This window comes from Gopherus flavomarginatus, chromosome 6 (genome assembly GCF_025201925.1).
Source record: "Gopherus flavomarginatus isolate rGopFla2 chromosome 6, rGopFla2.mat.asm, whole genome shotgun sequence".
Lineage (NCBI taxonomy): Eukaryota > Metazoa > Chordata > Testudines > Testudinidae > Gopherus > Gopherus flavomarginatus.
This window is the reverse complement of record NC_066622.1, coordinates 37,695,167-37,756,414: the sequence shown is the minus strand read 5'-3', so window position 1 is coordinate 37,756,414 and position 61,248 is coordinate 37,695,167. Positions and strand designations below refer to the sequence as shown.

The following is a 61,248-nucleotide window of genomic DNA, read 5'->3' as shown; positions in this document are numbered from 1 at the left end:
CTACACAAGACAGATTCCGATACTGTTTCCCCAGGGCTCCTGCCCTGGAGCCTCCTTGGCTAGCAAGAGTCAATCTCTGGATACTGCTTAGAAATAGGCCCTTTAAGAGGGCATGCTGGGTAGAGAGGTCTGTTAGCACCCATATTTATGAACCAGGAACATTGGCTCAACTAAGGTACTTGAACCTAAGCCAAGGAAATGTGAGAGGGATACTTGAATAGCCAGCTTCTTCTCCCAGTGGTAAGGAACCATTAATGGGGCTTGGAGTTTAGTAAAATAGCAGACAGCTTACTATAGCCTCTTCAGTCCCAGTCTCCAAATCCTAGTATCCTGGGAAGAGAGAACAGTAACCAGAAAGATTTGCCAAAATAATTTGACTGTTAAAATTATTCCAGATTGTATCTGGGAAGATCCTGCAATCCTGTAGCCCTCATACTCCCACACTTTGGGTTCAAAACCTTCAGCAAATTCACCTACCTCTCCAGGTGTATTTCTGATAATTCATAGTTGTTCTGAGTCTATCACACAACCCTTATTCATGTGAGTTGTTCCATTGAAGCCAATGGGACTGTTGACACAAGTGTTCCAAAAGTGGGTGTTCTAATTGCTCTTCCCCCTAGTCTAGGGCAGTGGTTTTCAAACTTTTTTTTCTGGTGACCCAGTTGAAGAAAATTGTTGATGCCGATGACCCAACGAAGCTGGGGACGAGGGGTTTGGAGAGTGGGAGGAGTTCAAGCTGGGGGTGAGGGCTGTGGGGTGGGACTGGGAATGAGGGGTTCAGGCTGTGGGAGGGGGCTCTGGGCTGGGGCAGGAGGTTGGGGTGTGGGAAGGGGTCATGGCTCTGGGTTGGGGGTGCAGGCTCGGGTGTGGCCAAATATGAGGGGTTTGGGGTGCAGGAAGGGGCTCTGGGTTTGGGAGGTGCTTAGGGCTGGGGGAGGGGATTGGGATGTGGGGTTGGAGTGTGGGCTTACCTTGGGTGGCTTCCGGTTAGCAGCACAGTGGGGGTTCAGAGGCAGGCTTCCCGCCTGTCCTGGCACTGTGAACCGCACTGCACCCCGGAAGCGGCCAGCAGTAGGTTTGGCTCCTAAGTGGAGGTGCGCAAGCAGCTCCACGTGGCGCTCTCTCACAGGCGCTGACCCCCCTTCCCCCCAGCCAATGGGAGTGCGGAGCTGGTGCTTAGGGCATGGGCAGCACACAGTGCCCCTTGGTCCCCCACCTAGGAGCCAGACCTGCTGCTGGCTGTTTCCGGGGTACAGCATGATGTCAGAACAGATAGGCACTAGCCTGCTTTAGCTGGGTAGCATGGCTGCTGGGACTTTTAACGGCCTGGTTGGTGGTGCTGACCAGAGCTGCAGCGACCCAGTGCCTTACATTCTGCGACCCAGTACTGGGTCATGACCCGCATTTTGAAAACCACTGGTCTAGGGCACTTTCTGGTTATGCCTTTGATCACAAAAGCCTGCAGATAGCCTGGTCCTAGCCTTGTGTTCTATAATTATTGTGCTGCACACATGGGGCATGACTTCCCTTAAGATATCTGCTGACTTCTTAATTAGATACAATTACATTAGTGTTGGTCAGTCATGCTACCACGTGGCTGTATCTCACATGATAAAGTATAAAATTAAAACTCAGGCCCGTCCCATTTTTTGTTGAACAAAAAATTACCATAACATTTTCCTTTCTGAAATGCAGATACAGGAGACGAATGACATTCTGAGAGACCCTACTGTCTTGCACACTTACTATTTGTCCTCCTAAGCTACTCAGATTCTTTTGTGTGTATAATGGCTTAAACTCTGTACCCCACCTTAACTCAGTTCCACTTTAAAGTCCTTGACAACTTAAAATTGTTCTCATATTTTTTTGCTTCCCTCTTTCTAGAGACTTTGCTTTGCAAATTTGTTGAGCATACTTCTGGGTCTCCAGTAAGAAGCTTTATCTTTGACCTTTTCTTGCCTTCATTACTCTATCAAAGGATGAGACAGCTAGAAGTCCATAATAGAATTACTCCACCATGGTTGGTTTGTTCCTGTTCTGCTTGCCAGCTGGGTACTGATGTGACATCCTTCATCTGCATTAATGCTTTCCTCCCATCAGTTAGCAGTATGACCGTATTAATCTTATCCTGGCTACTCCATTTCTGTTTGATATCATTAGTCTTATGACCTGAGCTATTGTAAATTTTTCAGTCTAAAACCCTCAAATACCCTTTTAGTGCCACTCACTTCAGCTTTCTCCTTTTGACTCTGCTGTGGAGAGAATACTGTGGAGTGCTTTGCAATATGGCTGCAAGCCATAGTATAGAGTCTTTAGTAGTACTCGCTATTAACTGTTTCTTGACTGCTGACCAACAATCCTCACTTACCTCCTACGCCCTCTTCCAAATGGTTAATTTCCTTTCCTGTCTCCAGTCTCTTCAAATTCTGACTAGTTGTGCTCCTTAGTCAACTTTAATGTTGCTATCACCACTTGGTGACCTTGGCTCTTCATATTTCCACCTAACCCCTTATCATTCCCTCATCTATTAGTCTCTAACTTCCCCATCCTTCCTTGATTCCCCTACTCCAAATCACCCCTCCCCTTTCTCCTCTCACCATTCCCTTCTCTGCTCTACCATTTTGTTCATCTCAATCATGCTTGAACAGTCTCATCCCAGTCGCTATCCCCCACTTATAAAGACTGCTTAATTCAACATCCAAGCCTTTCAGGAAAGCTCTTACAGAGAAGATAGAGGTATTTTTAAGAGTATGAAGGATTTGGTGAAAATGAATCAGTCCTTCCTATTTATGCTTCTCTGTATTAAGAGAATGCGTCACTAATTCAATGGCAAATAATTTTTTCCTTTTTTAAATTTATTTGCACAGCATGTAGACAACCCATGGAATTCAGGTTGTAGAGTCAAAGATAATGACTAAATTCTAAAACTGAGACTGGATAATTTAGTGCCCAATATTTTGTGGCTATGCCAAGCTAAGAATGGGTAATGAAACAGCATATGTAAGGTGGCAAAAAATTCTCCTACATATTTATACCATTGCACAATTAGATTGTGCACTATATAAGAGGTTTGCCTATTTTTAGAGACGCCAGAAAAGGCCACTACTGGAGCATGGACCCCAGTTTTAATGGACCATTGTTATGATCTGGTATGGCAATTTTATGGGTCATAGAATCATAGGGTTGGAAGGGACCTCAGGGGGTTGGACTAGATGACCTCCTGAGGTCCCTTCCAACCCTTTGCTCAAAGCGGGACCTAATCCCCAACTAAATCATCCCTGCCAGAGCTTTGTCAAACCTGACATTAAAAACCTCTATGGAAGGAGATTCCACCACCTCCCTTGGTAACCCATTCCAGTGCTTCACCACCCTCCTAGTGAAAAAGTTTACTAATATCCAACCTAAACCTCCCCACTGCAACTTGAGACCATTACTCCTTGTTCTGTCATCTGGTAGCACAGAACAGTCTAGATCCATCCTCTCTGGAACCCCCTTTCACGTAGTTGAAAGCTGCTATTAAATCCCCCCTCATTCTTCTCTTCTGCAGACTAAATAATCCCAGTTCCCTCAATCTCTCCTCATGAGTCATGTGCTCCAGTCCTCTAATAATTTTTGTTGCCATCTGCTGGACTCTTTCCAATTTTTTCCACATCCTTCTTGTAATGTGGGGCCCAAACCTGGACACAGTACTCCAGATGAGGCCTCACCAGTGCCAAATAAAGGGGAATGATCACATCCCTTGATCTGCTGGCAATGCTCCTACTTCTACAACCCAAAATGCCGTTAGTCTTCTTGGCAACAAGGGCACACTGTTGACTCATATCCAGCTTCTCATCCACTGAAACCCCTAGGTCCTTTTCTGCAGAACTGCTGTCTAGCCACTTGATCCCTAGTCTGTAGCAGTGCATGGGATTCTTCCATCCTAAGTGCAGGACTCTGTACTTGTCCTTGTTGAACCTCATCAGATTTCTTTTGCCCCAATCCTCTAATTTTGTCTAGGTCCCTCTGTATCCTATCCCTACCCTCCAGCATATCTACCAGCCCTCTCAGTTTAGTGTCATCTGCAAACTTGCTGAGGGTGCAATCCACACTATCCTCCAGATCATTAACAAGGAAATATTGAACAAAATCGGCCCCAGGACTGACCCTTGGGGCACTCCACTTGATACCAGCTGCCAAGTACACATGGAGACATTGATCACTACCCGTTGAGCCCAATGATCTAGCCAGCTTTCTATCCACCTTATAGTCCAGTGGTTCTCAAACTTCTGTACTGGTGACCCCTTTCACATACCAAGCCTCTGATCGTGACCCCTTTATAAATTAAAAACCCTTGTTTATATATTTAACACCATTATAAATGCTGGAGGCGAAGTGGGGTTTGAGGTGGAGGCTGGCAGCTTGCTACCCCCCATGTAATAACCTCACAACCCCGAGGGGTCCTGACCCCCAATTTGAGAACCCCTGTTATAGTCCGTTCATCCAGCCTATACCTCTTTAACTTGCTGGAAAGAATACTGTGGGAGTCAGGAAGAACTGGCAGAAAGGGTTTTATAGTGAATTGTGACTTAGAAAAGGAAATGACCAAGAATTGCTTGCTTTAAAATGTTTTTTTGTAAGTAAGCTGATTGGGAAGTGAATGCATTTTCTATGGAAACACTTAACTGTTGCAGAGATTAAAGTGTTGAAGTGGACAGCTATAGCCAGCTGCAAGGGACTAAGTTCTACAGCATCGGTTGTTCGATCCTCCCACAATGCCTGTAGCTGTGCCAATGTTTTGTGGGATATTCTGGGTATGTATTGCTCCAGATGTTACTGAAGCTGTTGAGGGAACTCGTGAGGGTGTAGAGAGACAGCGTCTGTTTTGTAGCTACAAGCATATTGCTGGAAGAACTCTGCAATGCCTGCCCCTTTGCTGTTGAGTGTAATTCATGGAACTGCACAAATTGAATTACTGAAGGTAAGAGTCTTAAACTGGTTAGCTTATAAATGACTTTGTTAATGCTTAACCTCCTGTGACAGAATATAAAATTCTAGATTCTGTGTTTAGCCCTTAGCCCAGAGGCGGGCAAATGTTTTGGCCTGAGGGCCACATCGGGTTTCTGAAATTGTATGGAGGACCGGTTAGGCCTCAAACAGCCAGGCGTGGCCTGGCCCTCCCTCCCTATCCGATCCCCCTGCTTCTTGGCCCCTGACAGCCCCCCCCCCGGGACCCCTGCCCCATTTGCCCCCCTGCTCCCTGTCCCCTGATCGCCCCCTTCCACCCCATTCAACCTCTCCTCTCATTCCTGACTGCCCCCACAGGACCCCTGCCCCCATTCAACCCCCCTCTTCCCTGCCCTCTGCCTCGACCCCTATCCACACCTCCGACCACCACCCCGAACTCCCCTACCCCCTATCAACCCCCTCCTGCTCCCTTCCTCCTTACCGTGCTGCGTGGAGCACTGGTGGCTGGCGGCGCTACAGCCGCGCTGCCCACAGCACCAGGACAGGCAGCCATGCTGCCCGGCTGGAGCTAGCCATGTCACCACGCAGCACAGAGCACTGGGTCAGGCCGCGGGCTTTGCATCTGTGCTGCCTGGCAAGAGCTCACAGCTCCGCTGCCCAGAGCATCGCGCCAGTGGCGCAATGAGCTGAGGCCATGGGGGAGGGGGAACAGCAGGGGAAGGGCTAGCCTCCTGGGCCAGGAGCTCGGGCTGGGCAGGAGGGTCCTGCGAGCCAGATATGGCCTGCGGGCCATAGTTTGTCCACCTCTGCCTTAGCCTCTCTTGTGGTTTAATGAATGCAGGTTAGAATGATCAAGGTGCATGTATCCCTTCTGTGCAAGTAACAGCTGGGGTTCATTGTGCAAACACAGAGGTAGATATGGTCCCTGTTCCTAAGAGCTTACAGTCTAATTTAAATCAAGATGCATCAAGTGAGTGTGACAAAGAAGAGGAAGAATGACAAAGGTAATACAGAGAAGATAGTGATTCCATGGATTAACTGTGGCACAATGTGATGGTTCCTCTTTTTACTGGTGGGGAAACAAGGCATGCCCAAAGTGATACAACAAATCAATAGCTGAGTTGGGAATAAAACGTAGGTTTCCCAATTCCCAGACAAGTGCCTTATCCACTGGACCACATTTATTTCCTGTAATTTAAGTAAATAGTAAAAAGTGAAGGTAGTGCATTTGGAAACCATGTGTCTCTGCTGAGTTGTTACCTAGATGACTTTTTCTTAACCTTTGACATCAGCCTGTTTTGAGGAACTGCCAAACTCTTACCAGGTGGCATAAAGACATCCAGGGAAAGGAGACTGGATTGTTGACTTTTCATGGATCACTTTCATGTGGATTGTTCCATTTTTGTGCAGTTCTGTTTGGTAATGACTACTATGTTCTCCTTTAGCTGACTCCTACATTAGAAATAATCCAGAATGAAAAATTACATCGCCACCCAGACACACATTCTCCAAAGTCACCATTTTCTTTCAAAATTTGTTTGTAGAGGAATCCTCCCTTGCAACTGCTTCCTTCTCCATATGTTTTGTTCAGAATGCTTGTAAATGCACCATTCTCCTTTCCCCAGAGAAGGCTCTCTCCAGTTCTTAGAAATGCTATAACTATTCTTCTTACTTACATAACTCCTATATGTTTTCAAAGTGTAAGCAAGCCATACAACACCCTTAACATGGGGATCATGACTAGCCTGCCTTTTTCATATTGTGAAATGGGAAGGGAGTCCTGGGAAATGTTGAGAACCATTGCTGTATTACAGTGGGAGAGGCTCACTTTTTAACACCATAGAAAGGGAATATTATAGTTCTAGCATGCCCTGGAGCAGAGTTTCCCAAGCTCTGTCATAAGAAGGGTCATCTCCCCTACCCACATCTCCACAGAAAAAAGGGATATTGATAATGGGGGGAGAGAGTGTCTTCATTTGAGGGACAATGATGATACTGGACAATAGCTATTCTGTGATCAGGGCATCCTGTTTCTTTCTTGCTGGGTTATTTTCAGCTTGGGGCAGGCATCTTGATTTTAGTAAGGGTTTTGACATAGACCCACATGACATTTGCATAAGCAAACTAGGGAAATGTGGTCTAGATGAAATTGCCATAAGGTGGGTGAACAAGTGCTGAAAGGCCATACTAAAAAAGTAGTTACCAATGGTTTGCTGTCAAACGGGGAGGGTGTATCTACTGGGGTCCCATGTGGGTCAGTCCTGGGTCTGCTACTAGTCAATATTTTCATTAATTACTTAGATAATGGAGTGAAGAGTATGCTTATAAAATTTGCAGGTGATACCACGCTGAAATGGGTTGCAAGCATTTTGGAGGACAGGATTAGAATTCAAAACGACCTTGACAAACAAGAATTGGTCTCAAGTATCAGAAGGGTAGCCGTGTTAGTCTGGATCTGTAAAAGCAGCAAAGAATCCTGTGGCACCTTATAGACTAACAGACATTTTGAAGCATGAGCCTTCATGGGTGAATACCCACTTCATCAGATGCATGTAGTGGAAATTTCCAGGGGCAGGTATATATATGCAAGCAAGCTAGAGATAATGAGGTTAGTTCAACCAGGGAGGATAAGGCCCTGTTCTAGCAGTTGAGGTGTGAAAACCAAGGGAGGAGATACTGGTTCTGTAGTTGGCAAGCCATTCACAATCTTTGTTTAATCCTGAGCTGATGGTGTCAAATTTGCAGATGAACTGAAGCTCAGCAGTTTCTCTTTGAAGTCTGGTCCTGAAGTTTTTTTGCTGCAGGATGGTCACCTTAAGGTCTGCTGTAGTGTGGCCAGGGAGGTTGAAGTGTTCTCCTACAGGTTTTTGTATATTGCCATTCCTAATATCTGATTTGTGTCCATTTATCCTTTTCCATAGAGACTGTCCATTTTGGCCGATGTACATAGCAGAGGGGCATTGCTGGCATATGATGGCGTATATTACATTGGTGGACGTGCAGGTTAATGAACCGGTGATGGTGTGGCGGATCTGGTTAGGTCCTGTGATGGTGTCGCTGGTGTAGATATGTGGGCAGAGTTGGCATCGAGGTTTGTTGCATGGATTGGTTCCTGAGCTAGAGTTACTATGGTGCGGTGTGCATTTACTGGTGAGAATATGTTTCAGATTGGCAGGTTGTCTGTGGGCGAGGACTGGTCTGCCACCCAAGGCTTGTGAAAGTGTGGGATCATTGTCCAGGATGGGTTGTAGATCCCTGATGATGCGTTGGAGGGGTTTTACCTGGGGACTGTATGTGATGGCCAGTGGAGTCCTGTTGGTTTCTTTCTTGGGTTTGTCTTGTAGTAGGAGGCTTCTGGGTACACGTCTGGCTCTGTTGATCTGTTTCCTTATTTCCTTGTGCGGGTATTGATCTGAATTCCACACAATGAAATTGAATAAAGACAAGTTCCAGGTACTTCACTAGGTGGTTTTACTTCTGAAAAAGATCTGGGAGTTACAGTGAATCTCAATCCAGTGGACATAGTGTACTTAGATTTCCAGAAAGTCTTTGACAAGGTCCCTCACCAAAGGCTCTTTCGTAAATTAAGTTGTCACTCGCAAATTAAGTTGCCACTAAAAGAGGGAACTACAGGGAGGGAGGTCACTGATTTGGCTGGCAGAAGCAGGGGTGAGTGGGAGGGATTCGCATTTACTGGCCACTTCTTCACACTTGTTTTTGGCCAAAAGCCAGTTATTTGGACAGGTGCCAAGCAGCAATCCATGTCCTTGCTCCATGCTGTTCCATGGCATGCCCCAGTACCACTGTTTTTATCTTATGTGGTTTTGTCAGTTGAGGGCACCATAGTCCTGGACACTGGGCCAGTACATTATGCTTGTGCTCTGCAGAGGATGGGGGTTGGCGATGGGGGCAGAATACATATCCGGCCTCACAGGGAGCACTGAACCTACAAGACCAAGGAATTCAGAGCCCCCTTCCGCATGTCTCCTGTGGTGGGAATCACCCATCCTTCTCCACAGTAGGGAGAAAGAGGAAACTCTTCTGGAGCAAGGACCATGCTGTGCTGTATGTTTGTACTAGGGTTGCCAACTTGCTAATGGCACACAACCAAACATCCTAGCCCCGCCCCTTCCCTGAGACCACTCCCACCGCTCACTACATTCCCCCTCCTTCAGTGGCTCACTCTACTCCCGCCCCCCTACTCATTTTCACTGGGCTGGGGCAGTGGGTGAGGGCTCTTACTGGAGGTGCAGACTCTTGGGTGGGGCCAGAAATGAGGGGTTCAGAGTGCAGGAGGGGGCTTCGGGCTTGGGCAGGAGTATTGTGTGTGGGAGTCTTTCTTTGCTTCTCAAAAATCATGCAACAGCAGGAGCCCCATTCTGCACCCCAAACCCCTCAACCCCAGCCCAGAGCCTGGAGGCAGGGACACAAAACTGCAACCCAAAGTCATTTGTTCCAGCCTTGTTGCACCTATCCTACAGTGCCTAGCACAGCTTTCTGAAGCGAGTGTAGAATGTGGTTTATCATGGAGATTAGTGCCTGTTGACAAGTCTGTTTTTGTTCTGTTGCCTAGGTTGAACAGTTCTGTCCTGCACCTGATTCGTGCAGGACCTTCAAGAGGAGAACCCCTGTCATGCTCTCACATGGGAGATGAGTTTGCATCATGCATCTTGCTCTCGCATACAAAATTCTATGGCCCTTGAGATGATGGCCTCGGGCAGAACATGTGTGCCACTGATAGTGTGACATCTGCATGTCAGAGAGACAAAGTGGGTGAGGTAATATCCTTTACTGGACTAACTGCTGTTGATGGGAGAGACAAACTTTCAAGCCACATAGAGCTCTTCTTCAGGTCTGGGAAAGGCACTCATAGCATCATAGCAAAATGCAAGGGAACAGATTGTTTAGTTTAAATTTGTTCGATCCAGTGTCTTGCTCCCAGGCGCAGTGTTGTGTAGCTTTTCTTTCAGGATGAGGACTGATAGGTCAGATATAGTGATCGCTTTGTGAAAAGCATTCTCGCACGGGTGATGGGGTGTTTGTCTTTTATCACTGTCCTGTGTGAGTTCATTCAAGTGACTAGTGATTGTCTTGTAACACCCACATAGTTGTTGTTGGTGCACTTAGTGCACTGGCACACCACATGTTGTGATAGGTATATGTAGATCTTGAAAGGTACGTTGTGGGGAGTGCTGATCACAGTAGCAGTGGAGATGTGTCTGTAGGTTTTGCATCTGGTGCTGCTTTGAGTTTTTTCCGCACAAAGTATTTTTTTTTTAATTTCACTAGGAGTTTAAATTCATTACTGATAGACACTAAAAATCTGGAGAGAGAGACTGGATTTATGGCTTATTACAACACTCTGTAACCAGCTAAGGCCAGGTTTACAGTACAGACTTACACTCGTGTGAAACATCCAACCTAATCCACAGTGTAGACAGTGCCATGTTGGCAGGAGAGCTTCTCCCATTGCCACAGCCATCTCCTGGCGGTGGATTAACTATGCTGATAAAATGTTGCATAGCAGCTTCTCCTAAATTTAGTCGAGGTTTAATGTCTTCTTTTTGTCCTATGACTACGGGGGTGTAAGCAGGCTAATCTTCCTTGATTGGTTCCTTACAATAGGTGCTTGCACGTAGCCGCGATGCAGGGAGTCCCTTTCCCTGAAGGTGAGCTCCTCAGCTGCTCCACCCACTTTGTCTGACCAGTAGGCTGGAACCCCCAGGGCTACACATCCCTGGGTGTCACAGGGGCAGTGGGGACCCAACCTGAGCTGGGTGCATGGAGGGAGGGACCGGGCCCCCTGGGAGCACAACTCCCACTATCCATCAGCTGTGGGGACGGGCCGCCCCCTGACAGGATCCCCTCGGCCCCGTGGGGAGGGGGGCTGGGGGCGTGACTTGGGCGGGGTTGCGAGCGGCGCCGAGTGAGGGAGCGGCCTAACGCGGGGGGGTGTGATAGGCAGGCCCCGCCCGGTGGCGGTGGCGTGGGCGAGGGGCGGGGCTAAGGGACCGAGGTCGTGGTGCCGGCCGCCGCCGCGGCTCTTTGGCAGGGACGGACGGGCGGGCTGTGGGCCCGCGCGCTCTCGGGGCCATGCGGAGGGTGCTGCCGCCGCTCCGCCGCTGGCTCGGGGGGCGGCCGGCCGGACCCACGGGACTCCGCGGGCTCTGCAGCGCCGCCGCCGGTCGCGCCGCGCCGCCCCCCGGGGAGAGCGGAGACAGCACCAAGGTAACCGGTGAGGCGCGGGGAGCAGCCGCCTCCGCACCCCGGGGCAGAGGGCTTGTGGCGCGGGGACAGCCTGCAGCATCCCCCGGCGGCGCGCATGGAGCCGGCGATCCCCGCGCAGCTGAGGGGCTGCCGGGAGGGTGCGTAGGCCGGCTCTGCCCCATCCCCCACCGGCTGCGCTTTAATGTGGCTCGGAGGCGAACCGGCGTGAAACCGAAGCAGCTCGAATCCGAGCCGGGCGTGGCCGTGTGCCTGTCCCCGCTGAAGTTTAACACCGTCCCGAGAACAGGGATGCTCGTGGGGGTGCGCGGGCATCTGGAGGGTTTCTTCTCTTTTGGCACGCTGTCATGTGGGTGCGCAGCTCAGTCCTGTGGCTATCAGACCCCGTAATAATTCATAGTGGTGTTGTCAGTTACTATGCATGTTCATAAAACTTTGGGGTAGTGCCTCACTGGTATGTATTACTGGACGGTGTAATTATGTGCATAGATAGTCGGCTGAAGTTAATACAAGTACTGATGTGCAAGAATAACGGAAATCCTATTTGCTAGTGTCTTCTTGATAATTATGGATTTGCAAAGTTATTAAGTATCTATTGTCAAGTGTTGCTAAAATAAGAATGTAATTTTCAATCAATAGGAATATTCTAATAATCTTTGTAAACCGTGAAATTGATGGATAATAACGAAATGTTTATATCGTAATTACGCTAATGAAAACATTTTCTTGTACTTCTCTCATGTTTTGTTGTGGTCCATAAACATCCAGGGATTAAGAATTGCAAAGAAAAATAGTTCTGGTACTCAGATTCATGGAAACACTTGTAAAACTGAGAGAGATACTCCTGTTCAAACATAGATATGTGGAAGTGAAACATAAGTACTTGAGAGAGTCTTGTTTGCAAACTTTCACAGGCTGGTCTTCAAATATGATGCCAAACAATAATGTTTTACTAGAGGTGAGAGTAATTGTATATAAACATGCTTACATAGTGGAAATCATAATTGTTATGACAGCAGAATAGAGGTCTTGGCTCTTCTCCTTGGCCTAAAATGCCCCAATAACTATTAGCATGGTGGTAGGTAAGTGAATAGAGGCAGATTTTGTACAAATTCATTATGGCTTAAATGTAATAATGGAAGTTAAATTTGCAAAAACCTACTGTGAGCTGCAGTTGAACTTGTTTTAGAATAGGGAACAAAACATGTTCTTGTATCAAAGCCTATAGCCAGACAGCATGTATTCTACCTCAGATTTTGAACATTTGTTACATAATCACAGTTTCAGTGATGCGGACTTAGTACAAATAGGCATTTAAAAAAAACAACAAAAACCCCAGACATGTTTCTTGAGCACTGGTCCAAAATTGTCCTATTTCAAATTATTTGAAAGCTTGCTAATTCGTGCCATCTTGCAAAACTGTATACACCAGGGGTAAGAAATGGTGTGCATGGCTTTTTATTTTTGGCCAGAAAAATAAAGTATTAGGGTTTTATTTTTTATTGTAATGGGTAATAGGCAGTTGAGTAGACTTTTTTCTGCCTGTCATCATCTCTGGACTGTATTGTTAGTTTTTTCTTCGGCTTTCCTTTATGTTGATGTTGCATCTGAATGTATTAGGTGTGTGCATGTCAATGTACCACAATACAATATTTAGAGAATGTAAATAGTTATTTTTTTTTAAAGCAGAGGTAAAGAGATAGAGACAAAACTGAAAAAAATGTTTTCACTCAAGATTTGAAAGTAGATGGAAAGGTGGTACGACAGAGCTACAGAAAGTTGAAGCAACTCAGGTATTTTGTAAAGTGTGGTTTTGTACTGACTGACAGGAAAGATTCAGGGTAGGCTGACTTTGTATTTCCACGTGTGCCAAGGAAACAAGATAGGTGACAGTGGTCTGCCCAACTGAGACCCTTGGAGGTCATGAAAAAGAGACAGTCATCAAGGGAAGAGGAGATGATGTGGATGAGCACCTCAGTAGAATTTTTTTTGTTTTAACATTTCCTTCAGCTTCTGGTACCTAAGCTAGAAATGTGTCCTTCCAGTGGATTTCTGTTTGTAATGATTACGTTTTTAAATTGTGCGATAAGAGTATGTGTTCCTTGATAGACCTTTATAGGAATTGCTTTGTCACTTCCGGGGAAAGAAGGGGGAAACACTGGGGAATTAAGGGGATTGGGGCGGGGGAAGAGAAAGTAAGCTGTGTGCAGGAGACCCAGGGATTGAAGAGCACCTCCTCCTGCTGCCACCTTTTTCCTGATCTGGTCTCTGGCGCTGACTAGCAAAAGTAACTCACCAGAGCCTGATGGACCACACTGAAGCTTCTGTTTAAAATATTGACTTTAGATCAGATAATTTTTATTCTGTGTGCTAGATCTCAACAAGATTAATACAATGAATTTAGCTCATTTTTTTTGTCATGTTGAAAATTAATTTAAAAAAAGTCATTTTTGGAATTCAAACATCTTTGCCCACCTCTTGTTGGAAATAAACTACAGCCAGCAGGCCACATCCAGCCCACAGGACCTTACTGCCTGGTCCTGGAGCTCCCAGCCAGGGAGGCTAGCCCCTGGCCCCTCCCCCACAGCCTCAGCTCGCGGTGCCATCAGCCCGACCCCTATCCACACCTCCACCCTCTCACAGGCCCCCCTGGGACTCTCACGCCTATCCAACTGCCCCTGTCCCCTGACTGCCCCCTGGGGCTCCCTGCCCCTCATCCACTGCACCCCCCACCCCCTTACCATGCTGCTCAGAGCACCAGGACTGGCAGCCGCATGTAGTACTCTCTAAGTAGCATGTTCCTACCAGAAGCAATTTAATACACTACACCCGGCCTGCCATACACTTTCGGAACCCCAGTGTGACCCTCAGGCCAAAAAGCTTGCCTGACCCTGAGATATCTGAAGAAGAAAATCTGCCTTGATCCAGCTCTCTGTTTTGATGCTGCTGTTCTTTTTTTAGTTGGTGATGGAGGGCAGCAAAATCAGGCATATAATGGAAACTTAACTGCAACTTGTAACTGTGGAATGCTGCTCTACAAGGCATCCATGTTCTGTATAATACAAGGGGTTTTCAAATTTTGACCCTACATTTCAAAGCAATATCTCTGCTCTGCCTTCCAAAACATTAAGAAAAAAAAATAAATGATTTAAATTAATTTTTTCCTTCTGTTTGCTTTGATAAATCTTACTTTTATACCCTGTGCTTACCACAGTCACTCTTAAGCTAAAGAGAGATTGAAACTCTTGAAGCAGTAGTGAGAAGAAATGATTCAGTGACTTACAGATAGGTCAAATGGGGAAATACAACATAAGTGGTTATTTCCTTTTTCAACGTATTGGAGAGGAGACAGAGCAGGTCAGTCAATATGATAAGCGGGTAGTGAGTGGTCAGGACTGCTGACAGTAAGTGAATGGGCAGAGAGTAGTCTATATAGTTTAGTAAAGCCAGTAGATAGTTTTGCTATCACAGCTGTGTCTGCATGGGCATTTTTCATGAACTCTCCCAGTATTGCACTGTCAATGCAACAGTGGGAGGTGAGGGCACTAGTGTAGTTCAACCATTGGCATTTCTGCCACTGTCCACTGCTTCAGCTCAAAAAAGATTTAGGTAACAGCCACTTGGTGCTGTCTTTGCATTAGCACTCCTGCTATTGCTGTCACTGGTGAAACTGTACTAATGTTAGCCTCATCTACCCACCATTGCACTAAGGCATCTAGAAAACCATTAGACACAGAGATGAAAATTGAATTGCCGACTACTTTGCATTCACTAACTCTGTCTTTAGAGCAGTGTTTCTCGAATGCCACCACATGTGGCCACAAGGGGCTTTTCGTGCAGCCACAGCCTCCTGGGCTGTGACGGGGGGGTTGTGGGGGAAGCAGTGATCCCTCTTCCAGGGCCACAGTGGGGGTTGGACCTTGCCCTGCTTCGGAGACAGAAACACTGGAGGTGTAGGCAGCTGGTGAATTCCCCACTTTCCCTGGGGCTGGTGCTAAGGCTTTGGCCACGGGGCTTCAGGCTCCGTCCAGGTGATAGCAAGCTCTGGTCCCAGGCTCACGACTCATGCCATTGTCCCTGGGCCCCTTGGCCTCCCTGCCCAACTTCCCATCCAGGGCTTAATTTGTCCCAGAGCTTGCTGGAACTGAGTATGTCTGCTGTGAAAAGTGATATTAACAAACACACAAATATCTCTTTTCACAGCAACAGACTTACTACCTAGCAAGATTTAAAAAAAAAAAAAAAGGGGGGGGGAGGGCAACCAAAAAAGCAAAAGAAACAACAACAAAAAGACAAGAACATGCAAAGCACCCTATTTGTGTTTCTATTCTGTTTAGGTCCAGTAAAGACTAGAGACCACTGTACATTATTTTTATAACTGAGTCTGAAAAAACCCTACATAAATAAATTACAATGATTTGGACATGTATGTATATGTGCATATTTATTTTTTCTAAAGTTAATTATTTTAGGAAAAATTGTCAGCAGGGCCACCAGCAAGAGTTGGGGCCGCACTCTGAGGCCACCAAAAAAAATTGTTGCGAGAACCCCTGCTTTAGAGGCCCCTCAAACAAAGAAAAAGAAACTGATGCCTCTTTGAAATTACTATCTTTAAATGAGTTGTCATGACCATACTGTACATTTGTTGGAACTTAGCTGAGAAGCTGAAGAAGGCATGAAGAGAAGCTATATTTGGGTGTGTAGCCAGAAGCAGCCTTCAGCCCAAAAACTATTCAGATGTCTAATCTTCAATGTTTTGGAGCAGGGCTGGGATTGAGAAAAAAGTGTGTTACAGATTGAACCATCCGTGTTACCAACTCCTAGCAGCTAATTTGAGTCTTCAGAGGAAACAATGGTTTTTAAATACTGTATAAAATGGCTCAAATCAACTCCTCCAGTTACCATAACATTAAGTAGGGGTTGTGCTTAATCAGCTGTGCTCCTGTTGTCATCAGCTTACTCAAAGAATATCAATGCTTCAGCTGCAATATAATTCACTTTTTAAGTATGTTCCTTAAATCAAAAATGTAATTTGCTTTTCCCTTGCCAATATCTGTCACATTTGGTGAGTCTTCCCAACTGAAGGAATAGCCTGAAGGGATAGACTTTTTCATCCAATGATGAGCTGCTATAGTTCTACCTGTCATAAGCCAGTGATTATCTAAAGCTTTCTAAAAATCTATCATGAGGTTTGGCATCCAATCTAATAACTAGATTAAAGATTTGCTAATAAAGCAGCCTTCTGTGTGCCAGTCTTCTGACAATGCAGTGTATTTTTGCATAGATCACTCTGTTTTTCAAACAAAAGGAGGAAATTAAGAATGGTACTTACATTTTCTCATGAGCTGTTTGAGTATCATGGTATGCGTTTCCCCTCCTTGTTCTCATAGCACTGTTTGATGAAGTGGACATTGTCAGGAGAGAGTTCTTGTGTTTTGTAACGAAAAATTAAACTAATACATTTTATAGTTTTACGGTCTTGAATATTTAGTACTTTTATATAAATGCTCTATGTATTTAGCAGCAGGCAGCTTATACAGCAAAATCTAACTTTGAATAAATCAAAATTCTTTGCTTTAAAATGAATCTTCCCCATTCTTCGCTTTCGCTTTTTAATCTTGTTCTGTAGGCGCACTTCTCAATGATTTCACTTGTGAAATGTTTGACATGTTGATGTATTAAAGATTGCAACATTACTATCTTGATCTCACACCAACACTTGCAGGGTTTTTTTGCCAATCCATCACCATACAAGTTAAAGCATGTTAAAGTGTTTGAGGAAGTCTGCTTGTATGATCCTGGAGAATATGCACTTTTGAAGAACACTTAGATTGTAAATTAGTACCATTTCTTGTAATTAAGGAAATAATTACTTAAGCAGGGTGCTTTTGCCAAACCAGTTTTTAAATCAAATGTTGGCATTTGCTCTGTGAAATGTTTCAGTTATCAGTATACTGAAATTGAAGTGGGCATTTTTTTCCCTCTAAGGCTGTTAGTTTTTGACAGCAGGGAATCAATTTGTGCAAACCCAGAGGACTGTACTTCATTTTCTTTAGACTCTGGTGATTACAGCAAAATCTGCACAGAGAACCTAAATCCACAAAATCTCCAGAATTCCATTGCTAGCTATGTGCAGCCCTTGTGAAAGTTAATCCAGTTCTAGATCTGAATTAACTTTCAATTTAATACAACAAAGTAGGTTTTGAAGTTATGGGGAGTCGATCTTTGGGTCATGCAAAAAGAGAGGTGCTCAAAGTTTCAGGGGCTTTTTTTTTTTTTTTTACGTAAACTCTATGCTGGCACTTAGCTTAACAATGCTTGCCTGTGCTGTGACAAGGAATTCCTTCACTTACTTGCATTTCAATATGTAGGATAGTCTGGGAGTAGGCCGGTTGTATAATCATTCAGACTAGATGTGGGATGATGTTTATATGCAATTTGGGACTGGTGGATGAGGTGTGGGGCACGAGGTCTCCATTCCCTGCAGAAGCAACTGCTTCAACTTCCATTATTTTAAAACAATTTAGAACATACATAAAGAATCCTCACACTTGGTATCATTTTGGGGAAATAGTATGTCTTGGGAGACAATGCAGGAGGAAGAGAAGGCAACACTTCAGAGATGCCAATATATTACAACAGCCTAGTTCTCCCCCATGCTCTCTGCCTGCCTGTGCAAATACAGGGTTGTTACTACAGAATGATAGTGTATTGAGCCTTGTGGAGAGTGTAAGTGCCGTGACTTAGCTTCAGCCTACCACTTTCTTTTTCCTGATTATTGAAAAAAATTTACTCTTGAGGCTCTGGAAATCTTGTAATTTCATCCAGCCAATCTGAATGGTTTTTTTATCTTGGCTGATGAAAGAATAATCTACTTGACAAGCGTCTTCCAGTATGTATGGATCTGTTCTCTTCTTGTGCAGGAGCTTTAAAGTGTATATCTGGCTTGCATATCAATGAAAGAATAAGCATATTCCCCATGCAAAACAGTGTGTTAAGGTTAAGAATTTAAATACAAACGTGTCAAGAAATTCTCCTACACAAACCTTACTGCTTAGAGCAGTGAGGAATATCCCAATCTTCATTAAATTTCACAATGTTGACAAAGTTTATCCTCAGCTTCTCATCCTTCCCCATCTCCTTCTGCCTGCATTGACATCCTTTGTCCTCTACTTTAGCTGCTTTCCTAAATCCTGATGTCCTCTTTCCTGTTTCAAATTGATTGTGTGAGTTAGTAATTGGTAGCAAAGGGAGGGAAAGTAGCATCGAGATTGAGAGATTCCTAGTAGCTGTGATGTAGAGCAGGGTAGGACTTCACTCTATGTAAGAGTCCTGAATCCTGATCTACTTGTATCTCAGCTGCTTAAGGTTCTTCCTTGCTTTCTGGATTATTACCCCTAAATGACCTCCTAAGCAGCCTTTTTACAATTATCCTATACCTGGGGACCGGTAGGTTTAAGAGTTAATGTAGTGTACGTGATTAAACTGTTTCAGGCACACGCTTTTGGTTTCCCTTTAAATGAACCAGAAATCTCTTTGCTGTTCAAGGTCCATGTTCTTGAAGGCCCTAATCCTCATCTTTTAGCGCAGTGACTCTCAAACTTTTTTACTGGTGACCCCTTTCACGTAGCATGCCCCTGAATGTGACCCCCTTATAAATTAAAACACTTTTAAAATATATTTAACACCATTATAAATGCTGAAAGCAAAGCGAGGTTTGGGGTGGAGTTAGACCACTCACAATAGACCCCCTTAATAACCTCGTGACTCCCTGAGGGGTCCTAACCCCCAGTTTGAGAACCCCTGCCATAGCTCTTGGGGTTGGGATATAAGGCTGCCACTAACGCTCCTTTTTAAGCCTTTTTTTCTTTTTTTAAACCAATGGTGACCCATTGTGCACAACATTCATGGAGAGACCCTGGTCCTGCATGTTTGCAAGCCCTCCCAGATATATGGTAACACAACTGTGAAATATCCTCCTCAAGGCCCCATGGGCTGCGTAGGTAGAACACTGAGAAGTGCTGCTACTACAGGCATGAAAGAAGGCTCTCACAAAATGCCCTATTACATAGTTGAACATACAGCGGTATGTACTGTACAATCTAATGAAAACCAAACCACTTGTTATAATACTTGGTACTGTGTAAGTGTAGTGCTAAGTGCTTAACTGGATTCAAAAAAGGATTAGATACTTATACAGCTAATGAGAACGTGTGGTTAATTTAGATGTGATAAAAAAATGAGAGATGAACACAGGGAGGGATAGCTCAGTGGTTTGAGCATTGGTCTGCTAAATCCAGGGTTGTGAGTTCAATCTTTTAGAGGGCCATTTAGGGATCTGGAGCTAAAATCTGTCTGGGAATTGGTCCTGTTTTGAGCCAGGGGTTGGACTAGATGACCTCTTGAGGTCCCTTCCAACCCTGATATTCTATGATAGCACTCCTGCTTAACTCAACCAATGACATGGGTTAGGAAGGCATTTCATAACTGTATATTGTGGAGTTTCTTGCGCCTTCCTCCAAGCCTATGTTACAATCAACTGTAGGAGATAATATGCTGAACTAGATGGACTGCTGCCCTCATCTTGATCAGAGGCTGTCATAAACAGATAGCTAAGGGTTAATGTCTCTTTCACCTGAAGCACCTGACCAGAGGACCAATCAGGAAACCGGATTTTTTCAACTCTGGGTGGAGGGAATTGTGTGTCTGAGTCTTTTGTCTGCCTGCCTGCTTTCTCTGAGCTTTGGAGAAGTAGTTCTACTTTCTAATTTTCTGTTTCTAAGTGTGTGGACAAAGAGATCAGATAGTAAGTTCTATGGTTTCTTTTCTTTGGTATTTGCATGAATATAAGTGCTGGAGTGCTTTGATTTGTCTTCTTTTTGAATAAGGCTGTTTATTCAATATTCTTTTAAGCAATTGACCCTGTATTATATCATCTAAATACAGAGAGAACATTTGTATGTATTTTTCTTTCTTTTTATATAAAGCTTTCTTTTAAGACCTGTTGGAGTTTTCTTTACTTCAGGGAAATTGAGTCTGTACTCACCAGGGAATTGGTGGGAGGAAGAAATCGGGGAGATCTGTGTGTTGGATTGCTAGCCTGATTTTGCATTCCCTCTGGGGGAATAGGAAAGTACTTTTTGTTTCCAGGATTGGGAACAGAGAGGGGGAGTCTCTCTGTGTAGTTTCACAGAGCTTGTGTCTGTGTATCTCTCCAGGAGCACCTGGAGGGGGGAAGGGAAAAAGGATTATTTCCCTTTGTTGTGAGACTCAAGGGATTTGGGTCTTGGGGTCCCAGGGAAGGTTTTTCAGGGGGACCAGAGTGCCCCAAAACACTCTAATTTTTTGGGTGGTGGCAGCAGGTACCAGGTCCAAGCTGGTAACTAAGCTTGGAGGTTTTCATGCTAACCCCCATATTTTGGACGCTAAGGTCCAAATCTGGGACTAAGGTTATGATATGGTGTAGCAGCGGTTACGGGATAGACAGAATCTAGAAGCCAGTGGAAATATTTTATTTTTCTTTTCTCTGCTAGGGGCTTTTTAGCAGAGAGAAACAGTTTGGTTTTAAAAGGGAACCAAAGGAAATTTTTTTTTTCTGCTCTCTCTGGCAGTTTGTGGCTTGCATGTTAAGTGAGAAGCCATTACCAGACTGTTAAGGGTCTTTTGTCATGCAATAGCCCTCCCATTAGGAGGCAAGTACCAGCACTTATATGCATGCAGATAAAGTGGTTTTTCTGGTTTCCCTTCATTGAACATTAGCTAGAGAGAGAAAGGGAAAAAAGGCACTGTTGCTAGGCAGACTCCAGGAGGCAACAGAGAACCTGCAGTTCAGAAAATAAACACCGGAGGGCACCCCAACACAAGAAAACAGGAACCATGACTTCTAAGGCAAAAATTGAGGCCGAAGAACAAATCAAAGAAGCTGAACACAGGCGACAGATGGAGATGAAAGAAAAGGAAGAAAGCATGAAACTGGCAGCCTTCCAAAGAGAACAGGCAGCCCAAGAGGCAGCACACAAAAGAAAACTAGAAGAAGAAGAGTTGGCCTACCGAAGGAAACAAGCAGAAGAAGAGGCGGCCCACCGCCGAGACATGGAAAAACACCAAAAAGAAATGGAAAAACACCAAAAAGAGAATGAAGAGAAGGAAAAACAGAGAAAACATGAACTGGAGATGGCAAAAGCTGGGTTGCATGTGCCAGCCAACCCTAACAACCCGGCGCCAATTATTGCTCCACAGCACAGGAAATTTCCCACCTACAAGGCAGGTGATGACACCGAGGCCTTCTTGGAAAATTTTGAAAGAGCCTGTCTTGGGTACAACATCCCCGAAGACCAGTACATGGTAGAATTGAGGTCACAGCTCAGTGGACCTTTAGCAGAGGTGGCAGCTGAAATGCCTAAGCTGCAAATGAATGACTATAAACTTTTTCAAACCAAGGCCAGATACCGAATGGGGATAACCCCAGATCATGCCCGTCGGCGCTTCAGAACCCAAAAGTGGAAACCCGAGGTGTCATTTCCCAAACACGCCTACTACATTGCAAAAAACTATGAGGCCTGGATAACAGGAAACAACATTCAAACCTTGGAAGAATTAAACCTCCTCATACAAATGGAGCAGTTCTTGGATGGTGTTCCTGAAGACATCACACGGTACATACAAGATGGAAATCCCAAAGATATCGCTGAGGCGGGGGAGATTGGAGCCAAATGGATGGAACTGGCAGAAAGCAAGAAAGCTACTGTCAAGGGGAACGATTACCCCAGGGGGCACACAGACCATAAACCCTACAACCGAGGACAGCCAAAGACCCCACATACCACCCAAGTAAAGCCACAGATACCCTACCCTTCAACCTCACCAGTCTCCAGTAACTCACCTCGGCCCAGTGACCCATCAGATGGAAGATGCTTTAAGTGTAATGAACTGGGACATATCAAGGCCAACTGTCCCAAGAACACCATGCGAGTGCAATTCATTACACCACCATCACACCAAAGATCCCCAGGCCCGGATGCCTCTCAAATACCCTTGGAGCGAAGGGAAAATTTGAGAGTGGGCGGAAAGAAGGTTACTGCGTGGAGAGACACGGGGGCACAAGTGTCAGCTATCCACCAATCCTTCGTTGACCCCAAATTCATCAACCCAAAGGCCAAAGTTACAATTTACCCCTTCATGTCACAAGCTGTAGACTTGCCTACAGCTCAACTGCCTGTCCAGTACAAAGGCTGGTCAGGAATGTGGACTTTTGCAGTCTATGACAATTATCCTATCCCCATGCTACTGGGGGAAGACTTGGCCAACCAGGTGAGGCGGGCCAAGAGAGTGGGAATGGTTACACGTAGCCAAACCAGGCAAGCTTCCAGACCCATTCCTGTTCCTGAGCCGTCCACAGAGGCCCCGTCTGTGTTACCAGAGACCCAGACAGAGGTAGTGGACCCGGATTCCATGCCAACCACTGAAACAGCCACAGCACCTCCAGTCCCAGGCCCGGAACTGGAACAGCAACCAGCACCAGCAAGTGCAACCCCATCTTCAAACTCAACGCCAGAGGGCGCCAGCGAGCCAAAACTGGCAGAAGCAACAGACAGCCATACCCAAAAGGCTCAGCCAGAGCCTGAAATACCCTCAGGTGCACCAGCGGAGAGCGGTTTCACCAGCAACGGAAACAACCCCATCACCTACATCGCTTCCAGAGGGACCAAGCCCAAGTCCACAGTCTGAGGAAGAACTGGTGACCCCAGCCTCAAGGGAACAGTTCCAGACTGAGCAGGAAGCAGATGACAGCCTTCAGAAAGCGTGGGCGGCGGCATGGAGCACCCCACCGCCTCTCAGCTCTTCTAATCGATCCCGGTTTGTTATAGACCAAGGACTTTTATACAAGGAAATTCTTTCTGGTGGACACCGGGAAGAATGGCAGCCGCAAAAACAGTTGGTGGTTCCAACTAAGTACCGGGGGAAGCTCTTAAGCTTAGCCCATGATCATCCCAGTGGGCATGCTGGGGTGAACAGAACCAAGGACCGGTTGGGGAAGTCCTTCCACTGGGAGGGGATGGGCAAGGACGTTGCCAAGTATGTCCGGTCTTGTGAGGTATGCCAAAGAGTGGGTAAGCCTCAAGACCAGGTCAAGGCCCCTCTCCAGCCACTCCCCATAATTGAGGTCCCATTTCAGCGAGTAGCTGTGGATATTCTGGGCCCTTTCCCAAAAAAGACGCCCAGAGGAAAGCAGTACGTACTGACTTTAGTGGACTTTGCTACCCGATGGCCGGAAGCAGTAGCTCTAGGCAACACCAGGGCTAACACTGTGTGCCTGGCCTTAACAGACATCTTTGCCAGGGTAGGTTGGCCCTCCGACATCCTTACAGATTCAGGGTCTAATTTCCTGGCAGGGACCATGGAAAAACTGTGGGAAACTCATGGGGTGAATCACTTGGTTGCCACCCCGTACCACCATCAAACCAATGGCCTGGTGGAACGGTTCAATGGAACTTTGGGGGCCATGATACGAAAATTCATCAACGAATTCTCCAATAATTGGGACCTAGTGTTGCAGCAGTTGCTGTTTGCCTACAGGGCTGTACCACATCCCAGTTTAGGGTTTTCACCATTTGAACTTGTGTATGGTCACGAGGTTAAGGGACCATTACAGTTGGTGAAGCAGCAATGGGAGGGGTTTACGCCTTCTCCAGGAACTAACATTCTGGACTTTGTAAGCAACCTACAAAGCACCCTCCGACACTCTTTAGCCCTTGCTAGAGAGAACCTAAAGGATGCTCAAGAAGAGCAAAAGGCCTGGTATGACAGACATGCCAGAGAACGTTCCTTCAAGGTAGGAGACCAGGTTATGGTCTTGAAGGCGCAACAGGCCCATAAGATGGAAGCATCATGGGAAGGGCCCTTCACGGTCCAAGAGCGCCTGGGAGCTGTAAACTACCTCATAGCATTTCCCAATTCCTCACAAAAGCCTAAAGTGTACCATGTTAATTCTCTCAAGCCTTTCTATTCCACAGACTTACAGGTTTGTCAGTTTACAGTCCAGGGAGATGATGCTGAGTGGCCTGACGGTGTCTACTACGACGGGAAAAAAAACGGTGGCGTGGAAGAGGTGAACCTCTCAACCACCCTGGAACGTCTGCAGCGGCAACAAATCAAGGAGCTGTGCACTAGCTTCGCCCCATTGTTCTCAGCCACCCCAGGACGGACTGAACGGGCATACCACTCCATTGATACAGGTAATGCTCACCCAATCAGAACCCCACCCTACCGAGTGTCTCCTCATGCCCAAGCTGCTATAGAATGGGAGATCCAGAACATGCTACAGATGGGTATAATCTGCCCATCTACCAGTGCATGGGCATCTCCAGTGGTTCTGGTACCCAAACCAGATGGGGAAATACGCTTTTGCGTGGACTACCGTAAGCTAAATGCGGTAACTCGTCCGGACAACTACCCAATGCCACGCACCGATGAGCTATTGGAAAAGTTGGGACGTGCCCAGTTCATCTCTACAATAGACTTAACCAAGGGGTACTGGCAAGTACCGCTAGATGAACCTGCCAAGGAGAGGTCAGCATTCGTCACCCATGCGGGGGTGTATGAATTCAATGTCCTTCCTTTCGGCCTTCGAAATGCACCCGCCACCTTCCAGAGGCTGGTAGATGGTCTACTAGCGGGACTGGGAGAATTTGCAGTTGCCTACCTCGATGATGTGGCCATTTTTTCAGACTCCTGGCCCGAACACCTACTACACCTGGAAAAGGTCTTTGAGTGCATCAGGCAGGCAGGACTAACTGTTAAGGCCAAAAAGTGTCAAATAGGCCAAAACAGAGTGACTTACCTGGGGCACCAGGTGGGTCGAGGAACCATAAACCCCCTACAGGCCAAGGTGGATGCTATCCAAAAGTGGCCTGTCCCACGGTCCAAGAAGCAGGTCCAATCCTTCTTAGGCTTGGCCGGATACTACAGGCGATTTGTACCACACTACAGCCAAATCGCTGCCCCATTGACCGACCTGACCAAAAAGACCCAGCCAAATGCCGTTAAGTGGACTGATGAGTGTCAAAAGGCCTTTACCCAGCTTAAGGCGACGCTCATGTCTGACCCTGTGCTCAGGGCCCCGGACTTTGACAAGCCATTCCTAGTAACCACGGATGCATCTGAGCGTGGTATAGGAGCAGTGCTCATGCAGGAAGCAACAGATCACAACTTCCATCCTGTCATGTTTCTCAGCAAGAAACTGTCTGAGAGGGAAAGTCACTGGTCAGTCAGTGAAAAGGAATGCTATGCCATTGTGTACGCCCTGGAAAAGCTACGCCCATATGTTTGGGGACGGCGGTTCCAACTACAAACTGACCATGCTGCACTAAAGTGGCTTCATACTGCCAAGGGGAACAACAAGAAACTTCTTCGTTGGAGTTTAGCTCTCCAAGATTTTGATTTTGAAATTCAACACATCACAGGAGTTTCTAACAAAGTTGCTGATGCACTCTCCCGTGAGAGTTTCCCAGAATTCAGTAGTTAAAAAGTGTTCTTAAAATGTAGAAGTCTGTTAGTTATATACTTAGGAGTATATGTAAAGGTGTATGTGTTGTATTAACCTGTTTATTTTCAAGTTCTAGAAGGAAATCGCCGCCAGTGAGCTTCCCCACTGTCTGCAATTTGGGGGGCGTGTCATAAACAGATAGCTAAGGGTTAATGTCTCTTTCACCTGAAGCACCTGACCAGAGGACCAATCAGGAAACTGGATTTTTTCAACTCTGGGTGGAGGGAATTGTGTGTCTGAGTCTTTTGTCTGCCTGCCTGCTTTCTCTGAGCTTTGGAGAAGTAGTTCTACTTTCTAATTTTCTGTTTCTAAGTGTAAGGACAAAGAGATCAGATAGTAAGTTCTATGGTTTCTTTTCTTTGGTATTTGCATGAATATAAGTGCTGGAGTGCTTTGATTTGTCTTCTTTTTGAATAAGGCTGTTTATTCAATATTCTTTTAAGCAATTGACCCTGTATTATATCATCTAAATACAGAGAGAACATTTGTATGTATTTTTCTTTCTTTTTATATAAAGCTTTCTTTTAAGACCTGTTGGAGTTTTCTTTACTTCAGGGAAATTGAGTCTGTACTCACCAGGGAATTGGTGGGAGGAAGAAATCGGGGAGATCTGTGTGTTGGATTGCTAGCCTGATTTTGCATTCCCTCTGGGGGAATAGGAAAGTACTTTTTGTTTCCAGGATTGGGAACAGAGAGGGGGAGTCTCTCTGTGTAGTTTCACAGAGCTTGTGTCTGTGTATCTCTCCAGGAGCACCTGGAGGGGGGAAGGGAAAAAGGATTATTTCCCTTTGTTGTGAGACTCAAGGGATTTGGGTCTTGGGGTCCCAGGGAAGGTTTTTCAGGGGGACCAGAGTGCCCCAAAACACTCTAATTTTTTGGGTGGTGGCAGCAGGTACCAGGTCCAAGCTGGTAACTAAGCTTGGAGGTTTTCATGCTAACCCCCATATTTTGGACGCTAAGGTCCAAATCTGGGACTAAGGTTATGATAGAGGCCAATTCCAGATGCTCAGAGGAAGGTGAAGGAAATCCATAATTTCTAAGAGGAAAGGCAACAGTATATATAGACCAGGAGGGTCCACAGGCAGGCTAGTTTTCTCTCCATCTGTGGGAGTTGACCTCACCCGTCCACCTTTGCGTGTGTCTCAGGTTTTGACTCCTGATCCAGGATCAGCCCACCACCAGTTAGGGAGTGGGTGCTGTTATGCGTCAACTTTAAAGTCACTGGCTTCCAGCTTTCTTCAGAAAGCAACGCAGTTCTTCCTTCCCCTGTTGGAGAATGTACAGGTTTTTAGGACTTGAAGGAAACTGCTGTATCATACCTTTGAAGTACTTACTAGACTTCTTTTAGTCAAAGATAACTGATCTAGCATGGGACTCCTGACTGCATGGGTAGGTCTGTGAACATTTCTCTCCATGCTGTTTGCAGAGGATCAGACAACGTTCAAGGTGCTCTGTGCAACTGAAGTGGATAGAATGGAATTTGGTTGCTCTCTTGCTTACAGTGTCTCTCAGCGATTCATCTATTGTAATGTCCCTCTGGGAAACCCCCATAACCTTTTGTTGCTCTGCCACACTTAACCAGTCAAGCTCTGCAGTCGCCGATAGCTCGTTAGGAAATGGATGACCACTTCATCTTCTGTGGACCCCTTCCTGTGCTTCTGCTGCAGAAAGAAAAGGGCTTTCTCCTCAGAGGGATGCCATAGACTTTAAGCAGAAAAAGGAATATGCCTCTGGCTCAGGATATCTGTCCCTCTCATAAGATCTGGAGTCTCTTATCTCTTATGACTTTATCACTTTGGAGTTGAAACACCCCTAGAGGTTTGCCAAGAAGAAATGCTTTGGCAGAGGAAGTCCTCTCATTTCTGTCATTCTGAATGTCCTCAGCCAGGAATGGGAGTATTAATTGTGGTGGAATTTGGAAGCAGTTATCCTGTTCCATCATCAGAGGATAAACAATAGTATCTTTATTAGTAATGCGTAGGAGTCCTAGTCATGGGTGATGCTCCCATTGTGCTAGGCACATTACAAAAACATATCAGTACTCCTGAGGGAATTCTGTGCCAAAAAATAAAAAACTCTGCGCACAATATTTTAAAATTCTCAATATTTTATTTGTCAAAATTGTCACAATATAGTCACACCAATTTCAATTATTTTGGTAATTTATTTCAAAAGACCTATCAGCAGTATGTCTGCAACAGTACAGACCAAAAAAAAGATTCAGGATATGTTTTTTGACAAATAGATTCCTTGTTAGGCTTATTAATACAGAACTTTGAGTAATTCATTTAAACTACAATACCGAAACACATTTCCCTCATCCCTCAGAAGCAGTGCACAGGCTTGGAGGAGTCAGGGTAACGAAGGAGCTGAGGTAGAGGGAAAGAGCCTAGAAGCGAACCTGGAGAGTTGTTGGGTGTAGGTGGCAGAAGTATGGAATAAGATTTTTCTGAGGGATGGGAGAGGGAGTGTTAGGGAGTTGGGGAGCCTGCATGCTGACCCTGAGCCTCTCCCATTCAGTCAGGCATCTCTGCCCCTGTTCGCATGTGGTCCTTCAACACTCTTCCCGTTCAACTCCTGGCTCAGTGGTGTCCCCCCATTAGCTCCTGAGCCTGTGCTCCAGTCTGTCCCCCTTGTTACCCTTCTGCATGGGTGGCAAGTTTGTAGAAATTTTGGTGGTGCCCAGAATCCGCCCCCCCAAACTCCGCCCCGACCTGCCTAAGGCTCTGGGAGGGGTTTGGGGCTGGGATCCTGGGCTGGAGATTAGGGTGCAGAAGGGGTGCAGGCTTTGGGATGGAGTTTGGGTGCAGGCTCTGGGCTGGTGGTGGGGGTGTAGGCTCTGGGAGGGAGTTTGGGGGTGGGAAGGGGGGTGTGGGAAGGGGGAGGTAGTGCATGCTCTGGGAGGGGAGTTTGGGGATAGGAGGGAGTGCAGGGGTGAGGACTGTGGGGCTGAGAATGAGGGGTTCATGATGCGGGGGGGCCTCAGGGCTGGGGCAGAGGATTAGGGTGCGGGGGGATGAGGGTTTGGGCTGAGGATGAGGGATTCATGCTGCAGGGGGCTCACGGCTGGGGCAGAGGATTAGGGTGCAGGGGGAAGAGGGCTCTGGCTGGGGATGAGGGGTTTGGGGTGTTGGAGATGTTCAGGGCTAGGGCAGAAGGGCAGGGTAAGGACAGCCTGCCTTGCCATTAGTGAATGGTGGGTGCTGGGAGCCGCTCTACTTTGGCAGCAGAAGCAGGCAGGGGAGAGGCGCCGCGCTGCTTTCTGTCAGGCAGGGATGCGGTGGGGCGGAGACCTGCGGAGGCTGGGGCCTGATCCAGGCAGGGCCGGGGGAGAGACTCCAAATATTGCTGGAGCAGGGCCCCCAGCCCTGAATATTCCTAGTGTTCGAGCACTGCAAACATATATAACCTGCCACCTATGCCCTTCTGAACTCCAGTTCATAACCCCCTAGCAGCCCCATGTGCCCCACTCTGTCTTGACCTGGCTTGGGGGCAGGGTGCTGTGATGAATGCATTCAGCTGCTAGCTGTTCTGGTGCCACAGCAGCCTCTGGTGGGTGAAAGGCAGAACTGCAGCACTTCTCAGGCAAAATGTATTTTCTGTGTTGGGGGAAAAATCTGCACCGGACATGAATTCTGCACGTGTGCAGTGGTGCAGAATTCCCCCAGGAATAATAACAGAGAGACAGTCCTTGCCCCAGAAACATTCTGTTCCCATCCTGCATCTGTTTGTCCTTTCACACACCATTTTTTTTTCTGTTCTTGCCACAGACACCATCAGCTTTTCTCCCTTTCAGTTCTCAGAGGGTGGAACCTGAACCCAAAAGTCTTCTGGATGCACTATCCCCTGAATCCCATGATGCTTGGTTTAGAATTCTCACTTCTGCTTCTTGATGTTCACCTTTTAAGAGTAATGGGTGTGGGTGCATTCACTTGAGATGGGGTGAAAGAGCTATGATATACTCTCTTTGTTTCTCCTTCATTTACTAGATTCTGAAAACCAATATTGCATCGCTGCAGTCCTTTCAGCTGGTAGATATGCGATATTGACGATGATCGAGGCAGATGAATTTTTTTAAGTAACTTGTTCGTGGTTCTATGCCAGGTGCTATTAAACATGCTTGAAACTTATTAGTGTCTGCATTCTTTGTCTAATAGAATGAAATGGATTCTTTACACCACAGCTAGTCATGTAATTAAGTCTTCTGGAATCCAAGTCAGAGTCTTATTCAATGAATCTCTCAACAGTGATGTTAAAGGATGATGTGTAGATGATTTTGGGACTTCCTTGTACCTGTGCCTAGCCACTAATCCATTAAGAGAAGATCTGCTGGTTGACCTAAATTCTTGTTTTCGTAAATTACTTGACAGCTGTCTCCCCTCCAAAAGAGTAAAATTGGCTTTAAGGAGCTAGGGTGCATATTGAGATGAAGCAAAGGTTTCATAATTAGTCTTACATAACTGAAAAAATATAGCACATAACTGAAAGGATTCTAACGCGTTAGCCTTCAGTATTTAGATTGCCAGACATCAGCAATACATTCACCAGAAAAGATAAATAACAGTCTGTTAAGAAATACATCATTTTTTATCAAACTACAGTATATTAGTTTAGTAAGGCTTGATGACTTCTTAAAAATGCATGCAACTGTGTTCACTCAAGCTGCTCCTAGCCATTCACGCTAACACCTGAAGCCATTTTCTTTTTAGATCAAGGAATTATGTACTGAAATGTGTATCAAATACAACAAATGCAGAATTCATGTCAAGAACAGCACTGCAATGTGCTATGACAATATTAGTTCAAGAATTTAACATTCCCATTTAAAAAGATGACAGTATGAGAATCATAAAGTTTTGTAATAGCATCTCCTCAACAGATGTGGTAATCTAGGGGAGCATTTCCCAAATTGTGCGTCAGAAGCCCAAGGGAAGAGGGCATGGTATTGTAGAGAATGTCTCTGGATGGAGAAATATGAATTCTTAGCGCCAAGAAAATTTTTTGACTTTTTTTTTTAAAACAATAAACAGCTCATGCTTAGTTAAATACAGTTCACAAAAGAAGAAAAACCCAAACCAAAACCCACCCTATGTTAAAAGAACTTTTTTTTTTTAAAGTCAGACTCTCAAAAGTTAGAAAATGCCTTCTTGTGTATGCATTTTGATTGTCTTGTAATGACATTGTAAACTCCTGCCTCATTCCATGCAGAGGATGGACAGTGCTCACTTAAAGAGCAGGTATTCAGTATTTTGAACAATCTTAATTGTTCAGTGTGTGGCCCTATACCTTATTCTCTGTACGATATTCACACTTTTTGGTTTATCTTCTCATGGGCTTTTCTGTGCTGCTTATCACTACAGTACCTGAGTGCTTCACAAATGTGAATGATTTATTTTCACAACACCCATGTGAGAGGAAGGGTGCATGTGGTATTATCCCCATTTTACATATGGAGAACTGAAGCACAGAGATGAATGTAAAAAGCTTCCACTAATTTTATTTGCTCAATTTTCAGATGCCTAGGACCTGATTTTTCAGTACTTGGCATTATATAGTATTTCATATATTCAGAACACAGCTCCTGTTAACTTCAGCTGTGAGTGTTCATCACTTCTGCAGATCAGACCCCAGGTATCAAGCTTGGGCATCCGAAAAAATGAGGCCTACCATTAGTGACCCCCTGTGGAAAAATTTGGTTTATGTGACTTGACTTGGAGAACTGGATTCTAGACCTGCCTCTGCTATAGAACATTTAGCTGCCTTAACCATGAGACCATCCTTTCTTTTCCTACAATCCCCTGCCTCATTCACTACGTATCTTCCAATTTCTACAACAGATAAGGAAAGGATCCTACAGATAACAGCCTCCTTTGCTACACAGCTGTGTTCATTCCCTATCCAATAGTATGATAGTCTTTAATTATATGATCATAATGCACTAGAAGGAGATGAGATACACACTTAGTCATGGATTACACACAGATTTACTGACAGCAGAGGAATCTAGAGACTCAGGAATATTTGTTTCAGGCCTAATCTACTCTTTCCCCTTCCCTCTAGTCTGGGTTCTTTTCCCTTTGCATTTGAATCAGATGCTTTCTGGTGCTAGCAGGGAGAAGGTAGTGTCAGTGAGAGCACAGGATGAGACTGTCTCTGTGCTCTCAGTTCCAGTGCCCAGCTCCAAGTAGCCATTTCAGAGGAAGTCTGGCTTTATCCCTGAGCTGGAGGGAGTGTGCACCATCACTCCGTAGGGATGATGGATGTGTAATCTGCTCATACACAGGAGCTATGAGGGGCTGGAGCATGCTCAGGGAGGATACTTTTTCAGATTTTAGCTGCTAAAATCTGAGCATGTGTGAACTGCAGTTTTTCAAAAGCTTGTAACTTGGCCAAATTTGGATACCTTTTTAAAGGGACAGCGAAAGGCTCATCCCTGATACAATGACCACCCCCTGCCAAATTTCAGGTCCTTACTCGAAAGCAGGGAGGTGCTAGACTTGTTCAAAGAGAAAGTCTTCAGAATTTTTTTAATATGGACAAAACATATTTTTCTCCAGCCTCCTTCTTGGAATGGGTGAAATTTTCCAAAAGCTTCTGTCTGAAGCAGACACCCAGCATGGGAAACTTCAGCCCAAATGGTTAAAGGCTGGCGCAGTTATTAGCAATGGAAAACAGGGTCTTGTAATAGGAAATGTTGGGCAACCTTGATAGGCTGCACTATTAGTTCCACCTGTAATACGATATTTCTTGCATTCAGGAAGGTGAGTACTTGCTGGAGTGCAGTGTGAGAAAGAGGAGCCCTACTTGTTAAGCTATATAGTTCAGTGGTTCTCAAACTGGGTCAGGACCCCAAAGTGGGTCTGGACCATGTTTTAATGGGGTTGCAAGGGCTGGCTTAGACTTCCTGGGGCCAAAGCTGGAGCCGGTGTCTTCAGCCCTGGGTGATGGGGCTTAGGTTACAAGTCCCCTTGACTGGGGCTGAAGCCGTTGGGCTTCGGTTTTGGCCCTCTCACCCAGGTGGTGAGGCTCAGGCTTTGGTCCCCCTCTCCTGGGGCCATGTAGTAATTTTTGTTGTCAGAAGGGGGTTGCGGTGCAATGAAGTTTGAGAACCGCTGCTACAGTTGAATGTGCCTGGAAACAGGGTGATGTGAACATCACAAGGGAAAACTTAATATCTAAGTGTTATGTAAAAAGAACACTCTGCTGCAGTTGCAGTCACAGCCCACCCACCATGATAGCCATATTTGCTTTGTATTATGTTTATTTTGTTGGTAATGGAAAGCACCAGTCTTCTCATTAGACGCATGCACAAAATACTGATAAATATTCAGAGCAGGGAAAAAACTCAACTTACACCACTCTACAGAGATCATATCTCTCTCTGGCACAAAAAAACTAACTGACTCTGGAGTGTGTTCTTTACATCATCTTGTGCCAGTTTTGCTGAATTTAGGCCAATGTTCTGAAATATTTTGAAACTTGTTCTCATTTGTAAGAATCTGTAGGGAGGTCACAATTATTTGGGCACTAAAAAAGGGCTTGAGATAGGGAAAAAAATTTGCACTGGTAAGTTTGGCAGTTGTGCTCCCATAACCATAAGAAATGTTGCAGTGTCTGGTTTTATGTGTGTGGCACCTGGTGCATGGGAGGAGGTGACCCATTCACAGAACTCCAGGTGGTCATACAGCCTTTCTTGGTTTGTATTTAAGCTTTATTGAATGTGTGCAGTGATGGAAATAATTACATATTTTTTCTTGTTACAGCCCAACATACCTACCTTTGGCTTCCTCTTCGACATTGACGGGGTAGTGGTACGAGGAAAGACTCCAATTCCTGCTGCAAAAAAAGCCTTTCAAAAGCTAGTTAATTCTCAGGGACAATTCTTGGTGCCAGTAGTATTTGTGACCAATGCAGGAAACTGCCTTCGCCAGAAGAAAGCTGATCAGTTGTCTCATATTTTGGGAGTGCCGGTGAGTAATGTAAACTTATTTTAAAGGTTTCAGAATTTTGTTAGAGGGAATGTAATGAGGGGAGGATCTTGCATTAAATGCGTTTCAGCTGTTCAGTTAACAATCTTCTGGTTTTCTTTTTGAATAAGAGAAAATCAAGTATTTGTAAAGCCCTTTGAAATCTTTGGTTGGAAGGAACTCTAGAAGTACAAAGTGTTGTTATTATTATTAACTACTACTAATGGTATTTCTCAATATCAAAGGGTACATTAGTATTTTGGTAGTAATTATCTGCCTAAGAGTTCCACACTAGTAGCTCTATTTCCTGCTGGCATGAAATTCTGCTAATGCAAACTAATCTCCTGCAATGACATCATCATCCAAGATGATAACTTGCTCCTAACTCCTGCCTCCCTCTTGTACATGAAACACTTCTGTCCTGGTATATGACATAGGGAGGACTGGGTACTGCTGCTCATGGGGTTAAAGTGCTTGTCATGAGTCAAGGGCTGGGTGTTTGAATCCTGCTAAGATAAATGTTTAAAGTTTAGAACAAGATTTTTTTCACTCTGTAGTGATCCTCATTTCAACAGGTGTCATGGGCAATATATATCTACGTATAAAATAATATCTGAAAATATTAAGGTGTTAAAATGACCTGAAGTATCATCATAATCCTTAGAATTCACAGTCTTCAAAACCCTGTTACAAACATTGATTTATTGTAACAACCTTCTGCAGAGTAATGGATTATTATCCCAATTTTTCAGATCATATAGTCGTTAGAGAAAAATTCACTTACTCAAGGACTGGATATTGATACTAAGACAGAGAGGGGTGTGGTGACGTAGCATGGCCCACACAGCAATCTGGTGACAGATCCAGGGTTAGAAATAAGGCATTTCTGAGTCCGGAGATTCCATGTTCAGTCTATTAATGGTATCTCAATTTGATGATTTGTGCCAATGCTGAATACAGGAATTCTGTAAGCTAAAATGGAGGCTTGCTGTGTTTATTTGTAAGTTAAGACTCAGAATGCTTTTTCTGCCATGTATCATGTAAAGTATTCTGGCTAGGAAATTTGGGAAGCAATTGAATGATGATTGTGACAGAGGTAGGGGGGCATACTTTCTGTAGTGACTTTTGGTTAACAAACTGAAATACAGTTTGCATCATTATAGATTAAATCTAGCAAAGACAAAGATGATTTGAAAGCAATACCAAATTCGTATTTTATCCCAAACAGATTTCACAAGACCAAGTTGTGATGTCTCATAGTCCTTTACGGATGTTCAAATGTTACCATGACAAATGCGTTCTGGTGTCTGGGCAAGGACCACTTCTTGACATTGCCAAATAGTATCCTTTTGAAAAGGAAGTTTTCTACTTTTAAGTACTTTCATTCAGCCAGTTCAGATTATCATGTAGAACAGGTAAAGGCCATCCGTCACTTGAGCAAAAGTACATGGTGTATTTTAGAGGGTGAGGGAATCCTAACACAGTGTTCACCCTCTACACTGAAAAGTATAATACTCTCCAATTTTTTTCACTTACTATTATCAGGGGCTTCTCTAGGCACCAGCAAAACAAGCAGGTGCTTGGGGCGGCAAATTGCCAGGGGCGGCATAATGTTGGGGCCCCAGCTCCAACCTGAGGCAGTGTCCTGGATTGGATCCTGACCACCCTGTTGTTCTCTGATCGGGTGCTGCCAGGGCTGTGCGGCGGGGCAGGGGGAGCCGGCTCAGTGGGGAGCGTGTCCCTGCCGCACTCCCACGGGTAGCTGCCAGCCCCCCTCAGGCAGGAGATAGTAGCGTGGCCCTGCCCTGGTCGCGGAGTGCAGGGGGTGGCGGCGGAACATGGCGGCCCAGTAGGCCACTCCTCCAGCACTGGCTGCGGGCTTCTCCTTGGCTTGTCCCCCGCCGCCTCCTCCTCCTGCCTAGTGAGAGGAGTGGCAGCCCAGGCTGAGCCGAACTTGTGCTGCTGCGCAGGCTGAGCCCACGGTGGGCTCGCGGGGGTCCTGCAGAGTGGGAGGCCCAGGCACACTGTCCTGCAATCACCAGCTGCTCTTCCCCGGGCCCTGGCAGCCAAACCCCACAGCCACCCCAGAGCCACCTCAGAGCCTCCTCCCCTCCCCGCGCTGCATAGCAAGACATGACACCGTGGGCAGGGCTGCTACAGCCATTTCAGACTGGAATTGGCACTGAGGGAGCGGAAGTGATTGTGCCCTGGCTGGAGAGACCGGGCAGCCCCCTCCCCATCCCCACAATGCCCGCTGCTTGCTCCTGCTCGCAAGGAGCTGCGATGCCCAGCTCCGGAGGGCAGCACCAAGTCCCCAGGCGTGCTTGCTGGGAAGGAGAGACAGGAGGCAGAGCTGTTCGGTGTCTCCCACGCAGCTCCAGGCCCCTCTGGCTACTCGGCAGCAACAGCCAGGCTGGGTAGCCCGCCAGCAGTGTGACTTGGTCCAACCCGCACAGACCACATGAGCCCTAGGGTTGGCGCTGACATCCTGCCTATGCCAAGGTCTCCGGCGCAGGGGCAGCCCTAGCTCTGCCCAGGCAGACAGAGCCCAGCTCGGTCCATGGTCGGCCCAGTAGTAAATGAGCACACTAGTAGGCAATTGTTTTATTTCACTAACTACAAATTGTCTTTCATTTTTTAAAAATTTTAAACAGTCAAAACCAAACCAAAACAAAAAAATTGCAAAATGCAAACGTGTAAAAGCCAAAAAAAGGGATTGGGGGAGGGGAATATTTTTGTTTGGGGCGGCAAAAAAACCTAGAGCCAGCCCTGCCTATTATATATGTTTTAGGCCAGGATGATGACATATTCCCTAAACTTAAATGAAAGCGACAAATCACAGCTTAAGGATTTTTACTGCTTCAGGGATGAGTCTTGAGATGCCATAATGCTATTTAACAGATGATGTAATATGTCTAAACCCAGTTTATAAAGCCTCTATATAAAGAGCCTAACAAATTTACTGGGCCACTTGTCTCAGGTTATACCAGTTCATGGATGAAATTGTTTTTGTTAACTTGCATATTTTTATTAAAAAAGCAGAAATACAGGGCTTTTTGGTGTGAAGTATGCATTTTCAAATTTGAAACTGCCTCTGTATATTTTCTTTTCCTAGGAACCCATAGTTAATATTTAATGTAAACTCACATGATAATGAACACTAACACTGTCTTCTAGGTCAACTAATGTCCTGCTATAGGGTCTCATTAAAAATTAGTAATGTATTAGCGTGCATTTTACCTATGTCATGTCATGAAGAGGTATAGTAAAACATGACTAATGCTTAACACTGTAAAGGTCAAATGTTTCTACAGACTCTGAGATGTGAAAGTTACTACTATTCAATTACTAAAGGAGGGACCTTGTGCATGGATGTTTGTATTCTTTTTAGTACTTAATACAAATGTTGGGAAATATGACGTGTACATGAGGGATTGGTTTATTTGTCTGGATCTGGTAGAGAGTAGATGTTAAGAAACCACACATTGGATATTGTACAAGACTGAATTTGAAAATCTATGTAATCTACAGTATAAACCCCAGGTATGATTAGATAATATATTTACACCAGATAGTCTTACTTTAAAGTATAATTTTAACATGTGACTGAGATGATAGTGCTGAAAGAAACAAATTCTGATCATTTAATTTTCAATTGTTAAATATTTTTATCACTTCTTCTGTGCTGTCACATGAATTATTATGAAAGGAAGTCCATTTAGTATTGAGTGTAGGACTATGTGCAGGACTATGTGCTGCTTTTACACAAATTAAACAGGATGTTTTTGATTTGATCCACTCTATTAACTCGGGTTGAAATTAATAGGATTTGTCTCCATTTAAGTGCATTGCTACACAAATTAAAAGATTTCTTTTTCAACATAGGAGACATTGCTCTTTCCGCTTTCTTCCTCCTCTCCATTCCTTCCTAAGAAGCAGTGAATTGCTTATTTTAAATACTTGTAGAAGATAATTTAACTACAAAAGTAACCAAACTTTTTTTGCCAATGATTAACAATTTTGGAATGCTTATTTAGCTGGTGTTGCCTTGATTTCTGATTAACTCATTTAAGTTTCTCTTTAAACAAAGATAAAAAAGATATAGCAAGTGTGGTGATTTCTTGCCTTACCTGTGCTATCACTGAACAACACAGGTTAACTGTTTTCACTGTGTCTGTCAATTAATCACAGTTAACTCATGTGATTAACTCAAAAATATTAATTGCGATCAAAAAATTAATCGTGATTAATCGCACTGTTAAACAATAGAACGCCAACTGAAATTTATTAAATATTTTTGGATGCTTTTCTACATTTTCAAATATATTGATTTCTATTACAACGCGGAATAAAAGTGTACAGTGTTCACTTTATATTATTTTTTCTTGAAAATATTTGCTCTGTAAAAATGATAAACAAAAGAAATAGTATTTTTCAGTTTACCTCATGCAAGTACTGTAGTGCAATCTCTTTGTCATGAAAATACACCTTACAGATGTAGATTTTTGTTGTTACATAACTCCACTCCAAAAAAAAAAAAAAGCAATATAAAACTTTAGAGCATACGAGGTCACTCATTCCCACTTCTTGTTCAGCCAATCACTAAGGCAAACAAGTTTGTTTACATTTACGGGAGATATTGCTGCCTGCTTATTTACAATATCACCTGAAAGTGAGAACAGATGTTTGCATGGCACTTTTATAGCTGACATTGCAAGGTAATTACATGCCAGATATGCTAAACATTTACATGCCCCTTCATGCTTCAGTCATCATTCCAGAGGACACGCTACTATGCTGATGATGCTCATTTAAAAAAAAAGTGTTAATTAAATTAGTGACTGAACTCCTTGCGGGAGAATTGTATGTCCCCTGTTCGACCTGCATTCTGCCATATATTTCATGTTATAGTAGTCTCGGATGATGACCCAGCACATGTTGTTCATTTTAAGAACACTTTCACAGCAGATTTGACAAAACGCAAAGAAGGTTCCAAATGTGAGATTTCTAAAAATAGCTACAGCACTCAACCCAAGGTTTAAGAATCTGAAGTGCCGTTCAAAATTTGAGAGGGACAAGGTGTGGAGCATGCTTTCAGAAGTCTTAAAAGCGCAACATTCCAATGCAGAAACTACAGAACCCAAAACACCAAAAAAGAAAATCAACCTTCTGCTGGTGGCATCTGACTCAGATGATGATATTGAACATGCATTGGTCCTCTTTACTTTGGATTGTTCTCGATCCGAACCCGTCATCAGCATGGACACATGTCCTCTGGAATGGTGACTGAAGCATGAAGGGACATATGAATCTTTAGTGTATCTGGCACGTAAATATCTTGCGTCGCCAGCTACAACAGTGCCATGCAAACACCTGTTCTCACTTTCAGATGACATTTTAAGCAAGAAGCGGGCAGCATTATCTCCTGAAAATTGTGACCAAACTTGTTTGTCTGAGCGATTGGCTGAACTAGGTCTGAGAGGACTTGTAGGCTCTCAAGTTTTACATTTGTTTTATTTTTGAATGCAGTTTTTTTTTTAAAAATAATTCTACATTTGAAAGTTCAACTTTCATGATAAAAAGATTGCACTACAGTACTTGTATTAGCTGAATTGAAAAATACTATTTCTTTTGTTTTTTACAGTGCAAATATTTGTAATAAAAAATAAAGTGAAATGCAGAAAACATCCAAAAATATTTAAGTAAATGCTGTTCTATATTGTTGATCAGCACAATTAATCGTGATTAATTTTTTTAGTTTTGTGATTAATTGGGATCAATTTTTTTTAATCGCTTGACAGCGCTAGTTTTTACCATTACTTTCAATCTGAGAATTCTCACAATATATCTGTAGGACAAAATATATGAAATGTTTTATCTATTTCATACAAGAACAGTCAGGCTCATTGATATGTGAGTCGCTTTGCCAGCATTGTAAACTTTATATGATAGAATTTATTGACTTCACACACTTTTAAAATCTGTTAAGCTGTACAAATAAGTATTTTTGGATCCTTAACTGGTGCTTTCCCAGTCTGGGTTTTTGTCAACCTATTACCATTGATATACTGCGTGAGACATATCCTTTACTGGATATGGTTGACCATGACAGACGGCCTAAAGTTTTGGTGAGTGCATGATTTATGTTGAAACCTTTCTGTGTCTGTCTGTTCATTGGCTGACATTCTACTTTTTGGAGATTTCTTCTTAGTCTAAAATCACAAAATTGGCTTTTTAGTTTTTCATTTTTAATATGCTTTTGACTTTGACTTCATGCGTTCTACCAATGTACTTGTTTCTCTGCAACACTTAAAGGTATTCAATATACCTTCTAACGAGTCAGCTTGGCAAGTACTTTTATTGAAGTTCACATTGGCTCTCCACTAGAAAGTCTAAGGCATGTTTTAATTGGTTGACTTGAAAAAAGTGTTAGATTGAAGACTGTAATGCATCTAATATTGAGGAAAACAGGCAAATCTTTGGATTTAATGCAGTTGCCTGACAAATCTGCTACTTTGGAAAGTCTACCAGTTATCTAAGAGAGATGGAGAGGTAACGCTCTTCTCCCCCTCCCCCCCTAGCCCCCCCCCCAACAAAACAAAACAAAAACAAAACAAAACAAAAAAAAGAACAAGGAGTCCGGTGGCACCTTTAAAGATTAACATATTTATTTGTGCATGAGCTTTCGTGGGTAAAAAACCCACTTCTTCAGATGCATGGAGTGAAAATTACAGATAAAGGCATTATTATACTGACACATGAAGAGAAGGGAGTTACCTCACAAGTGGAGAGCCAGTGAGGATAGGGCCGATTCAGTCAGGGTGGATGTAGTCCACTCCCAATAACTGATGAGGAGGTGTCAATTCCAGGAGAGAGAAAGTTGCTTATGTAGTGAGCCAACCACTCCCAGTCCCTACTCAAGCCCAAATTAATGGTGTTAAATTTGCAGATGAATTCTAGTTCTGCAGTTTCTCTTTGAAGTCTGTTTCTGAAGTTTTTTTGTTCAAGTATGGCTACTTTAAAATCTGTTACACACCACACCACGCCACAGAAACACTAACCCAGGAATCAATCCCTGTAACAAACCTCGTTGTCTACTCTGTCCCCATATCTACTCTAGCGACACCATCAGAGGACCCAGTCACATCATTCACACCATCAGGGACTTATTCATCTGCATATCTACTAATGTGATATATGCCATCGTGCACCAGTAGTGCCCCTCTGCCATGTGCATTGGCCAAACTGAACAGTCTCTACGTAAAAGAATAAATGGACAGAAATCGGACATCAGAAATAGTAACATACAAAAGCCAGTAAGAGAAGACTTCAATCTCCCTGAACATTCTATAACAGATTTAAAAGTGGCCATACTTGAACAAAAAAACTTCAGAAACAGACTTCAAAGAGAAACTGCAGAACTAAAATTCATCTGAAAATTTAACACCATTAATTTGGGCTTGAATAGGGACTGGGAGTGGTTGGCGCATTACAAAAGCAACTTTCCCTCTCCTGGAATTGACACCTCCTCATCAATTATTGGGAGTGGACCACATCCCTGACTGAATTGGCCCTGTCAACACTGGTTCTCCACTTGTGAGGTAACTCCCTTCTCCATGTGTCAATATAATAATGCCTGCATCTGTAATTTTCACTCCATGCATCTGAAGAAGTGGGTTTTTTACCCACGAAAGCTTATGCACAAATAAATCTTTAGTCTTTAAGGTGCCACTGGATTCCTTGTTGTTTTTGTGGATACAGACTAACATGGCTACTCCCTGATACTTCCCCTCCCCTCCCCCCCAGCTCCCATAAGAGTGTGACAGTAGTGGCAAGTTACTACTACTAAGCTGTGATGTTGCTTTGATTGTACATTAATGTTTTTTGCAAATTGTTGCATTCTCTCCAAAGGAAATGCTTGCTTGCCTGTCCTATTAACTAAAATATATCGAAGCTGATACATAGGCATACGTAACAGTGATGTTGTATTTCTGCTGAATTTCCCTTTCACACTGAACTTCAGGCATTAGGATCCCAGGCTTGCTATATGAATTGTTTCTTTTTGTGGATTGCCAGATCCCTAGCTATGACTGCATGCATAGCTGCCTCAGCACAGGGATCCAGCTTTAAGCCAGTAGCATTGCCCAAGATTTCAAGATTGCTGCAATGGATTTTCTTCGTAAATTTACTTCAATATTATTGCCATAGTACAACCTGTGAGATGGAGGCATGTTGGTAAGGAAACTTGTATGTAAATGGAGCATTGCTTCAGTTTGAAGTACTCTCAATTCACTACCTTTCATAAGCACTCAGAAGAAATCGCTCCTCTTTTTTTAAATGATATTCGTTGTAGTTTCTCAGACTAAAGAACTTTTCAGGCTAGTTCCTTAATATTTGGGGTACACTGCCTGAAATCTTCTGTCAAAAATAAATTCCTTCTCTCCTTCTTGAAGTTTCTTGGGAGTTTCCTTGTGTAACGTTTCGCCTGTGCATTTCATTGTTTGAAGTGTTTCTCCTTAAAATTTTTTTTTAAACTCAACAATCTTACTTTAATTTTGATAGGCTGTGAATATCTAAATATTTACTCTTTTAGCAAAAAATTGGAGCTATACAGATCTGTTGCGTCTTACATTGGGGTTACCTTCCGCAGTCAGTGCGTAAAGCGAAAATTGCGTATAGTCAAAATTACATTGAGCGTAATGGCAGGCAGAATTAAAATTGTTATTTTTCTCTTTGTTTGTTGTTTTTGGCGACCACGTAAAACTGAAATTGTGCATGTTAAATGCGCATAAGATGGAACAGACCTGTACTAATGTCTCCAAAATGTCCTTTTCAGGTGATTCTCCCTCAGTCTCTTCCTGTTCGTTCTGCTTGATCTATTTCCTTTAAATCTAGGTTATGACTAGTAGAACGGGTCAGGAATTCCAATTAAATGTATTTTGTTGGAAAATGTGGATTTGTGTAAACCAAAACTGATAGGGGCAAAAAGCATTGAAACTGTCAAAATATCCCACTTGAACATTTTCTAAATGAAAGGTTTGTTTTGCGTCAAAACTTCTTTGTTTTGAAGTTTTAATTTATACTTGTTAGTATAAATTAAAGGTCTTAATTAAAAGATTGAAGCCAAAACATTTTGAAACTATCAAAATTTGATTTACCTGATCTGAAATTTTGTTTGGATTATTGGTTCATGAAAGTTTTTGAGATTTTTGCCTTTTTGTCACAGTTTGGGTCAGGAATATTTTTTGAAATATCAAATTCTTTTGGGATGAAAAAACAGTTTCCCATCCAACTCTAACAACCAGTTGCCTAACAAAATATAGTACAGCTTATGCTCCTTTTGAGGCAGGAGTAATCCAGGCCAAATGGTTATGCCCTGAAGTCAAAATCTTTACTAACTGAGTAGCCACTCAGCCCTTGTTTCACTGATGCCTGGTCTGGAATGCTTATCCCAAATCTGTAGTTTCCATTGGAGAATATACAGTGTGGCTGCTCAGTAGCTTCAGTCATTTTGTAAATTTCTGTCATTGATTTACTATTCCAATGCAAGCTGGTAATGTCTGAAAATTGATAGCGAAAACTGACATATACACACACTCTAAGCCAGTTTTCTACAGCAGGTGATGTTAATGTGATATCTGATAAAACAAACAAACCAACACCCAGGATAGCCTTTGTCTGTCTTTGGAATGGTGCCTTCGCTGTATTGTTGACTTGATGTACATGTGATACTAACTTACGTACTAATCTGTTTGATATGTCTGCAAATATGTATTAATGAAAGTTAATTGAAGCCTTTTGTCTAACTTCTGTCTGTAAAGGTACAGGTGGTTCTCAGTCACTCAGTATTTAACTGCTTACAGAATAAGTTTGAACAGTTGAGAACAGCCAACTACACGAACATCAGGAAAGGACTGCAAGATAGAATTGCCTAAGTGTAAAAATGCACATACCGTACTTTTAGCTGCCTATAAAGACAGAGAGAAAAATAGTGTGACTAAGCAACCCAAAGAGTTTGTACGAGCTAAATCTTACCTGTCTCTAGGAAACTACTTTGAGATATGTAACAGATAACTAAATAATAGCAATTCTGACCCTTTAGTGACTTTATATACTTTAGATGGGAAAACAGCAACTGAATACTACATAATCTTCGACATTACTCATAGGAATGATGTACATAATTCAAAATTGTTAGCCTGAAGTATAATATTGCCATAATATGCAAATCTTCTAATGACATGGTTGAAGTGTGCAACAAGAGTATGATGGGAACTAAAACACACTTTTCTTAGTGATATTTTAGCAAACCCGCTTGTGTCAGCATTTTGAACATAAATCTGTTTTATTGCTACAGTACAGAACTGTCATCAGGACTATCATGCCAGGTCTCTCAAAAAACCCACTACCACCACCAGTGCCACTAATTGGTACTCTTGTTGGCAGTCTCTATAGAGACTGATTAGCTCCACATGGTTAACTGTGTTGGAAAACACTCACTCACCACAGAGTTGATTCCTTTTGGGTTTGTTTTGTGGGTCATTGATGGAGTTAGGAAACTTGCGCGGTGATTACCAGCTACATGCAGAGAACTTCTAATATCAATTATTTCATGAGCCTTACAATTTGCTTTAAAAATATGCAGGAAAAATGTTTCCCCCCTTTTTGTACTTGGTGAGATTAAAAATAAGAGCTATAAACATAAAAACATTTTTAAAATGGCCGAGGGCTTGCTGATCATAAACAGGCCAAATATCTGCTCATACTGTGTAGCGAAATCTTGGGGGCAAAATAAACTATGAAATGCCTTCATTTGGAAATGCAGATTATTGCCCAGAGGCACCCGCTTTCCCCTCCACGTTGTCTTCCAAACAGATATTTCATAAGCACATTGTATGTGTTTAGGAACAGTTCCAGAGGAGTCACTAACTATTTGTTTTATGAGGAAGGAATTACACGAACTTCAGCTGCTCTTTTGGAACTCTTACAATTCTCGATTTATTTATTTTTTATGTAGAAAATTCGTTTTAATGACATAACAAAATAAGGATTTGGGCCAAAATACAACTAATAAGTTAATGTGCATATGAAAATAGAGCTAGAATCTGGTTGGAGATGCTTTGGAAAGTAATTCAATATATTTTGCTTCTTTAGTTTAGGTATTTACATGAACCTAATTAAAGATGTACTGGAGAGATTGGAGCAGTCCTCTGTATGTTATCACCATCAGTGGAACTATGCTTCGATAAAACTGAAGATTTTACACAAACCAACATAAGCCAGAATTTCCAAGTTGAGGTTCACTGTGTGTGACTCGTTAATGTCACCTCTCAGCTTGCCATGCAACCATGGAAAGATAAGAGTCCATGATAGTGCTAATTTGTGTGCCATCTCTGGGAAGGGTGGAGAAGGAAGTGCAAATCATTAGCTTCCAGCTGCACCTAGTGTAGCAGTTGTTATAAAACATCTGTTGATTTCCTTAGAAATATAAAGTATTCTCAAATGTATTGTCTGCTGAGATTTTCAAAGCATTATACAAATATTAACCTTGCAACGACCCTGGTAGAAAGGTAAATATACCTAATTTACAGATGAGCAAACTTAGGAACAGAAATTCTGTGACTTGCCCAAAGTCTTGCAAATAGAACAGAGCTGTGAATGTAGAATACAAAAATCATCAGTCCAACTTGTCCTTGTGCTGGACTACACTTCAGTGCTTGGAAATATTAATTTTTAAGCAAAGTGACATCAAGAACTGGCTACATCTGAATATAAAGTGCATCTTCTATCAGTTTGCCAAGGAATGGTTGTGGGAGTAATGCTTTGTATTTCTTTTTGTTAGTAACACCAAAGGATGTTTAACTTAGTGGAGATAACTTTACTTTTTCTTGTTGCAGCATTTGCCAGCTGTGGAACTTCCCAAAATTGAGGGTATGTCTTCCGTTTTCCTATCTTGCAACTGTCCTAGCATAGATTAAATGTCATCTCTTCTTCACTGTAAATTTTATTTACAGTTACAAATTCTTGTACCCCACATTGGTGATTTGGACGGTCGGCAGAGGGAACCCTAGAATTTCTATATAAAATGTATGCAAAACATGTGTGTGCACTACAGTAACATAGTCATTTGTGTGTGTGACAGGATTCCCGGGGTGCAGCCTGGGACTGTGTGCCCCCTGGAACTCTCTCCAGCCTGGGCTGTCTCTCACAATGCCTTGCTAGTGACCTGCAGCAAACCCCTCCAGGTGCTGTTATAACTCAGCACAACTGCATGTGAAGCCCCACACCCAGTTATATTGTATGAATGCTCCCAGAGCCATTCATGAATCACACAAAGGCACCAATGCCAGATCCCTCCAGCTCCCAGCACTGTACCTCAGGAATATACCGTCTTGCACTGCTCAAGGTGGGCATTGCAGCTTTATTAACTGATTTACCACATCATCAATGGAAAGTAGCTATACACCAGCTTTTGCAAACCTGAGCACATTTGCCACACAATTCAGGCAAACTCACTGGTAAAGATCAACAGTAAAAGAAATTTGATTACAAGTGATATTAAGCGATATACCAAAAGTCAGAGTTAGTTACCAAAAGAAAATGAAATATAACCACACAGTCTAAACTCTCAGCCCTATTAGACTGGGCAACATCTAGATTAAGCAGTTTTTCTCACCCTACTGGATATTTCTGTCCATAGTATACAGATTTCACCCTTGAAATCTGGGCCAGTCCCCTCAGTTGGAGTCTTCAGAGTGTTCTTACTGCTTGCAGCGTAAGTGGGTGAAGGAGAGAGGCCCAGCATGTGGCCACTGTGTGTTTTTATATCCTCAGTCCTGTGTGCTTTGGGATCAGGATGGGTGCCGACTTCCCCTCTGCCTGGTGGGTGCTCAACCCCCCGCCCCTGCACTGCCCTTGCCCAGCCCCCATTCCACCCCTTCCCCAAAGTCCCCGCCCCTTCTCCGCCTCTTCCCCCTCCCTCCGAGAAAGTGCTAAGGGCTGCCAAACAGCTGTTAGGCAGTGGGGGCGGGGAGTGCTGGGAGGGATGGGGAGGAGCAGGGATGCGGCGCGCTTGGGAGAGGGGGAGGAGGTGAGACTGGGGTGGGGGAGCTTTGCTGCCACTGGGTGCCGAGCACCCGCTAATTTTTCCCCATGGGTTCTTCAACCCCGGAACACCCACAGAGTCGGTGCCTATGGGATCAGGAGTCCAGACATGTCTGGAGGTACTGCTGACTCTCCAGGCAAGATTGAGCAATTCCCCTGGTGTGGCCTAATGCAGGCGAGTCATTGAATTGTAGCTACCTAGTTGGACAGTGGTTGTTGATGGGTTGTTTGACACCTCGCCTGGGTGTTGGTTACTTTCCTTGCTGTTGTCTCTGGGGAGCTAATATCTGGCTGATTCCCCATCTTACTGCTTTACGGACCACCATTACAATTCTCATAACTTCACATGCATTAATGATATGCATATATGGATAGAGAAATTACTTTCAGCCGATCATAATCTTTCTCCTGATACCTTGAAAGGCATGCTTTATATTTACTATCACAATTATTTACAGATGAGGAGTATGGGGGGTTACAGGGTGCTTCCCCAAGGCACCATATGTCACGGTGTGAATATTCAGTTTCCACCTATGGGCCTCTGAGGGGTGATAGAAGGATGATATGGGGCTTGCTTTCCTTTTCGCTTTCCTCTAGCAGATTGCACTTCCTTGTTTCTGGAAAGGAGGGCTGAACTGGAATCCCATCAGAGTCAATCAATCCTGCTCCTACACTGGTCAGCAGAGTCATTTGCAAAGTTGTGGCAAGAGGCATTCCTTCCTCTTCTTACCTCCATCTGTTTGAAATGTGGGGAGTAAGAAATTTGGGCTTGGAATGAAAGAAAAAAACTGAACTGGATCTATCCCATGACTTATTCCTAGCGATTGGAGAAATCAGCTAGGAATATAAACATCCATACTGTATTTTTTTCTAGAGACAAACAGATGGTAGTCCTAGTAGTTCTGATTATTATGTACAGTGCTGTATGTTAATTCATGGCAGTCACAATATTATAAACGTGATTAGACGTGTCAATGTTGTTCAGTGGTATGGGGCAATTTAGTTAAAATTGAAGATCAAGTAATTCATCTTGTAAAACCTGTGGATTACAGTATGAGGTTTTAACAACTTCTGAAATCCTTCTGTAACAAGAGAGATTTGAAATTTTAGGTAGATTGAACCAAAATCATCATCTTATTATTTATTATTTGTATTATCATGATGCCTCGGAGTTCTACCCATTGTGCTAAGGGCTGTGCAAACACAGAACAAAATGATAGTCCCTGCCTCATGTTGCACTTTGATCATTTTACTGAACTTTTAAATATAGAAGTTTGTTCAAATTGATTTAGGATATTTCCTTTTCTTTTATATCAAATTTTAACGTGGGTGTGGTGCTGTTTGTTAAATCTTAGAAAGTTATTGCATTATATCTACCTTTCATTTTTAATATTTCAATAACGTTTTCTTGTTCTTGCAGCTGTTGTTTTGTTTGGAGAACCAGTCAGATGGGAGACTAATCTTCAACTGATAATAGATGTTCTGCTGACCAGCGGCTGGCCTGGAAAGCCACATCATCAAGCCAGTTACCCACATATACCCGTGCTTGCTTGTAATATGGATCTGATGTGGATGGCTGAAGCACAGTCTCCAAGGTAGGTGCAGTTATAGCACATACACTATGTAATGTAGACCGTGGTAATGTAGACAGTTTCACCATTTTGGGCTTCTCCACATTGCAGATAAAAGGGAGTAGTCAAAATTCAAGAAGAGACAGTATTTCATACTAATTTTTCATTGAGGTAGTCGTCACCATTGGCATCATGACCCCGAGCAGAGCTGTGCGAAAGTAACATGCCTTTGGCAAAACAGGCAAAGTGCCACATTCTGTTCTTGCAGGGTTTGCAAAAATGCACTTTTTTTTTTCTTGCATCAAATTTTTCAGTTGTAAAAATTAGCTCTCTTAAGTGAAAACTCCTTGTTCAGCCCTGAGCCATTTCTCCTCTTCCCCCAAAACACCACACGAGGTTGTTGCTCTCCTCATCCTACCCCAAATGCTTCCCAGTGAGTTAATGCAGTGTTCCATAGCATCCAACTGGCTTTAAAGCAGTGCTGAAATCTGCAAGTGGTACTAGTGTCCAGGAATTAACGGTATAGGTTTATTGTTTTAGTATCACCAAAAGTCCATGAAATTGAAACTCTAATTTTTTTCTTTGTGTACTTAATGCAATTTGATTTGTAATAATCTCTCTTTTCTAGATTTGGGCATGGAACATTCATGGTTTGTTTGGAAAATATTTACAAGAAGATCACTGGCAAAGAACTGAAATATGAGGCCTTGATGGGCAAACCTAGTGAATTGACCTATCACTATGCAGAGTACCTGATTAGGATGCAGGCAGCACAAAGACACTGGAAGAAGCCTATTCAAACTCTTTATGCCATTGGGTAAGATTATCAAATATACACATTAGGAAATTGTTTACAACACAAATAACAGCCAGGAAAATTCTGTGGCTCCCACTATTTTATTCCTAGTTTGTCCTAATCTTATGTTTAAAAAAAAATTAACTTTTTTTTTTTTAAATCTTTTGTTTGTGTGAAAGTTATTGTTGTATTAGTCTCAAATGGGGACCTCATAATGAACCTTCCTTTCCCCCAACATATTCCTTCTTTTCCTTTTCAATGCATTTGGAATATAAAAAATGTAACATTGTTACATTTTTCTGTTAAACGAAGTGGCTTGCACACTATGAACAAACCTTTTTCTGTGAATCAGGGTCGTTCAGGGCACTTTCAATATTTTAGGGTAAACAGCGACATCTTTCTGAATTTCATAATTCCTCCTCTTTCATTGTGGTTTAACTGGTGTTGCATTTCTCAGTACAGTACAGGTAGCAACCCCTTTGTTAAGGTTGCCTAACACCATTAAAAATTCTTCAGATTTTTTTTTTTTTTTTAAGGTTTGGCACCTCCATGGTTTACAGCAGGACTTTGAAATTTGGGAGCGGGATAGTCATGGATAGAGGGAGGTGCCTTGTGCTGTCTACCTGTAATCCATTCAGATTTGGCCAAATTATAAAATGTCAGAAATCACCATTTTTCCTCTGTTTTTGCCCTCAGTGCAGCTTGCCAAACCCCCTCTATTCCAATACATGGTGCATAAACCATCCTGGTGTTACTTCAGCATGCCATGTAGCACTTCCTGAAAGAGATTCAGATGAATTGGTGGCAGCAACTGCTTTCTCCTATCAGAATACCCTTCATGTATGGGAAAGTGCAATGTGCTGGGAATGAGGAGGCCATGAATCCCACACCAGTTCTAATAATTCTGTGCCCTTCACAACCCTTATTTATTGGGGTTTTTTATCATATCCCACTGAAAGTCTGCGCAAGCTGTGAAGAGAACCCAGAACTCAGTTATGGCAGGCCCACGTCCCAACCACTTAGCCACAGTGTGTCATTTCCAGTTCCTTGTGCTTAGCTATGCTGTCTGTAAAATGAGGCAACACCTGAATAATGGAACCCCCTTTTTTGTGTTACATGTCATCTTGCAATGTCTGGTCCATGGAAGATAACAGCCTTCTGCAACAGATGTAGTTAGTTTTTTAGTTCAGTTGGTTAGACGTCTGTGCCAGTGGTTTTCAACCTTTTTTCATTTGTGGGCTACGAAAAAATTTCAATTGGAGGTGTGGACCCCTTTAGAAATCTTAGACATAGTCTTCTGACCCCTAAAGGTCCGCGGACTCCAGATTGAAACTACTAGTGTATGCTGAAAGTTTAGGGTTCACCCTCCCTCACTGATCAGTCATCACGGGAGGGTTTTTAATTACACATAGTAACATGTATTTTTTCTTAATCTAGGAGAATACACTTACAAATTGTTAAAAGAATCTAGCTAAGGTTGCAAGTCAAGAACTTAAGTTAGGACATTACAGAATGAAAATGGCCCTTGCAGCCTTAGTTCTGAACCTTTATGTGTATGTCTCATGGTCTTTAATTGTATGACCACATAGTGTATTTTTGCCACTTGAATCCCTCTCTCTTAAGTGCCACAGGATGGATGCCACTGACGGAATGAACCAGGGCTGTGAAGTGAATGTGGACTCCTGTCTCTTTCACTTCCAGATGCTGGAAGATGTATGGGATGTGTAGGCAAACTTAATTCTGGCATTTCCCAACTTTAAACTGCTTGACTTTGAAAACCAATAACATTTCCTTAACTTTTTTGTATGTAATAGTTTCTGTAGAAGAATTTGGAGTAATTTATACACAACTCCTTTTTCTCCAATTAAAAGTTTCATTTTCTGAAGTAGGCTGTGCAAGTATTTAAGGAAAAGGTGTTTGATTTTTAGGTTGTTGGAATATACTATTGGCAAGGAGTGCTAATAAATGCATGGTTTTTTTTTCTGGCCTGTCTGCATTAGCAAGAATTATTCATATCTATAATGTCTTGTGAATAAGGCTGCATGTCTGTCACAGAAGTCATGGATTCCATGACTTTCTGTGACCTCTGAGACTTCTGCAGTGGCTGGTACTGGCTGAAGGGCTGTCTGAGCCGGACAGCCCCTGGGCCAGCTGCAGTTTGGGTGTGTGGGAGGGGGCTCAGGGGTGGGGCAGGGCGTTGGAGTATGGGGCAGTGCTTACCTGGAGGAGGGGCTCCTTAGATCCAACCGGCATGTCTCTGCAGCTCCTAGGCAGAGAGGCCAGGGGGCTCCGCACATTGCCCACAGGCGCCGCTCCCCGCAGCTCCCATTGGCTGCAGTTCCCGGCTAATGGGAGTTGCAGAGCCGGCGCTTGTGGCGAGAGCAGCACACAGAGCCCCCTTGGTCGCCCTTCCCCTAAGAAGTGTAGGGACACGCCAGTCAGAGCCGGGTAGGGAGCCTGTCAGCTCCAGCAACTCCCACCCCATTAACAGCAGGGGTCCTGGGCTGTGTGCTGCCACCCACCCCCTCCCCCAACCAGCACCCACAGAATCCGCCTCAAGTTTTAGTTATAGGTATTTGGTTTAGGTATATAGTAAAAGTCATGGACAGGTCACGGACCATAAATTTTTTTTACTGCCAGTGACCTGTCCATGACTTTTACTAAAAATACCCATGACTAAAAGGTAGCTTTGTTCATGAATGATGAAAATGATATAATAAAAATAGCTATCACTGGGCTGACCTTTTTCCCTATCTGTATACTGATGTGAGATTGTGATCAAATGCTTCACATATTTTCATGTATTTGTGTGGGGAGATGGAATTCTGTTTACCAAAACTTTGCAAAAATATTTGATACATCTGAAATCTGCTAAATTGACTGTGCTTTGCTGATGAAACCATATTTTGGCTTTCCAGGGACAACCTAATGACTGATATCTATGGTGCTAACCTTTATAATCGTTACCTTGAAGAGAAGAATTCCAGAAAAGGTTCCAAAGGGCGTATCCAGGCCAAAGTTGCTGCTGGGACCAGGTCTGCCACTATTTCTCAGGATGATGAAATAGACCACACTTGGCAAAATGAACTTGCACCTGCTACTGCCACCAGTTGCAGGTCTGTTCTTGTTTGTACTGGGGTTTACAATCCTCACACAGAGGTGCCCTCTGACACCAGAGAGAGTATAACTGAGACTGTGTTCCATGGTCACAGAGATTTTAGATTTGATCCTGCTTTGGTAGAGCCAGACCATATTGTACCAGATGTTGATGCTGCTGTAGATCTGATCTACCAACTGGAGAATTTTGCACCTGATCAAGATACTACAACTTTTTAAGGATTGTTCATTCAAAAGCACATCAGGGTTTACAGCACAGTACAAAATGTTGCTTTCTAACACGTTTAACCCTTTAACCTCAATATTTTAAAACACTTTCCTGAACTGGCCTCTCCTACGTAGCACACCAGAACTGGCTTTATTTGTCATAATTACCTCCTGACCGTAATGTTATGAGGAAAGTAGAATTTCCATGTATTTTAAAGTTTATTAATCATGTGTCTGACATTTCTTCTGTCAATTGTACACCGCTACCTCGATATAACACCACCCGATATAACACAAATTTGGATATAACGCGGTAAAGCAGTGCTCCGGGGGGCGGGGCTGCGCACTCCAGTGGATCAAAGCACGTTCAGTATAACACAGTTTCACCTATAACACGGTAAGATTTTTTGGCTCCCAAGGACAGCGTTATATCGGGTAGAGGTGTATTTAACTGCAGACAATGCAATTGGTACCAGAGAGGTGCAACAGTGCAAACAATGCATAGTTTTTTACTTGAAACTTCAAACCAATGTTGTTTCTAACCTGCCTTAGGTCTAATATGCAGCTGAGTTTGTCAGGAGTCTAAGTATCATATATTTGTTTTAACAGGTCACTATTCCCATGGCTGTTTGTTATAAACAGAGATTTAATTTATTTAGTCTGTTACCATTTTTATAAAACATTTCAACTATTTTAACACAAAGAGATTGTCTTCTGAAATATTATTTATAGCTTGCTCTGGTTAAAACACTGTAGATCTACTTGCAAAGCATGCTTTGCACATGTCATATATTGCATGAGCAGAAATAGCCAAACTAACTAGCAATTGTTGGACCAATGACATAGAACTTGCAGGATATACAAGCTCTCTTGCAACTTCATACATGGAATCTTCTCTGGACTGGAAACTCCTTTTTTATAGATGAAAATCCCAGGATCTGCAACTAGCTGTTTTCATTTTGTTTTTTTTTATATGGGTGAGACATCAGATCTGCTCTTTTTAAATAGGAACCTAACAGTGTTCAGTGAAAAGACCTTCTGGCCAACTTTTCTTTTCACATCTTCATTTAAATTAGCAGCATGAAATCGAGAAAGCTGTAAAGTCATTGAGTGATGGGGAGAGAAGATTGATGATGTCAAATCTTTTCAAGCAGTGTTTTTATTACTCTTTACAGACTTTTTGAGTCCGTTCTCTACCATCATCACTGCTGATTCAATGGCTCCTAATGTTGCCAAAAACAGACTCTAACAAATATTAACAGAATCTAATCTTCTAGATTTAATTACTTTGATATGAGTCGAGTGGGTTTCCTACTTCTTCACTGAAAAAAGTGCAACAGCAGTACTATGTGCTTGTGGCTTGCCTTTACTGGTTCTTTCTGTTGTGACCAACCACATGTGCCTCTTTCCTTAGCAGTACGCTGTGCCATCTAAATGTACCAAACACTTAAATGTAAAGACTATGGTTAGGGAATTTTGAAATGTCAGGATTATACTAAAGCTCTGCCACATTTTAGTACTGAAGAGTGTTGCAGAATTCTTTAACTCCTAATGCAGGAAAGTGGCCTCAACATACATCATGGAGAAAAGTGTGGAGGTTGACGAAGAACGGAAAACAGTCTAGTTAATGTTTGTTTTCGTGTGTGTGTGTCTTTCACATATTTAAAAAGAGCTCGCACCTACAGAAGTACTTCCAGTACCTGGTCTGATGTACAGCTTATGCAAGAATAATGTATGCAGCTTGTCCAAACCAACTAAAATATTAACTCACACTTCAGCTGTTTGGAAAACATTTAGTCATATTAGAGATGTAGCAAAATACTTAGCATAATACAGTTGCTAACAAAACTTTCTTCTACTTTTTGCAATCAATTAAGCTTTAACTGAAAGTAAGGAATTGAAGCTCTTTAGCAGTTTACATGTCTGAGAGAGGTCTTGTTTATTCATTTGGTTATTAGGATCTGTTTTTAACTTAAAGCACATGAAGGTGATACTCTAAGAAAAAATATAATCCTTTGATTTCTGTGGCTTCTGTTCATGGGGAGGGTTCAGAATCCAAACTAGTGTGAAAGAAGTGTTGTACAAGCAATAAATGCCACCCAAATGCTCTGACACCCTTTGCCAATTAACTCCAAAATTGGGCAGTGTCTCAAGTACTGTAAATTAAACTAAAATATAGTGATCCCATGTTTGGGAACCGGATAACTAAAATCAAGATGTGGAAATCCCCAAAGGAGAATCTCCAAATGGTCTTCACGGTGGCAAGAGGGCCTTAATTTACAGGTCTGCATGGTAACTACATGCATTATTCCCCTTAGGAGTCAAATTAATATCATATCAGACATAGGAAAAGACCAGTAATATGAGTTTAACCATTTCTAGACACTTCCAAGGCAAGCACTGAAGCTGACATTCTATAGCTGTGGGACTAACCTTTGAGAGGGGCTTTTTCCTTGTTCTGCCACATTATTTGTCTTTTCAGTATCTCTTTCTTCCACCTATCTCAGGTTCCTACACTCATCACACTGGAATTGGCAGTGCTTCCCACACATTGCTCCTATGGCATCTAAACCCTGTATTAAGCAGGTCACTGTGCAGGTATAGTAGCATCTGCAGCTTTAAAATTTAGTACTAAAACAGCTAGAAGAACGTTAGTGTTTGAATTCCCAGAAAGTAGAATTTGCTCCTCATTTCTGTGAATATGTTTTATTCTTCATCATTGTACTTTTTGAAAAATAGTGTATCCTGTACTCATTTTTACTGAAATAAAACTGACAGTATTTTTAATCCCAAATTACATGTGCTCTTTGCTTTTATAGAGTCTGTGCTTTCTTTGAATTTGGAAAATAGCTCAAAAAGAGGAATGCATCAGGATTTAAATATTTAAAACAAATATATATGAATAGGTGAAGGATTGGTTCATAAACTGAAAAATAATAATTCTCAATTTGAAATCCTTGGCTAGATAAAATGATACAAAATAGGTAATTCCTTTCATTGTACTGCCTACATTTGTTAAGCTAGAGTTGTGCTAGTTGTGCGAGTAGCTGATACTCCTTATCTATTCATTAAGTGAAGAATTTCTTCAGTTGTGGATAATTTGTAGTAAATTTTAATTTTTTTTAGTTAATTTTTAGATCAAGAGAACTTGACTCTTAAGATCTACTTAGGTGAGCAAACCAGAGGTTTTTGAGGTTGTGTTTTTTTGTTTTTTAATATATTTTCTTTTCCCAGAGTCCATGTTTAGAAGTGTAATGAGAGATGTCCTCCAAACAAAAGCCGAGTCTTAAGTGCTGCCCATGCTGTGATATATAGTAATCTAGTCTAAAAAATTAATTTAGTTTCACGGTGCAATCTTTTAAATTTGTCTATATTTTTAATGTATGCTTTTATTGTGAGATGAAAGTATACACAACACAATCTCTCCAGTGTTAGCATCAATGGAAACTTTTGGGAAAGAGACATAACTGTTGTCAGGAATCATGCCCCTTTTTTGTGAAGCATTCTGGGGGGAGTACCCCTACATGCTCTGTAAGTATTACTGAAATCTAACACTTCTAAGTCTACACAATCTTTGCCATAAAGTGGAGATATAAAACAGATCATGTAACTTATCCTGCAAATTTTAAGTGGGTGAGTAGGCAGTTTTTCTAGACTTACTCACTGCCAGACTTAGGACCGTCACTACAAAGAACAGAAAGTGGGGATGCAGAAAGGAATGAAAAGTACAGAGCATGAAGGAGGTGATCTGATTCTATCTTAAAACCATGAGTTAGGGCTCTGCTGCTTAGGGAACAGGTAAGGGCTCAACTTGATAAACGGGGTGAGCACAGAGAAGTGGGTTATAGTATTGGTATTTAGAAAGCAGTTAATGCCCAGTTGGTGAGATTGGCAAACTGACTAATTCCGAGAGGTGCTACTAGAAGCAGGGTGAGCACTGGGAAGGGGATATAACAGGCTGTTTCTTTAGAGTTCTGCCTTGCTTTGCACACACTTTCCAGCTCCCCCCCCCCCCCCCCCCCGCCATTATTTGTCCAGGAAGCAGATTGGTGGTGAAAATAAGTCAAGGACTGAGAACAGCTGGGGGCACGAAAGAACCACTATGAAGTCCTAAATGACTGAATAGGTAGGTAAGAGTTAGGGTAGCATGAAGTCCATGGAGGTGTGGGATGCCTGTGTGTAGGGAAGAAGAAGGAAGTTCAACCTCCTGACTCAGTGGGGAAGAAGGGCTAATGTATTACTGATTGCTGGTTCTAGATGCCATCTTTTTATCAAATTCACTCCCTTTCATTGGAAAACACTGAGGGTGAATATCCTCTGCTATAATAGGCTGAAGCTTGCCGCTGAACGGTGTACCTGTGCCAAAGCTGTCACTGTTCTGTTGAAAACTGCCGCAGAGATCTAATGCAAGGCAAGAGCGTTGAAGTAATTACAGGAGTCCATAGGCCCTGCTTTTCTTAATGCAGTTAGCATGGGCTGGTCCCAGTGAGGCTGTTGCACTTACAACTTTACCTCCTTGAACTGAATGGGAAGTTGCTGGTTATGTAGTGCCTGGAAGCTTGGGCTTATGTGCAAATTTGAATGCTGTGGTAAGCTAAGGCATGGGAAGCTCTCTGGCTGGGTTTGTCCTGGCCCTGCTAACATGGAATTTGCTTTTTAGTTCGATGATGCCATAGAGACGTTAGCAAAGACCATCAGCCAAGCTTCCAGATGAGGTATCTGGCTGCCTGCACACATTTTCTTAGGGCTGCAAGAAGACTTGACAAATGTTTTCTTCAGGGGATACAAGATGTTGGCTGCAGCTCACGCCCCACTGCATGGATTCTCGTGAGACAAGGGTATTACTGCCTCGAGCTGAGTCAAATTCTCTACTAGCACCTCCCTGCACTGATGATTACAGTGGGCAGCTGACAGCTGCTGAAAAGGGGGAAGGGAAGAATGATTAAAACAAAGCAAACTCCATAGTCATGTCAGCTGCTAGTCAGCTCTTTGCTGCTGCTAGTAGAGGGGCACTTCATGTTTTCCACCAAGAGTACAAAGAGCCAGGGGGTGGTGGTGAGGTTCTTTGAGTATGCAGTAGACTGGGGGCTTCTTCTAGTGCTGCTGCCTCTGCATTATGTAGCTGATGCAGTGATGCTGCCCAGGGCAGGTGATAGGACTGGGGCTCCCCACAGCAGCCCAGGCTTCCTGGGCCGCTCTTAGTACTACCCCGCCCTCTGGCCAGGCAAGAAGCTGGACCTTGGTGGGGAGAGGAAGGGAGAGTGGGGCCTCGTGGCGAGCGGGGGACTAAGGCCCACCTGAGCCCCTCGTCCCCCCACTGGGAAGAGGCTGGTGCTGCCTTTCAATCTTGGGCAGGCATGGAGCAGCGCCACAGGAAATCCATGACAAATGCTTCCTAGAGTCATTCAGCTTGAGACCGGGATTTGAACTCTGCATTTTGGGACTTCCCCCCTTTTCTGTTCTATGTAACGAGATGGGAAGAGATCACCTCAATCTATTGCTCCACACCGAGGTTTGATGGCGGTCGCAGGGCAAGATTTTGGCACATTTCTTTGAACTTCACTCCGCAATCAAAGTATTCTTTACAGACCACCCATTCCCACTCTTTCGCTGTCTGCAAGACATGACCCTGGCTCTCACAACTGGGCTACTTGTCAGATACATTCTCTTGCCTGAATGAGCTAAATCTAGGATTTCAAGGGCTGAATGCAACCATCGTCAATGTCCAGGACAAAACTGAGTCAGTGACAAAAAAGCTGGAATTCTGGGCTCACTGCATGGAGGAAAATTACACTGAAATTTTCCTAAACATGCATGAATTCCTGACAACGAATGAACTACAGTTGCAGGACAGTTTTAAGATGATATCAAACAATATCTTACTGAACTGGTGAGACAGTTACATGAGTACTTTCCCTCAATGGGAAACACAAACAGATGGGTCTGCTACCCTTTCACAATTTTTCTGCAGTACCCATGCCACAAGACTTGTCACTAAAAGAACAAGAGACTATCCTGGACATCTCAACTAATGCTGGACTCAAAAGTTAATTCGAACAAAAGCAGTTGGCTGAGGTTTGGATCCAAATGTGAGCAGAGTTCCCTGAATTATCAGACAAGGCTGTCAAGGTTTTGCTGCTGTTTACTACAATTTATCTGTGTGAAAGTGGTTTTTCATCACTCACTGGAATGAAATCAAAGTATCGTCATCACCTTTGTGCAGAAAACAATTTATGACTCAAACTATCACCTATCACTCCAAACATTATGTGGCTATGCTCGAACAAACCACTTCAGCCATCACATTAATGGTGAGTAGTACTAGTAAGCCATTTTTAAGTTGGTGAAAAGTAAGCGTACATTAACACTAAAACCATAAATTATTTGTATTGTTATTATAGTCCTATAGTGTGTTTGTGTATTATATGTAAGTTTTGTATTATGCTTGGGCATTAAAGGGGTTAAAATATAAAACCTGTATTCTGCTAGAGGTATGCGGGCAGCTGGTAGATCTGGAAGCGGGTATGCAATATGAAAAGTTTGGGAACCTAGAGGATTACAAACACCAGTTGCCCTCTTTCCCAGAGATCTAGCAGAAGGAAGTGAAATGGCTGGAACGAATGGTCTGACTTTTTTGTGACCTCAGCTCTGACTGTTTAATACTGTGAGAAGATCCTTGTGTGGCTGCAAAGGGCACTCCTTTCTAGAACATTCCATAAGCTTAGCAACACTGGTCTTACCTCCATGAGCGTGACATAGATTTACTAGGGAGTTACCTTTCTTTTTCAAAGCACAAAACTGATCATCAGAATTGCAGAGATTAAGCAAACCTTTGTCAATAACTTGATGAGTTTAGAAACATGTGACAAGTGTTGCTAAAGCAGAATACATCACATATTGTTGCCTAAGAGAGCTACCTCTCACTGGGCCAGATGGTTTATTTAGTGTCTGTTTTGTATGGCACCAGATTCATTATCCACTAGAGGGCAATAGAGGAAAGCTATTGTCAATCGTCCAGTGTGCTGTTCCTGTGCTTTTTCTGGTCTGCCTTGACTTGCAGAGGCATGGTTGGTTTGGCTTTTACAGTAGGATAATGTGCAGTACTGGAATTTTTTTTTTTTTGTTCCAGTAGTAGGATATGGAAGGAGAATAAGAGCATCATGCTGGCTTGTGGGATGGCGAACAGAGAGCCATAAACAAGTATGATGATCAGATTTTGAGTGCAACAGACAGAGAGAGTTTGTTTTTGTAATTTAAAAAAGGGGCAGCGGACAAGGGAGAGTGAATAAAAGTAGCAAAAAGGGAAATAAGACAGACTTAAAGGAGCTACAGGAAAGGAAAATGGTCTGTCTTATCCTTATAAAACGATTGTTGTTGTTGTTTTTTGAAGAAGCCTCTAGACTTTAATTCATTATGGAGTCACTCTAGAAGCTCTGTAGTGAAGATTGCATTTTTCATTTAAAATAGGGTCCTCTTAATTAAACATGAAAATGCCCCATTATTGTCAAACACTGACAATTTCAATATGAAAGGGTGATTGTTGTACAGATGAGGAGCTTCTGGTCGTAGCTGGGTATTAGAGTAGGCAGGTGCAAGGCGTGTGGGATTGATGTGGATGTTAATTTTGCTTTAACTGGTAATTTTCTTGAATTTATAGCATTTCGTTAATAGGAAATGCACTTGAGCAACCTTATTTCTAAAGGTAACAAACTTTTGTGTGTGGGTAGATGAAAGATCATTCTCTATTAAATTCTGCAGCTTTTTAGAATCATTTCTATAGTACCCCTTTGGTTTAATCTCTATGAAATTCAATAAGCCCTTTCAGAAAAGCAACCTTGGTTTTATTACCTTCCCCAGAACTAACCCAGAATGACTGCACTTAGAGCTAGACCTGCTTCTGATGTAATCTTAAATTTGACGAGCTGCCCCCTAATTAACATAATCCCACTCATGGGAAGGACCATTTTTAGAAAAGGTCTGTCCTCCATTTTGTATTTGCTTCAGACAAACTTAGTGCTTGAGAGAGAGAACGGCTGGTAGGAGGTAAATGTTAAACAAAATGAGAGAGTGAACAGGGAAAAAGAAGTGAAAATGCTGTGATACAGAGACGCATGTTTGCTCACTCTCTGATTGGATGGCACAAGTATTAATATGCAAAATTTATACTCCATGCAGTTCTTTGTGGTAGACAGCACTTCACACTTCTCTGCCTCAGTGGGTTAAACTTCCAACCCTGGTCAATAATGTTAAGGATTTAAAAAACCCGGAAAAATCAAAATATTGTTTAATGGGGATTCAGCTACTATTTTTAGTCTCCTCTGTACATGTCCCATTTTTTCTTGTTTGGAATCCAAATAATGTTAAGTACCTGGTAGCACCTGGGAGTTTGTGGTTTGAATTTCTTTGTATTCTGTCTGATAGATTTTTGTTTTTTAAGGAATGAGAAAACTTGCCTTAAGGTACATGAGAGCTGAGCCAAAGTGTTATGGCTGTTTGAAGCCATTGCAGAATGTTAGGTAAATACACAGACTTTTAGATGTGTTTACTTCCCACTTTTGAACTGGTTTGCTGTAGTTTGGGATGGATACCTCTAGATGATGCCAGCTTAGTGTGCGATAGCTATTTAAAATAAAAAAAGGCCAAGAGTTGTTCAGGCTTGTTGTGTCCTGAAAAATGAGCAGCGAGGGAATGGAAATAATACTGGGAATGCTGCTGCTGTGCAGCATGGAAGGAACATGCTCTTGAAAAACCCTTGTGCCTTTTTTCATG

The 61,248-nt window shown here is 43.2% G+C and overlaps 1 protein-coding gene across 1 annotated transcript; it reads left to right on the top strand.

The window, feature by feature from the left end:
* Positions 1–9,573: 9,573 nt before the first annotated feature.
* Positions 9,574–55,252, top strand: LOC127053319 (haloacid dehalogenase-like hydrolase domain-containing 5). The gene is made up of 8 exons (XM_050957855.1): positions 9,574–9,725; positions 33,481–33,687; positions 34,913–35,025; positions 39,719–39,812; positions 45,582–45,615; positions 48,209–48,383; positions 48,988–49,176; positions 52,074–55,252. The coding sequence occupies exons 1-8, from the start codon at positions 9,672–9,674 to the stop codon at positions 52,489–52,491; spliced, it is 1,284 nt and encodes a 427-aa protein (XP_050813812.1). The 5' UTR covers positions 9,574–9,671; the 3' UTR covers positions 52,492–55,252.
* The last annotated feature ends 5,996 nt before the right edge of the window (positions 55,253–61,248 follow it).

What these genes read in the sequence shown, in the direction of transcription:
- LOC127053319 (XM_050957855.1), top strand. Translation starts at nt 9,672, where the DNA reads ATGTGTGCCACTGATAGTGTGACATCTGCATGTCAGAGAGACAAAGTG. An exon ending in CTTCTTGACATTGCCAAATA is followed by an intron (nt 35,026 to 39,718) that starts GTATCCTTTTGA and finishes GTGCTTTCCCAG; the next exon opens with TCTGGGTTTTTGTCAACCTA. An exon ending in ACAGACGGCCTAAAGTTTTG is followed by an intron (nt 39,813 to 45,581) that starts GTGAGTGCATGA and finishes TTCTTGTTGCAG; the next exon opens with CATTTGCCAGCTGTGGAACT.